Source organism: Mangifera indica, chromosome 15 (genome assembly GCF_011075055.1).
Source record: "Mangifera indica cultivar Alphonso chromosome 15, CATAS_Mindica_2.1, whole genome shotgun sequence".
NCBI classification, from domain to species: Eukaryota; Viridiplantae; Streptophyta; class Magnoliopsida; order Sapindales; family Anacardiaceae; genus Mangifera; species Mangifera indica.
In genome coordinates this window covers 6,300,400-6,372,488 of record NC_058151.1, presented here as the reverse complement: position 1 = coordinate 6,372,488, position 72,089 = coordinate 6,300,400, and the positions used below count along the sequence as shown (strand labels likewise).

The 72,089-nt window shown below is 31.4% G+C and overlaps 2 protein-coding genes across 10 annotated transcripts; one reads left to right on the top strand and one right to left on the bottom strand.

The window, feature by feature from the left end:
* The first annotated feature begins 27,200 nt into the window (after positions 1 to 27,200).
* Positions 27,201 to 33,418, top strand: LOC123197204. 9 transcript variants are annotated; one of them, XM_044611382.1, is made up of 5 exons: positions 27,202 to 27,374; positions 27,509 to 27,566; positions 29,210 to 29,312; positions 32,147 to 32,278; positions 32,799 to 33,418. In XM_044611382.1, the coding sequence occupies exons 4-5, from the start codon at positions 32,248 to 32,250 to the stop codon at positions 33,194 to 33,196; spliced, it is 429 nt and encodes a 142-aa protein (XP_044467317.1). In that variant the 5' UTR covers positions 27,202 to 27,374; positions 27,509 to 27,566; positions 29,210 to 29,312; positions 32,147 to 32,247; the 3' UTR covers positions 33,197 to 33,418. The 9 variants fall into 9 exon arrangements, with proteins under 9 accessions (XP_044467321.1, XP_044467320.1, XP_044467317.1 ...); XM_044611381.1 differs by lacking the exon at positions 27,509 to 27,566 and having other exon boundaries at positions 29,213 to 29,312; XM_044611378.1 differs by lacking the exon at positions 27,509 to 27,566.
* A 14-nt stretch (positions 33,419 to 33,432) lies between these two features.
* On the bottom strand, positions 33,433 to 36,231 carry LOC123197203 (cytokinin dehydrogenase 1). Its single transcript, XM_044611377.1, has 5 exons — positions 35,200 to 36,231; positions 34,782 to 34,909; positions 34,444 to 34,704; positions 34,088 to 34,347; positions 33,433 to 34,005 (listed from the first exon to the last, which is right to left on the bottom strand). The coding sequence occupies exons 1-5, from the start codon at positions 35,849 to 35,851 to the stop codon at positions 33,684 to 33,686; spliced, it is 1,623 nt and encodes a 540-aa protein (XP_044467312.1). The 5' UTR covers positions 35,852 to 36,231; the 3' UTR covers positions 33,433 to 33,683.
* Between the last annotated feature and the right edge of the window lie 35,858 nt (positions 36,232 to 72,089).

The window sequence follows — 72,089 nt, the reverse complement described above, 5'->3', positions numbered from 1 at the left end:
AATCTTAATGTAATTTGAATTATAATTATATTAAAATCTTTCAATCCTAATCTGCCTTAAACCATATTAGGGTAGCTCTAACACAACTTAGAATTAATTTGAAATGAATTGTTGTTTTCACTCTCATGAATGTTTTTACCATTTCATTGCCTTTTCCATACTACCTCTGTCTTATAATTTACAAAACACAGACACAAACATAATACTTCGTCTTGCCTACAAATGACCTGAAAAATTACATATAAAAATTTTGTATAATATGTTAATAATCTTATTAATGAAATTTCATTTTAATTATCTTAAAAAAAATGAAGAGTCTTAAATGAAATACAGAATAATTAGAATAAACAAAATTACATAATGATACAATTGTATATAATATATAAGGATTCAGTTGTCATCTTTGGTTAGTTTTATAGCGGTGAAAATAAAATCTTGGGAATTGTCAATGTCAGTTTAGATCAAGGTTGTAGAGTTTTATTAGTTGCTAGCTATTGTATTTCCTTGAAGAATCAATATGAGTTGTTAATTTTACTTGAGTAGAAGGCGTTATCGGTAGATGCCTTGCCTTGCATAATCGATTGTCTGGTAATAAGAATTGATTTTGAAACTGTGGAGACAAAGTTTAGCAATTTCCCATTTTAAACTGAATTAACTTAATTGTGATGTTTTTTTTTTTTTTTTAGTTTTGTAGACAAAATATGACAAAAACTATTATTGGTATATAGAAAGCTCACCTCTATTCCTCTTGAAGTGGTTGAAACAAACACAAAATCAAATTGATTTTATGTTAATTCAAATATAATTTGATTTTGTTGTGGATCACCTTTCGGTTTAACCAAACTACATTTCATATAAAAAAACTCATAATATAATTCATAAAAAAATGAGAGGCATTTCTAAAGAGATGCATCCTCGTCCTCAGTAGATTTTGATAATAGAACTTTGTAACAAAAATGAACTTACTAAGTAAAAACTTTGTCTTTATATAAGAATTACTTGTTCAAGTTTTCCAACTTTGGGAACCTTTTTTAATCTTCCCCTCTCAACCATTTCGGATTGTTGGATTTGCTGTTGTAGAATGTATTTTCTCAGAAACGGTAGGTTTCTATGAACAATGGACATGTTTTCTTGCAAAGAATATACAAGGGATATTGTCAACAACAGCACAACTAAAAGTGATAAAAAAGGGGAACAACAATCAACAGGGGATTGGCGTCAATTTTTACTATAGTCCACCCTATGCTGATGAAATAATAAATTTTAATGGTTTAAATTTTAGAAAGTCAAATTCTCACCTCTTATCAATTTTTGTTAAATGAAAAGGTAAGAAGATAATTTTATATAGATTTTTCTATTCGATTTTAACTATTCAATCACATAATGACATATTGTTGTTTATGTATAAAGTTGTACACAGAACATTACTCTTTTCTATTTCCTTTTTCTTCTTATTTTTTCTATTTTCTCTTTCTCTTTTTCTTTATTTTTTATTTTAATTTTCCTACTTATTTTTTCTATATTCCCTTTTAAAAAGTTTGGGGCAAACTGTAATTTTTAAGATGTTAAATATATTAATGAATTTTTTAAGGGGTTTGTGGAAATTAAAAAAAATTTAAAGGGTTTTTTCAAAAAACTCCTCAATAGCTTAAAAAAACAATCAAAAAAAAAAAAAACCAAAACATAATATTTTAAAATTAAAAGTTTTTATGCTATTTAAAAGTTTAAGTGATAAATTTTTAAATTAGTAAGGATATATTGATAATTTAACACTTATATTAAGTGTTAATGATAATTTTGAAATTTTAATAAATCAAATAGATTTATTAACAAAAGTATATAACAAATAAGAATTTGACTTTTTAAAATTTAAAGAGTGGGAATTTGTCATTTCATTAAACTTTAGGTGGGTGTTTATTTGACAAAAAACTATAAAAATCCTTAAATATTAATTTATTTTGATTGATGCTATTGGACGAATAATTTATCTTAATAAACTCCTAAAATTAGTCTACTAAAATTTTTTAAGCATATTTAAATGACTACATAAATCTTATACATTAACAAATAGGGAAATTAAATTAGATATCCCATTTTTCATCTCCTAAGCAAAAATGTCTCCTTTTCGAAGGCTTAAACAAAAATGTCCCAAAATTTTTTAAAATTATTAAAACTACCCTTTACCACTTCTATTTAAACTCTCACTCTTATACCTTTTTCACATCATTTAAACTGTCACTATTACTTTCATTTTTACTTAATATTTGATATTGTGAGTTTATTCGAATGGAAAAAATTCGTATTTCTAAATTCAAATAAAAACAAATCAATTCGTGAGAAAATATATTTATACGAATCTTAATCTAAAACTTAATTTTATTTATTTGATAATATATTAAGGAGTTTAATGAAACATTAGAAAAATACAAGGGACTTTTTTATATTAAGCAATGTGTAAAGGCTTTAAATGAAATGTTAAAAAAATATAAGGGCATGTTGATACATGACAATATATAAGGGTGTTGAATGAAATGCTAAAAAAAATGGAAGACATTTTGATATTAAATAATGTATGAAGGTTGTAAATGAAATGTTAAAAAAATGTAGGGACATTATGATACAAGACAATATATGAGGATGTTAAACAAAGTTAGATAAATATAGGGGGTTAAATGAAATATTACAAAAGTATGAGACATTTTGATAGTAAACCATGTATAAATGTTGTAAATGAAATGTTAAGAAAATATAGTTATATTTTGATATAATACAATATATGAGGGTGTTATGTTGAATGAAATGTTAGATAAATATGAGAGATATTTTGATATTAAAAAATATAAGAAGGTTTTAAATGAAATATTAGAAATATATAGACACATTTTGATAAAGTATAGGGGCACTTTGATACAAGATAATATTTGAGGGTGTTAAATAAAATGTTAGATAAATATAAGAGGTATTTTAAAATTATATAAAATATGAGGGTGCTAAAAAAATATGTGGACAAAAAAAGGGCATTAATGTATAATATATGAGAGTAAAAAAATATTAAAAAAATATAAGGGTCATTTGGATATTAACCAATATATGAAATAAACATTTTGGTTTTAGATAAATTATAGAGGTGTTTAATGAAATGTTAGGAAATTAGAGGTGACATATTGATATTCAACTATATATAAGGGGATTAAATGAAATTGTAGAAAATATAGTTGATATTTTGATATTTGTAAATGTTTATTATGGATTTTTTTATGATAAATATTTAATTTTTTACCAAAAGTTTGCATTGTAAGATTAATAATTAAAATGGTTGGTTATGTTGTTATTTGTTTTCAAGAAGAATATATCTAACGTGATTGGAACACAATAAAGTATGCTTGAGGTTTTAAAAAATTGAATAAAATTCCCTTTAGAATAATACTTGAGAGATTTATCAAACTTTTAAGTAAATAGTATGGTATTGATCCAATCCGAAACTATATTCATCTATGTATGAAGCCAAAAAGAATCGAGCTCGACTCCTTTGTAAAGATTGAAGATGATGAAGATGTGCAAGGCCTTATTAGCATGTCACAATACTTCAAGGAATGTATTCTTGTTATTGTTACATGTACTGCAATCAAAAGACATAAAGAAGAAGAAGAAGAAGAAATTTGTCGTAACGATGATAGTAAAGTGAAAAAGGAATATATTGGGAAAGACTTGATTGATTTTCATAATGATGTATTCTATATTGTTGTTAAATAGGTTTGCAGAGATAAAGAGAGGGTTCTAGATTAGGGTGACTTTAAGGGAAACAAGATGACTAATGTTCCTTTTGATGAGACTGACTTCAAGGACATGTCACCTATTAACTATGATTTAAATAGTCTCTAATTTGAAGATCCTATTATGGGTGGTGAAAATTATTTTAGACCTTTTTTGATAATGTCTCCACTATCTATTTAAATGGCTACCCGATTTTTTCTCCACCGCCGTCAATATCACAAATGGTATAGGATCAATTTGAGAAGGGAATACTGTAAAACTTGGTAACATTTTTAATGATAAAAAACTTAAAAGATGTTATAGACCAATTTGCCCTAAAGGAAGGATTTCAATACAGAGTACTTAAGTCAAACCATGAACTGAAAGATTTAGTGTTATGATAAGAAATGCAAATGGTTTCTATTGAGAAGAAGAGAAAAACCTAGTTGAGTCTTATGAATCCATAGAATGAATCTCACGCACAAATGTTCAATAGATCAGATAAAGCTACATCATAGACAAGCTAGGGCCTAGGCTTTAGGTCAATTAATGAAATCAACGTTTCTGTTGATTGATCATATTTATCGGCCTAAAAAAGATCATTATCGACATTACTAACAGGTATAAAATTGATATTTCATATTCACAGGCTTAGTGGTCAAAAAATTGAGCATTACATTTATTGAGGGGCTCATCGAAGAGTCACTTATGTTCTTACCTGATTATTGCTATAATTTAGAGCATGCTAATATGAGAACTGTGATAGTTATAGAAATAAATGACGTGCATCACTTTTAGTATTTTTTTTATAGTGTTGGGTTGTTCCATTTGTGCATTTAAATAATATCTTTGACTTGTTATTTGTGTTAACGCTACTTTTTTTAAAGGTTGATATTTGAAACATTTATTTCACGTTATGACCCTTGATAATAATAACCATATTTACCTAATTGTTTTCAACGTCGGTAAAAAGAAAGATCATGAAGCATGGTATTGGTTTCTGATCCAAACCTAGATCCAATTGAAGATCTATGCCTTGTCCATAGTCCATCTAAGACTCTATCAAATGCAATCCAATCAAGACCAATAGAAGAATAGTGATCCAATCTCATCACTTGACAAATTCGGCCCTACATGAAGTGTGGAGTTTAAAACCTTGTTTTAAAGAGAAGCAAGTACAAACCCAAGCTATGTTTAAACCCATTTTGTCCCTACCTTCATTTTGGGGTCCCAAACCCTCCTTTGGTCACTCTCTTATCACTTGGGTCTATTAAAAGTCCAACAGACCCAATAGAGAGTTTAATTAGCTCTATGTATTTTATTGTCTAATTATGCACTTTACTTATTGTTTGTGCTAAACTATGTTTAATTAAGTTTATTAGTTACCTTGGGTGAAGCTAAGCAAGTCAAAAAAGCTCAAAGAAGGAGACAAGAGTTGACATATCACATGAATTTAGGAATTACTTCTTTTGGCAAGGCAATTCATGACAATTTGGCCTTCCCTTGCCTTACATTCTTCTTTGGGACATATCACATGACTCTAGGAATTACTTCTATTGGCAAAGTAATTCATGACAATTTGACCTTCCCTCGCCTAACATTCTTCTTTGGGATTAACATGAAGATTATAGCCAAATGACTTTGAAATGAGCTTGAAATGTAATTTAGCTTCATTTAGTTTCATTTAAATGTAACTTGAGGCCTATTTAAAGGCTCCTCTGATGATGTACGTTTTTTTTTTCTTGAATATTGAAGAAAATCTTCCTTGCAAGTGTTTTACAATTCCCCTTTTATCCAACTCTTGACCAAGGGGTTGGTGGTGATTCAAGGTTGGTGGATTCCCTTTAGGCCTTGGTTTATTAGTTAAATTGTTACTTGTTTGTTCTTACTCTAATCTCTTATCATTTTCTCCCTTAGCCAAAGTTTCTCTTGAAACCTACTTGGCTGAACCTTATTTTTCTATTGAGTTATGGTAGTTTATAATTGTGTTTGGAATTGAACTTGCTTGCTAATCCCTATATAACTCACATAATATTTGAACTTAAACTAAAACCACATCATTTGGTATTAGAGCGCTAGGTTGGGTCAAGGTGAGTTTTCTTTTACTTAATTGTTACCAGATGCAAAGGCCGGTGGTTGTTATTGAACTCTTTGTGTGAGTAAGGTTTTTCTCCTATATTTCTTGCTTTACAAACTTCTAGCACTCAAAACAAAACCTTACACTTAGTTTATACCTTAAGCACTACTCCAAAGTCTAAACACTAAGCTTACCTGAGGACCAGCTTCACCCAAACACCAGACACTAAACACTTAACACTCCTTGCACCATTCCGTCATGTCTAGAGATAGTGGCTCATCCTTACCACCTTACCTATAGGTATTTGGGTGCCAAAAACTTGAAGAGGAGATCCAAAAGCTTAAAGATCAAATGACTCGATTGATGCAAATCTTTAGCAACCTTACTATCACCCAAAACTAACACCAACACCAAAACTGAACTACCACACCTCCAGCCATCCTACAACCTCTACCACAAAGACACTTACAACAACTCCTTCCATCCATACACCATGGAAAGAAATTGATCATTGATAGTGACTCTAGTGAAGGGGAGTGATTTAGAGCCCATAGAAGAAAGTTGGATGATAACCAAAGACTTAAAATAGACATATCGAAGTTTGAAGATAGCCTTAGCCCAAATGACTTCATAGATTGGTTACATGCTATTGAAAAGATTTTTTACTATAAAAGGTATTCTAAAAAGAAGAAATGCAAGGTAGCTATTTTAAAGTTTAAGGATTATGCATCTCTTTGGTGGGAAAATTTAAGAAAACAAAGAGATCGAGAGGGTAAAAGTAACATGAGGACATGGGAGAAATTAAAGAAACTACTCAGAATGAGATTCTTATCAGAAAACCACAAGCAAGATCTCTACCTCAAACTTCATACACTCAAACAATGAAACAATAGTGTAGAAGTATACATTAGAGAGTTTAAGAAACTTATGATAAGTGAACTTCCCAAACTTAAGAAGCAAACTATTGCTAAGTTCCTTGGGGGCCTAAAACAAGATATAGCTAACATGATTGATCTTTAGCCATATTGCTTATTTGAGGATGTATGTAAATTAGCTATCAAGGTGGAACGACAAGGAAAGAACATGAAACCCCCATCTACCAAGCCATTCAACAAAGGAACCTCTTTCACTAAAGGTTCTCCTTCTTTCACCAAACCTGTGCCCACTTACAAGGATAAGGGCAAGGAAAAGGTGAATGAACTACCTAAAGACAAACCAATATTGGGAAAGAATGCACAAATGGAGAATAAATGTTTTAAGTGCCATGGCCATGGTCACTTCCAAGAAAATTGCCCCAATAGGAGGGTTATGACTCTCAAAGAGATTTATGCCATTGAAAAAGCTATCCAAGGCCAAGAAGAAGAAGGATAAGATAAAGTCCTCTACCATAGAGATGATAAGGCCAAAGATGAAGAAAAGGAAGAGATCATTCAAAATGCCAATGAAGGGAACTTGTTGGTCATTAGAAGAGCTCTATATGCCAAAAACCTACCCTATAAAGACTAAAGACTCAACATTTTCCAAACAAGGTGTACCATTAGTGGAAGAGTATGTTCTTTGATAGTTGATAGTAGGAGTTGTACTAATGTTGCCTCAACTACGTTAGTAGACAAACTCAAGTTATCTTTCACACCATATCCTCAACCTTACAAGCTGCAATGGTTGAGCAATGGGACCAGTCTTCAAGTTACTAGACGAATGCTTGTTTCCTTTTTGATTTGGCAACCATTATATTGATGAGGTGCTCTGTGATGTTATTCCTATGGATGCATGTCATTTACTTTTGGGGAGGCCATGGCAATATGATAGAAGTGTTAGACATGATGGTAGGAAGAATACCTATTCTTTTAAATTTCAAAACAAATTTGTTACCTTGACACCTCTTAAGTCTGGCCAACTAGCTTTCATACCACTTGAATATGAGAAGAAGAAAGATAACTTGTTTTTTAATAGAAATGGAATTGAGAGAGCCTTACCAATTCAAAAACTGGTGCTAGCCTTATTGATGGTTGAGAAGAGAGAAGAACAAGAGGTAAGTGAACCAAGTCCTAAGGTGAAACCTTTATTAGTCAAATTTGAGGATGTCTTCCCTAATGATCTTCCATTTGGTTTGCCACCACTTAGGGGTATTGAACACCATATTGACCTTATTCTAGGGGCACCGCTTCCTAATAAAGTTACCTATAAGTGTAACCAATAGAGACTAAAGAACTTCAAAGGTAAGTTAAGGAACTAATTGCTAAAGGGTTTGTAAAGGAGAATACAAGTCCGTGTTTTGTTCCAACATTATTAGTACTAAAAAAAGATGAGACATATAGAATGTGTGTTGATAATAGGGCAATCAATAACATCACCATCAAATACCCCATCCCAAGATTAGATGACATGCTTAATGAACTCTATGGTGCCACAACCTTTTCAAAGATTGATCGTTGAAGTGGTTATCACCAAATTCGGATGAGGGAAGGAGATGAATGGAAAACAACATTTAAAAGCAAGAGTGGACTCTCCAATGCACCAAGCACTCTACGAATGGATGGTCAAACCTTTTCTTAGTAAATTTGTGATTGCTCATTTTGATGACATCCTTGTGTATAGCAAAAATCATAAAGATCATTTGGAGCACTTGAGGGCAATTTTTGAAGTGTTGAGAAAACAAAAGCTCTTTGCTAAGCTTGAGAAGTATGAGTTCTTTAAAGAGAGTGTGGTATTCCTTGGCTATGTAATATCAAACAAATGAGTCATGGCAGACTAAACCAAGGTAGAAGCCGTCAAGACTTGGCTATAACTAAAGACAATCACTAAAGCTAGAAGTTTCCACAGCCTTGCCTCTTTTTAATAGTGTTTTGTTCCAAACTTCAGCTCAATTATGGCACCTATCACTGAGTGCATAAAGAAAGGGAGTTTTAAGTGGACAAAGGCAGTTGATGATGTATTTGAAAAGATCAAGCAAAAGTTTTGTGAAACATCCATTTTGGCCTTACCAAATTTTGATCAATTGTTTGAGGTTGAATGTGATACAAGTAAGGTTGGGATAAGTGTTGTATTGACTTAATCAAAGAAACCAATTACCTATTTCAGTAAGAAGCTTAATGAAACAAGGAGGAGGTATTCTACTTATGATAAGGAATTCTATGCTATTGTAAGGGCCCTTTACTATTGGAGCCATTATTTAAGGCCTAAACAACTTGTGTTGCACTCAGACCATCAAACCTTGACGTTTCTAAATGGGTAACATAAAATTAGTCCAAGACATGCTAAATGGGTAGAATTTCTTCAATCTTTTTCATTTGTTTCTTCTTACAAACAAAGGTTACTAATGTGGTTGTTAATGCTTTGTCAAAAAAGCATTTGTTACTTTCCATTCTTGATACTAAGGTACTTGGATTCTAATTAATGAAGAAACACTATGATGGATATGAAGAAATGTCCAACATTATCAATGAATGCACAAGAGGGACTTATAGTGACTATGTTATATAAGATGGGTTCTTTTTCAAGGGGAGTAAGCTATGTATTCCATAAGGTAACTTTAGGGAGCTCTTAATTAGGGAAGCTCATGGTGGCAGCTTGGTTGGGCATTTTGGCATCCACAAGACATTAGAGGTACTCAAAGATCACTTTTATTGACCACGGATGTTAGGAGATATTTAAGCCATCATTTCTAGATGTACAGCATGTCAAAGAGCAAAGGCTCTCTTCAAACTAGGGCCTTACACCCCTATTCCTATTCTAGATCACCTATGGGAATACTTGAGCTTGGACTTTATTATTACATTACTGAGGACACAAAAAAGGAGAGACTATATCATGGTGGTTGTGATAGGTTCTTAAAAATGGCACATTTTATTCCATGCAACAAAACTAATGATACAAGCAAGTAAAAGATCTTTTCTTCAAAGAGGTGGTTCGACTTTATAGAGTTCCAAGAACCATTGTTTCAGACCGGGACACCAAGTTCCTTAGTTACTTTTGGAAGACACTTTGGGGGAAGCTAAGAACAAAGCTCATGTTTAGCACTTCTTATCATCCTCAAACTGATGGGCAAACAAAAGTGACCAACTATACATTGGGGACTTTCTTAAGAACACTAGTAAACCGACATCTAAGAGATTAAGATTTAAAGCTCCCTCATGCTGAGTTTGCTTACAATAGGGCACTAAGTGCAACAATCGGATACTCTCCATTTGAAGTGGTATATGGTCTTAACCCTCTTACTTTTATTGAGCTAACATCATTACCTATTGATTTGCAAGTTCATAAGGATGCATAAGAAAAGGTGAAGGCTATAAAAAAGTTCCATGAAAGCATAAGGGTGCAAATAAAGAAAGTAAATGAAGCCTATAAAAAGAAAGCCAACAAGTATAGAAGGCCAACATTGATATCTGAGACATTGATTTCTTGCTATGGCCCTTGATAGTAATAACCATATTTACCTACTTATTTTCAGCGTCGGTAAAAAAGAAGATCATGAAGCATGGTGTTAGTTTCTGATCCAAAATTGGATCCAATTGAAGGTTTATGCCCGATCCATAGTCCATCTAAGACTCTATCAAGTGCAATCCAATCAAGACCAATAGAAGAATAGCAAGTCCAATCTCATCACTTGACAAATTCAACCCTACATGAAGTGTGGAGTCCAAAACCTTGTTTTGAAGAGAAACAAGCACAACCCAAGCTATGTTCAAACCCATTTTGTCCTTACCTTTATTTTAGGGTCCCAAGCCCTCCTTTGGTCACTCTCTTATCACTTGGGTCTATTAAAAGTCTAATAAGTCCAATAGAGAGATTAATTAGCTCTATGTATTTTATTGTCTAATTATGCACTTGTTGTTTGTGTTAAACTATGTTTAATTAAGTTTATTAGTTACCTTGGGTTAAGCTAAGCAAGTCAAAAAAGCTGAAAGAAGGAGACAAGAGTTGACTTATCACATGGCTTTAGGAATTACTTCTTTTAGCAAGGTAATTCATGACAATTTGACCTTCTATTAGCATAAGTTTTTCTTGAAACCTACTTGGCTGAAACTTATTTTTCTATTGAGTTATGGTAGTTTAGAGTTGTGTTTGGAATTGAACTTGCTTGATAATCCTAATATAACTCACCTAATATTTGAACTTGAACTAAAACCACATCAGTTTCTGATAAAGCTCAAAGATTACATCAATGAAATACTGGAGTTGGCAATAATCTCATATCTTTATCATGTTATGTAGTTTGTAATGGCTGAAGTATTTCTAGATGTATACCATGAGTGTTGTTCCCATCACCTTCTCTGTAACATGTAATCAAAGTACAAGCATAACTCACAGGTTGCATGTTTATATTGGAAATCTACGAAGTTATATATAGATATAGATTTTAAGGCTATGATGAAATTTATTGATGAGATACATTTTCAAGTCGGGACTTACCTACGTGAGGTGAGGTTTCATCGATGGAGCAGAGCATATTTTCCAAGGCACATGAATGTCGCTACTATGTTATTAACCTTATGTTAATTATCTAATTAACAATGAATTTTTACCCTTATGCTTGTTAATTAACAAATGTGTTGATAATTTTTCAAATTATAGATGAATGCCCCCACTATGTTACATCATGGATAGAGGAGAAACTTGGTCACAATGTGTTAAAGCCTACATGCTTAGAGGTTTATCCAATTACAAATGTTTAGTATCAGGTTATAAGAAGTGGTAGATACATGGGCATTATGAACTTTTATGAAATGGTTTATACGTACAAGAAGTTTCAACTTTCATGTATTTTATGCAAGCATGCTATTGTTGTTGCAAGATATATAAGGCTCACAAATGTCTATGCGAGGGTTCATCTTTTCTACACGACTGATTATTACCGTGTAATATATGTGGAACCTTTCAATCCACTTGGGAATCAATCTGAATGGTTACCTGCCACCAAAGAAAGAGTTATCTTACCCTTTTTTCTCAATTATCATCGGTCGAGTTACCTTTTAAACAAAAATCAACTTCCTCCACAAGGTGAGATCATTACACTTAAGGTTTGTAGTCAATATAGTCAACCAGGGCATGTCTGAATATAATGAAAAAGCCCAACATTGGTTCTAAGCTTTATCCCATCAGGTTTATCTAGAAGAGATAAAGGAAAAAGATCTTTACAACCTTCTATTTAGTTTGATTTATGTATTTGTTAAAATGAGATGTAATCAATTTAGTTAGATTAATGTTTGATTTAAGTACTTGTTCATATGCGATGTAATCTATTTATGTAAATAATGTTTTACTTATGTAGTTGTTGGAATGAGAATTATTTATGTAATCCATTAAACATTATAACAGTATTATTTATGTTCCAAACATATGTATATTATTTGAGTTTGGGTTTATACTTTATAGGGTAAGTTGCAATAACATTAAAAAAAAATGAAAAAACCATGAAATCAAATGCATAACCAATAAATTATCATAAATAAATATATACATAACAACTAAAAAAATCATATGAATAACCAATGACAAATACAAATGTACATTTGCGACATACTTGATATAGTGGAAATATAACCGAGGCCAAATGCTGATATATTGAGGTGGATAACTCATAGGGGAAATCTAATCTTTGTGAAAGTGCCATAAATTCTATGAAGTGCAACATAAAAATACCACAATCACTGAAACCCTTACCTTGTTAGAAGACAACCTCTTCTCAACGCAATACCAAGTGATCCTTTTGTGGTGTATGCCTAGTAGTGATCTAAAAACTCATCCCTGCTAATAATGTTAGGATGAATGTAGTGTAGGGTTGTATCTGTTGCATGAACCCATCAATGCTGCTTGTGTTAACTGTCTTAGAGTCATATATGGTGATCTACCAATCACGTAAATCCAGGACTTTAGTGACCCAATGGGCATAATCAAAGTTTATAAGAATAAAAGCCTATAAACTTTGAGAAATTATAATGGACACATGTGTTGTATATAAGTAAATTGTAATAGAAATACACATATATAATACCTTATCAACCTCCCCTTATGGTTTGTAAAATAAACTGAGGGTGTAATCTACCTTCACCATTTTCTTGAATAGCTTTGATCACTCGTACTCATTTGGCAATGTGGTACTCCAACACTCATATGTCATCTTGATATGCCCCATAAAGAAGGTGTAGGTTATGTCCAACTCTGTGGGATAATGGCTTACTACTCATGCTAGTGTTGATGTAATAGTAGCAAAAAAAAAACATGTACATGCTGAAATGGATGTAAAACATGAATTTTATTATGTTTTGATGAATATATAAAACATTTAACCAAATTCAATTAATATAAACCATTTACATCGTCGGTTAGCCACTCGCATAACTCAACAATTGTGTGTCAAAAAATGGCTTTAAATTGCACCCCTATACACTAAATATCATGATCATCGGATAGTGTAGCTTTGGTGTACCACATGAGGAAAAATTCCTTACACTTTACTATAGAGGATGAAATGGACTAAACAAGTCATTTGGTCATTGGTTTGATTTGATTTATATAAGGAATACGAACAAATAGACCTTTTTGAATGACCTTACCATGAGCAGTCCACACCAACTGAAAAATTACATAAAATTTTTAATTCATTATTCATCTTAATTAACAAATACAATGAAATATATTAACACAATTAATTACAACCTCAAGTGAGGGAGGTGATGGAATGGAAGGGCCAACCGATATTGTCTCATAGCCAGTACCCTGTATAAATATTAGTAACAAATTTTTCAATGACATTTTATATAAAATATACTAACGACAATTAATTACAAACCTTAGATAGGGGAGGTGACGGAAATCAAAAGGCCAAAGGGTAAGGGCCTCCCAACATCGTCGTGAGTATCTTATACAAAGTTAATATATATGTTAGACAAATGGGTAAATATAATTTACAGAATGAATAAATAAGATTTGGTTTTTTCACTTGATTGACTATATTTGATTATGCACGCATCATGATGTCCTCTAAATGACTCATATAATCTTCTAATTGAGACATTTGTTATTGCAAGATGGACATTTAGTTCTGCAAAGAAGAAATCTTGCCTAATATCATATTGCCCCAATGGGCCAACGCAACATTTAAGGGGTAACAAAAAAGTGATGTAGTCAATGGGCACTTGTGTGTGGGGTGCTTAGTTGTAGGATCTTGAATGCCATGAAGATGTGTAATCTTAGTGGTTGGGGTCTTAACAATAAGACATGTAGTATTCTTGGTAATAGGGGCTTGAACATCGACATATGCCTCAAGACTAGGGGCCTGAATGTCTGCAGGTAGCATAGCTAAATAAACTGCATCTCCTGCTAAGGAGGATGACGATGACTGAAGATCCAACATACCTATGTAGACAACAATGTTAACATACCATTGTGTAGCCTTCTTAATCGAGGATAATTAGAGCGAAAAATTAACATCATTCTACTCATTCAGATATATAATTAAACATATTTGCATTAATTTCTATAAATCAATTAATAATTACATACCTTATTTAGAATGCCAGAAACATCTCTCGCATGCCACTTGAACATCCAAAGAGATGCATCAATCACAACCAAGTCCACCTAATTATATAGAGTGTCGATAGTCTTGTATATCCAATACTATAATGTAAAACATTAATGTTTATATTCAATTAATAATTTTTTCCCCTAACAATAAATATATATACTTAACAAATATATATTTATTTGGAATGCCGGTGGGATCTCATAGATATCATATTTGCGCACGTCTAGCATTTGATCTAAATAGATCCTGTCACTTATTTGGGACATCAACTCAAACGTCATTTCCCACACTGGAACACCTACAGGTAGGAATTAAATATGTTTAAGTGATCAATCAACTGAAGATACTCTACAAGTACCTTATTTTGTCTATCATTCCCCTAAAACACCATATACAGGCAATACAAAAGGTTTATTTTGACGACATTGATATTGTAATCCCTCTATGGCCTTGTCAAAAAAACTTGCTCCAAATTATGATATTTCACCTTCTGACATCACCAAAAATAGGTCTCTCGAATCCTATCGTTAGATCCTTGTAGAAAATATGATAAGAGAATGGTGATCCAACTAAATGGTCATTCGATCAGAAGTGTAAACTCGAATGGGCTAAGTCTCACATCAACCCTATTAATCTTGAACCAAAACTCAATTCTCTCTATTCCTCGATATAACTGTTGCAACAAGAATGAGTGCACCAACATTCCACTAAATTGAGTATCTGGTAATCGAAGCAGATACCCAAAGCAAATCCTTTCAAACAACTGTAATTGTGTTTGAGTCAATGTAGATTTAATCATAAAGATTGTAGTTTGCTTAACATAAAAAGTAACCTTTACTTGAAAGTGTTATGCCTCAATAGTGATTCCTAATTTGCTTTCTTCACATTTTCTTTTATGAGAAATGTCTTGTAAAAAAAAAAAATTATCATATCAAAGTTAATAAGAATTTCATAAAAAAACATACATAAAATCAAAGACAAAAATTGAAAAAAAAAAAAAGTTAAAATTTGAAAACTATAAGTCAAGAAGCTCTAAAATGATAAAAATTGAAAAATTAATATAAAATTCTAAAACTATACGTAAAAAACTAATAATCACAAAATTCAAAAAATAGACTTAAAATTAGAAAACTGCATGTTGAAAAACTTTAAAATGACAAAAATAAAAAACAAACCTGAAATTTGAAAACTACACGTTAAAAAACTCTAAAATGATAAAAATAAAAAACCTGACTTAAAATTCGAAAACCACATGTTAAAAAACCATGAAATGACAAATATAAAAAAAAAATCTAAAATTCAAAAATTACACGTAAAAAACCCTTAGAATGGCAAAAATTAAAAAATTAACTTAAAATTCAAAAACCACATATCCAAAAACCTTAAAATGACAAATATAAAAAAAATGGACTAAAAATTCGAAAATTACATTGTGAAGAATCCTAAAATGATAGACATTGAAAACTAATACGAAATTCCAAAACTACACATCTAATTACCCTAGAAGCATGAAAACCAAAAAATTGATTTGAAATTAAAAAAATATGTTGAAAAATCCAAGAATGACAAATACTAAAAAACTGACTTAAAATTTGAAAATTACACGTAGAAAAACCTAGGAATCACAAATTTGAAAAATAGACATAAAATTCAAAAACTACATATTGAAAAACCTTAAAATGACAAAAATAAAAAATAGACCTGAAATTCTAAAACTATATGTCAAAAAACCATAAATGACAAAAATTGAAAAAGCCAATTTGAAATTCAAAAACTACGCATTGAAAACCCTAAAATGACAAATATAAAAAAAGAGCAAAAATTTGAAAACTACATGTTAAAAAACCCTAAAATGACAAATATATAAAATAGAGCAAAAATTTGAAAACTAAATATCAAAAAACCCTAGAATGACAAACATTGAAAAACTGATATGAAATTTCAAAACTACACATCTAATTACCCTAAAAGTATGAAAACTGAAAAACCAATATGAAATTAAAAAACTATTCATTGAAAAACCTATGATTCACAAAAATCGAAAACGAATCTCAAATCTGAAAATAATATGTCAAAAAACCTTAGAATATGAAAAATGAAAATAAAATTTGAAAACTACACAAAAACCCATAAATTTTTTGGGTTTATATATGAAGACATTTCGATCATTTCATGTAAACTGGGTATTTTTCTTAAGTCCAAAAAAATCTGGCAATTTACTTAAACCTTGGAGTTTAAGGTAATTAATTTAATATCCCTAACAAATAACCCTTTTATATATTTATTATTCATGTTATAGTTTCTTATTCTTTGTTTTTAACATTCATTTTTTAATATCAATCAAGCATGAAACAATTGTGTAATTGGTATCAGATGTGCTTTGTTCGAAAATAATTGAGCTTTTAAATTTGTAAATGCACAAATCGGTGGAAAGTTAAAAATAATAAAATAAACTTTGTGTGTGTGTGTGTATAAAAACTCATTTTATCTTATTATTTAAAGATAAATTTATAATTTATGTTGCAAAAAAGGAAATAAAAATTTTAAGTTGATCACAAAATATTTATTCTAATTGAAATTTGCATGAAAATACGATTGAATCTCATTTAGTAATTTTTATGAAAGATAAGACTCTAACAAAAAGAAAATTATAATTACAACCTATATCATTAGGGAAATTAATTAAAATGACTAAAATTAAAGGGATGTATATGAGATACACCAACTTTTTAAGGGTTATATCAATATGATCAATGCATTACATTTCGACGAAATTGTTCATATATAAACAAGTCTTAACTTCATTTTCTATAATTAAAATCATGGATGGTAAATCTATTTACTAAAAAATATCACACAAACCCAATTTTGCCATTTTCAATGACTTTTTTGGCTATTTCTATTAACTTCAACAATTAAAATCGAAAAAGAGTTATTATATAACTTCTTATCGTGTTATATTGCTTTTAATGTTCAGATTTATTTACTTTTTTTTTTGTATAAATTTCATATTTTTCTATTTATGGTCTCTTTAGTTGAGGCTCTATGTGAAATACCTTGAATCATTTGTAATTTTTATAAAATTTGTCAATGGTTTTCTGTTACCGACTTTATTTGATGAAAATACATGAATAAATAAGTGTTAGTTGAGAAGCATGACAAAACATTTGTTAAACTTTCAACGCAAGAAGACAAAGAGTAAGATGATGTGAGAGGGAGATCAAAGGTTTTTAAGTCTCTAAAAATATCAGAGTCATGTCAAGAACAACTTAGTTGCCGAAATCCAAGTAAGTATGCCATAACATCTTGTTTTGTATCGACGTATCATTTGTAATGGTTTGTCTTGAAATTGGTTGGAAATCTATAAACAATTTATTGAGATTATATGGTAGAATCTGTTTTAAATAGATTGAATTAGCATGAATTGATAATGAGATAATAGGATATGTTGAGTATGATGAATCTATGTTGATTTGTTATTTGTGATTCTAAGGAATGAGTATGAACATGTGAAATATCAAAAGAATGAGGTTTTATGAATAATCTAAGGACAAAGACTTAAATTCAATTCAATAAGGCATAGAGAATATCGTTGAAAAGTTAAAAATCTACTTGCAGATGATGATGTACAACCATGCATTTAGACATGAATGGTCATGCATTTGCTAGGTGGAAGACAACTCGGTCATCCATGAGATGCACAATTGTGAATCCAAAATTTAAGGATGTATGATCACGCACTATGAGGTGCATGCCCATCCATGTAATTATCAGGTGAACGACCATAGGCATAAAAGATGCACAGTCATAACATAGGAACAACAGATGCACGATCATTACCGAAAAGGGTGTACATTCATGCATAGGGCTAGACTTGAACTGAGCTCGTTTGAGCTCAAGCTCGAGCTTAGTTCGAACGAGCCAGTCCTATACGAGCTTGAGCTTGAGCTACTTGCCAAATTTTTCAATTAAAAATTTTGATACAAAACGACGTCATTTTGATCAATATATATTAAAACGACATCGTTTTAATAACGAAAAATGAGTTAAACCAAATTCAAGCCGAGTTCGAGCTTGGCTTTCATAAGCTCGAACTCGAGCTCAACTACATGTAAACTGAGCTAAGCTCGAGCTTGGCTTGATTTGAATCCAACCCCTTATTCATGCATATACATAAATAGTGAATGAATGTGAATGGATAGTCACACCTATTCATGGAACCTAAATTACATCTTCACTCCTATGTTATGTACTAGAAGAGAGGATCAAATAAAATACCTTTAATAGAGATAGTTTAAAGTAAGAAATAAAAGATAAGTGTTCAACTGTATGGAAAATGACACAAATACTGAACAAATTAAATTTAGATCAAATTTAGAAAAATTCATAGAGTAGTGAGAAACAACTAGAGTAATAGTTAAAGTCATCAGTTGTGTGTAATATGACTCTAGATAATATGTGAAAGCATGTAGATTGTAGCTAGACACTTATGAAATGTTCTATGCACTCAAAACTAAGGTGTCTTAGCGTAGTTCATATTAGTTAGGGATGCATGTAAAATGGACTTACATTAGATTATTCCTCACATGGTCTACAAAATGCTTCATGTAAACATTTGTGGCAAGGGTCATCTAATGATGGTTTTTATATAGCAATCCCATTAATCATGCTTACACAGAAAAAAATGGACTACGATAAGTAATTCTTTGCATGACTAGGGTATTAATGCTTAGTCAACCTAAACCCAAATGAAAATATATTGTGTACCAGGATTGGGAATATAGACATTTAGGATGTTGAATCAGGATATGCTTTCACGAGACATCGAGGATGTCTGAATTAAAGATGGGTATCAATTGTTTCTATGAGTCAAGGACTAGTCATCCAAAATGATAAAATCCTTTGAGTTAGGCATTTAGGATGTCATAGTTTTTTTAGTTAAGATATATGAGATATTGAGACATATTAGAAAACATTCATCTGGATGTCAAGAACACAAACCAATAATGGAATACCAGGATATTTATCTTTGATTATGGTGCACCAATCTTGTTAAGTATTTTCACACTAATGCATTCTCTTGTGTTTTTTTTTTTTTTTTTTGTATTTAAATTTGTGGCCATTATAGGAGTTGGGTTGTTGCTAATCTAATATCATTCGATTGTTGATGCAAATGTCAATCAACGCATATTAATTCTCTAAGGTAGACACTATATGTGCGTCAACCACAAATTGTTATTAGTTGATGAAAGGATTAACTTGTATAATAACTATAGTATTAACAAATTCTTGTATGTCATTGATACTTCATCACTTAATGGTTATAATGCCTTGTTAAAGGCCAGTCTTGGTTTATGTATGGATGATTAACGAATTGTTGATTTATCACGAATCCATTCATTACCAGTATGACAAAGAACCTATAAGTCACACATAAAAGGGGTAGATTACAATATCCAGAGGCCTTGGTTATATTAAATGAGTCATGCCTAATATTTAGGTTAGCGATTTTGAGTTCCATATGATAGTTAGACTTAAGTATGATTTTGTCTACTTAAGGGGCCAAATTAAAATAACACGAAAATAGAAAGGCTGGGATAGAATATTGGAGAGTTAACTTTATCCAAATAGATAAAGAAAGTTTATATATTGGATAAGTGTCCGACCACAATAACAACTTTGCATAGTGAGTGAACAACCATTTGTTATCCCATGTTGACTTCATTTGACAATCTTATTCCATATCTCAAGGATCTAGGATATCATGAATATGGTGTGATACCATACAATTCATATGAATGGCTATACATGGCTAATAAATGATTATCCATCACTATCAAAATAAACAAATCAAATTTCAACCTTTAGAGACTTTTATCAAAATTATAAATAGTCTTCTCATAAATTCCATCCTTTAAGGGTTCTAGCAAACCTATATAGCCTTTCATTGTTTCTTATGAATTGTGTGCCTTGTGTGGATACCCTAGAGCCATCCTATATTGGATCTAAGAGTGATACACACACTGCTAAATTAATTTAAGATGAAGGAGCCACTAACGTGAGCGAGTTTTCTAAACACGCTATGGTGTTATTATTATCTTAAGTGATCATAAAATAGTTATCAAAAATGTAAGATATTATACTTAATGTATCATGCCTAATAGACATCTACATAATGTTGATATACTTAAACACACCAAATTGATTTTTTTCTAGAGGTGTTAAGTATCATGCCTAATGAACATCTACATAATGTTGATAAAAAGTCACTATTGTAGTCAAGGGGGACCACACTTTACGAGGGTGTAAGGGCACAAGGGTGAAACCCTCAGAAGAAAATTTGAAATTTTAGTTAATTTAAGGGTAACGATGTATGAAGTAGACTTCATTTTAGATTCAAATGTCATCTTTGGAAAACAATTTTAAAACTTTGATTAATTCGGAAGTCAAATCACTTGTTAAAAAGCAATAATCTCAACCATACTTCATAATAAAATCCTTTAAAAAAATCTAAATGGTAAAATATCACCTTATGTAAAAATTTATCGATTTACCCCTTTGTGAAATATATCATATAAGCCCTTTAGGCATTGATCCTACGAAAATTCAATTTGTTATCTTGAAATGCTTACTATCAAATATTATTTACCCCCACTAGATGTAACAATAGGTAAAATATCAAGATAACCCCCAAAACGCCTGTAAAAAAATCAATTTATGCTCACTAGACATATTACCTAGTAAAATATCATATAACTCCCAAAAAAATCTACTAAAAAAATTCATTTTGCCCCTTAAATTGTTACAAGGCATGATTTGTCCAATCGAGGTGATTGCAATTTGCAAATCACATCAATCAATAGGTTTTTCAAGATTTCATTTTAAATATACTTTTATTTACCAAAAATCACAACGTGATCTTTCATAAATCAAATTTTCATCAACATTGAAACAATTTTCCCATAAAAAACACAATATTCATCCACTAAAATTTAGAAGTTCATACCCGAAAAGTAAAACAAAATTTTAAACAATAAACTTTTAATAATCAATATCAAACTCTGAGATACATCCAGTTAATACTTTACACTAAACCGTAAACACAATTACAATGAGTTTTAGTTTTAAAATTTATTATTTTTGGCTAGAATTTCTCTGAGGAAATTAATTAAAATAGACATCGAATTTGCCGCTTAAACCTTTTTCGGCAAGATTTTTCAACTTTTACCTTTTTAAGCAAATGGTATTTTTCATTTCAAAAATACCCTTCATCCTATTTCTTTTCATTTACAACAATTTTCATAGATTAAGCTTTTATATTTTAAAGTATACAGATTAAACTTAATTTTTCTGTAATGAATAAGATTTATAGATGAAAAACATATTAATTTAGGATGTAATAATTGATATTTATATACCTTTATACCATTACAAAATGATGACCATAAAATGGTACGCTTTTTCGAGTGGGTGCAAAAATGTGCAAAAGAGTGAAGAGGTGCATTAAAATGCAAAGGGGTGTGTGAAAGCCTGAAGGGGTGCATCAACTCCGAAGCGGTGGGTGAAATCCTAAAAAGGGTGCGTCAACTTCGAAGGGGTGCATGAAATTGTAAAAAAGTGCGTCAACTCCGAAAGGGGTGTGTGAAATCATAAAAGGGTGTGTCATTCTTTTAAGGGGTGCATGCATGCATAAAGAGGTGTGTGAAATCTTAAAAGGTGCATCAACTTCTGAAAGAGGTGCAACAACGCTGAAGGGATGCATGAAAGGATGTGGTAACGTTGAAGGGGTGCATCAAAGGGTATGGCAATGCTAAAGGGGTGTGCCAAAGGGTGCATGTTTTTTCGAAAGGTGCATTTTTTTGAAAGGATGCGAAAATATATGAAAGTGTAAAAGGGTGAGTGAAAATGTGAAGGGGTGTGTAAAACTGTGAAAGGGTGTGTAAAAATGTGATGGGGTACATAAAACTATGAAAGGGTGTGTAAAAATGTGAAGGGATGCATAAAAATATGAAGGGGTGCATGAAACTGTGAAGGGATACGTGAAAATGTGAAGGGATGCATGAAAAGGGTACATAAAAATACAAACGAGTACATGAAAATATAAACGGATGTATAAAAATACAAGTGAGCAGGGCATAAAAATACAAATGGTTGCATAAAAATACCAAACAGGTGAGTGAAAATACAAACGGGTGCGTGAAACTGCAAATAAGTGTGTAAAAATGCAAATGGGTGTGTGCAAATATAAAAGGGTTGTGTAGAATATAAAATGGGGTGCATAGATTATAAAAAAAGGTGTGTGAGAATATAAAAAATATATATTATATTATATTAATAATATAATATATAATATTTTATATATATATATATGTAGGGGTGCATCCCTTTGCATTTCTATGCACCCCTTTATATATAATATATAATATATAATATATTATATATACTATATTATATTATATAATATATAATATATAATATATTATATATACTATATTATATTATATAATATATTATTATTATTATTATTATTACTATTATGCACCATTTTATATTTTTACGCACCGCTTTATAATTTCATACACTCTTTTACAATTTCAAACACCCCTTCATAGTTTCACATACCTTTTTATACTTTCACATATCCCTTCAGCGTTGCCGCACCCTTTCACACACCTCTTTAGGTTATGATGCACCCTTTCAAGTGTCGTGCCTTTTCATACACCCTTTCAGCGTTGTCGCACCCTTCAGGTAATGACGCACCCTTTTAGTGTTGTTGCACCCTTTTACGCACCCCTTCAAAGGTAAACGCACTCTTTTCAAAAGCTAACATACCCTTTTAAGATTTCACGCACCCTTTTTATGCATGCACGCACCTTTTTACAATTTCACACACCTCTTCGGAGTTGACATACCCTTTTACGATTTGATGCACCCCTTTACGATTTAACTCACCCCTTCGGAGTTGATGCACTCTTTTATGTACAATTTCACGCACCCCTTCGCATTTTCATGCACCCTTTTACATTTTCGCATATTTTTGCATCCGCTCAAAAAAACACCATTTTATGTTCATCATTTTGTAAAAGTATAAAGATCTATAAATATCAATTATTATATCCTAAATTAATCTATTTTTCATCTGTAAATCTTATTCATTATAGAAAAATTAAGCTTAATCCGTATACTTTGAAATATAAAAACTTAATCTGTAGAAACTACTGTAAATGAAAAGAAATAGAATGAAGGGTATTTTTGGAATGAAAAATTCCATTTGCTTAAAAAAGTAAAAGTTGATAAATTTTGCTAAAGAAAGTTTAGGTGACAAATTCGATACCTATTTTAATTAATTTCCCATTTTTTTACCTTCATCTAGTTCATGGGTTGAACATGATTTTGTTTACTATAAAATCTTCTTTAAATAGGGTTAAAATTGTTCAACCTTATTTTAATGGATATATTTGTATAATCTCTAAAGTGTTGACTATAATTATATAGACTCTAGAAAGACTAATTTAATTAATATTCATTTTCTAATTAAGGGATGGAATTGGCCACCTGCCTCAATTAGCTCAAGTGATAAAAATACGAAAGTTAAAAAGGATATGAAAGTTATGGAGAAGGTAAAATTGGAAAAAAAAAAAAAAGATAAAAAGATTCCTATCTACTAATTAATTAAGAAAAATCATTTTCAAATTTGGTCAAAAGAAATCATTTAAATAGTTTCCCCTTAAAAGTTAAAGGAATTAAAATGTTACCTTTGATGAAATCGAATGATCTATCAATTTAAGCATAGAAATCATCTATATGGGTTTAAATTATGGCTACTCGTGGTTAGTTAACCGATCTATGAGCCCAAAATATTAATCAAGCCGAAATTATCCTTTTTTGTATTTTGTGAATTGTAATTAGTCCAATACCATTAGTTATAACCACTAATCAATTAACTGACAATTGGACTGGTTAATAACTTTTTTGGTTTTTTAAACCAGTCAAGAGTTAATTTTAAAATACACACAAATTTCACTTGAAATTTTATTTTTTATATAGAAAGGAAAAGAAACTAGTAAATTAAATATGTAAAAGTTTGGTATTTACCTTTGTCAGTAACCAACACTACGTTTCCTGGTCTTTCTTTTTAGTGACATCGAAAGCAATTGAGTAAGTTTGGTTATTACCATCGAGGGCCACCGTAAAAAATAAATATCTCAAATATTGACCTTTAAAGAAAGTAACGTCAATACAAATAACATGTAGAAGATATTGTTTAAACATACGAACAGAACATTCCAATACCATAAAAAAATACTTAAGGCGATGTTCATCGTCTCTTTCTATAACTATCACAGTTCCCGGATTAGCACGCTCTAAATTATAGTAATAATTGGGTTAGAGCATAAATGATTTTTCTGGTGAGTCACTCAATGAATTTAAAGTCTAATTTAAAGTCTAATTTCTTGTCTGTTAAGTCTATAAATATGAAATATCAATTTTACATTTGTCATTGATATTGATGATGATCTTTTTAGGCTGATAAATACGACCAATCAACACAGACTTTGACTTTATTAATAGACCTAAAGCCCAAACCCTAACTTGTCTATGATGTGACCTTATCTGATCAATTGAACATGTGTGAGTTGAATTCATTTTACAAATTTGGAAGACTTAACTGGGTTTGACTCTTCTTCCCAATAGAAATCATTTGCATTTCTTATCATAACACTTAATCTTTCATCTACCCATGTCAAGCTTAAACACTCTATACTGAAATTTTTTTTCCAAAGCGAATTGGTCTACAACATCTTTCAAGTGTTTTTTGTCATGAAAAATGTTATCAAGTTTAGCAGCATTCATCTCTCAAATCGATATTGCACCACTTGATGATGTTGAAAGTTATGGAGGAAAATCGGGAAGTTACTCAAATGGATTAGTGGAGACATTATTAAAAAATGGTCATAAATAATTCTTACCTCCCATAATAGGATTTTCAAACTGTAAACTATTCATATTATAGTTAATATGTGACATATCCTTGAAGTATGCCTCTTTAAGAGGAATATTAGTTATCTATTCATCTCAAAGTCACCCCAATCTAGAGCCCTCTCTTTGTCTCTATGGGCCCATTCAATAGCAATATAAAATGTATTATTATTGAAATCAATCAAGTCTTTAGCAATAGATTCCTTTTTCACTTCACTATAATCATTGCCACCAATTTCTTCTTCTTCTTTTTCTTGTTGTTGTTGTCCTTCAATTATGATACATGTAACAACAATAGGAGTACATTCCTTAAATATTGAACATGTCATAAGACCTTACACATCTTCATCATTTTCGATCTTTACTAGACAATTGAGCTCAATTCTTTTTGGTTTCATATATAGTTGAATGTAGTTTTTTATTGGATTAATACCACACTACTCACTCAAAAGTTAGATAAATCCTTTAAATGTTGCTCTAGAGGGAATTTTAACCAATTTTTTAGAACTTCTAATATACTTTATTGTGTTCTTATCATGTTAAATCCATTTTCCTTGGAAATGAATAATAATATAACTAGTCGTTGTAATTATCAATCATATAATGAAAAATTTTGGTAAAAAATTAAACATTCATTATAAAAAAAATCCACAATAACTATTTATTAATATATATGCCACATTTAATTTTCTAACATTTTATTAAATACTTTCATACATTCCCTGTAACCAAAATATTAATTTTATATATTGGTTAATATCTAAATGACTCTTATATTTTTTAATTTTTTTTTTACTCCCTAATATATTATACAATATCAAAATGTGCTCTCGTTGTTTGTGTATTTTATTTAGAACTATCATATTTTGTCTAATTTCATAATACCCCTATATTTATTTAAAATTTCATTTAATCCTCTCAAATATTGTATTGTATTCATATACCCCTATATTTTATCAAAATGTTTCTAAATATTTCTAATATTTAATTTACAATCTTTTTATATTGTTTAATATCAAAATACCTTCTATATTTTATAATATTTTATTTAACCACCTATATTTATCTAACATTTCATTTAACACTCTTATATGTTGTTTTGTTTTAAAATGTCTTATATTTTCCTAATATAACATTTAAAACCTTTATACATTGTTTTATATCAAAATAACCCCATATTTTTTAAACTTTTTTCAACCCCTATATTTATCAACATTTCATTTAACATCTCATATGTTGTTTTGTATTGAAATACCCCTATATTTTTTTAATATTTCATCTACAACCTTCTTACACTGTTTAATATTAAAATACTCTCATATTTTTTTAACATTTCATTTACCCCTAATTTTTTTAAAATTTTATTTAAACTTTTATACATTGTTTAATATCAAAATACCCATTATATTTTTCTAATATTTCATTTAACCTCTTAATATATTATCAAATATTCAAATGCTCCCTTTATATAATATACAAACTTGATTTAACAAATAAAATTAAGTTTTGAGTTAAGTTCGTATAAATATTTTTTTCTCACAAATTAATTTGTTTCGATTTTAATTTAGAAATATAAATTTTTTTCCTTCTAAACAAATTCACAGTATCAAATATTAAGTAAAAAAGAAAAGTAAAAGAAAATGTTTAAATGATATGAAAAATGTATGAGAGTAAGAGTTTATATAAGAGTGGTAAATGATAGTTTTGATATTTTCAAAAGTTTTTTAGATATTTTTGCTTAAATAAGGGTAAAATGGGTATTTATTTTAATTTTCCTATAAAATTTGTCAATGACAAAATAAAAGAAAATATATTTTGTTGAAATTCTAGAATCAGCCCTTAATTTGTCCTCAAATATTTACCAACAATTTTGCAACAGCTTTACATAAACGCGTGTCGGACAGGGGTCTGGAGTTAGCGGAGGCGGTCGACACGTAGGCTTCGTGCATTTCATTAAGGACAACTCAATCTAAAGTGTAAAGGCTAGAACCTATAGGTGGCAACAAAAATATCAGTCCGCTTTTCTTTTCTCAGGTAAGTTAACCAAACATTTTGGTTTCCATTGCTCAAAACAGGCACAAACTCTACGCAGTGTGTCTTTCTTTTCCCGAGTTTTATAAATGCAAATTCAATTCCATGCTTTATTTACTCTGTTTGTTTTGCTTCAGTTGGCTCCTTCATAGCAATCTGAACGGCACGTTTGGCCCATTTGTGTTATTGTATATGGTTTGTTTACATTGTGTTATATATTTTCTTGCTTACCGTTTCTGTGATTGTTTGAATAGTCTTGTTTTTTATTTAATATTTCAGTTGTGCATATATTTTTTCTGGAAATTGCAATTGTGAATCTTGATGGAGAAGTATTTGAAATTTCATTTTTTTTTTTTTGTATTTGTTTTATGGATTTAGGATGCGAATGTATGGGGGAGAATGAGTTTGTAAATGTTTATTGATCGACACTTGCTGTGGAGTTTTAGAGTATTCATTAGTGAAATCTGTTTTACTGTACTAAATGTTTTATTAGTTCGTTGCTATTAATTGTGTTCATGAAAGGCTGGAAAGTGTTAATTTGAGCACTAGCATTAGTAGTTGTGCTGGAATCAATGGCCAATTCAGATTTGATAGGACATGAGAAAGGTCATTTGTCTATAGGATGATGTGCTTGAATGAGAGGATTAGTATTTGGTATTAGTTAAGAGGGGATTGGATAATGTGAGAATCGGCAGTGACAACAGTACCAATGTAGAATGGGGAGTTGAGTCACCTATAATTAATAAAATTCATATGCAGCTGAAGCAACTGATAGTACACTTAAAGTAATGGATTTGGTGTTGACGGAAGCAATCTTCATATACTTATTGGATGTAAAAGATGCTATAGTTAGTTGTCCTTTTTATGGCAAATTTTGCTATTCTTGGTTTTTTCCATGCAGAATTGGGCTAAAGCAGTTGCTAAAGTAGTCTCATATATGTTTGTGACTCTTTATGTTGCTCTATTAACTTCTTTTCTTCTATGCTAAAACAAAGTCATGCTCCAATTGTATTTGATAGAAATAAACATTATGATAAATTGAAATACATGGAGCAATAAGAGGAAGAAGAAAAAATGTGCATTTGTGTGGAAATAGATCGAAAAGGTGGAAGCGTTAGTCAAAGAATATGTAGGACATAGTTTTTGAGATTGAATTTAGATTTGGTAAGGCTTTGATTGTGTTAGAGCTCAAGTGTATGTGAAGAAGAAGAGAGAAGGAAGACAGGCAAACCTAAAGACACAAGCTGAGAAGCCAACAGACGACATTAGTGATAACAATACTGGAGAGCAAGTTATGGAAGTAGAAGGCAGCAATCCTAAAACAGATGGTAATAGTGCTAATAATTTTGGTGAGCAGTTTATGGGAGCTCCAGATGGTAGCACTCCAGAAGCGGCAAGGGCAGTAGATATGCAGCAAAAGTTTAGGGATATGTTGGGAAAGAAAGGAACTATGAAAATATTGGATGCTGAGTTGGCATGCAAGGATCGGGGGAACGGTAGCAAGGAATCAAGAAATAGGGACTTGGAGAGTGGAGAAGGCAGTTTTTTTGAAGGGAAAAGAAAAGAATAGGGGAGAGACCCAGTCTCTTGAAAGCTGGTGTAGTGTTGAGTTTGTGTATTTCGCTTGAGTCGTTTGTGATTATTTTTTATTCTGGGTTGTGTTGAACTCGTTGGGGGATTGTTATTGTTAAACTTATGAGTTTGTCATTTGTCTTGTGAATGCAAAAGCCATGAAAATGTAATGCCATTTTGACTTAATTTTCTTATTGAATTATTACAATTGAAACAATTATCTCTTCCACTGACATTCGAAATTCTTACTGTTACATTAAAAAAAGAAGCAAATACAAACTCTCGGTCGCATACTAGCTCCCACTTCAAATTCTATCCTTGCTGCATCAACGTAAGAGGAGGAAATTGCACAGTCGTCGTACTCTTCAGGTACCTATCAGATTGTTCTATGTTTCTCCAACTTTGATGTTGAAGGGTTTTTTTTCATTCTTCTTTTGTTGACAGGAAGTGTCAAAATTCCTTTTCAAACCATTAGAGAGTTCCTTTTTAGTGGTAGGAGAGGTGATGTGAAGTTCTAAACTTTCATGGACTTTGGTTCTAACCTTGGAGTGTCTCTCTCTACTTTTGATTTAAATAGTTTTGACAATTTGGCTTAGGATTTCAGTAACATGTGCATAAGAAATTTAAAGAAAAGAGATTTTTAAACCTTGAAATTTCTTTATTTTTTTTGGAAGCCTATGTTTCACACTTAACTGAGAAGAGATTTTTCTCATCACTATGTATTACAACATAAATTTTGAGCTTCTTTGATAATATTTTTGGGCGGTTATGAAAATATCTTGCAAGACAAATGAGAAGCTAAAACTTGTTTTTTGAGGATCCATATATAGTAAGTAACATAATTTTGAGGCAAACATGTTGATTATATGACTAAATGTATCCAACGTCTTCTTTGAGATCTATATATATATATATATATATATATATATATATATATATAGTAAGTAACATAATTTTGAGGCAAACATGTTGATTATATGACTAAATGTATCCAACATCTTCTTTGAGACCTCTCTCTCTCTCTCTATATATATATATCCTATGTTCTTTAGACATGTGGAACATGCCTCTTGAGCTTTTATTTGGCCAGAAAGTATACTTGCATTTTGAAAAATTGTTTTCTAATTGTTGTAACTGAATGTATTTCACATGTTCTTTTTGATAAGTAACAAATCATAAGCAACTAGAACAACTATTAATAAGACCAGTTATTCTCAACAGTATATATCTCTATTTGTTCTTTGCCATGCAATACATATTCAACTTTCTACATATAATGTCTTACTATTTGTATTATGATGATTTTGTCTAGTTAAAATTTTCATCATTACACCCTCTTGCATCTTTTGCTTAGTCTCCTGAAAACTTCTACCATCCTCGTTGTTTTAGTCAAGATCACGTCAATTTCTTTTCACTTTTATTATCTAACATTAGGCTTTGTGAGGGTGGGTGGATATGATTATGCTTTCTCGAATAAAGCTAGTAACTTTCTTTGCAAATAAGTAATTGATTAGTGGGTTGTGGATTTTTTAAACAGCCACAAAATCTACAAAAAGATGTGTGCTAGGATTTGATTAAATAATAATAATAATAGATTAGGATAATATATTTAATATTATGATAAGATTAGTATAATAGATGTAAGATTAGGATAAAATAAATGATTTGGATAAATATTTGAATGACCAAAGGACTATTTCCCCCCAAGTTGTAGTGTGTTCTCAAAGTTACACCGATGGGATTTAAAAAACCAAACGTCCCATTTATGGGTTAACTTTTGTTAAAAGAGGTAAGAGTAAAATTGTTATTTCATTAATAATATTAAAAAAATATAAAATTCATTATGTTCCCCCCTTCCACTGTTTTAAAAACTAATAACTTCACCCCTGCCTAAAGTTTTCTAACTTTAAAAAGTAACATTCCTCCCCTTCCCCCCCCCCCAAAAAAAAACCTAGGGTTTATTTTCTAGAGGCTTTCCAGCCACCATCTCTAACCACTATAGAAAACGCTTCAACCCACTATCTCGTCGACCACCCTTTATCTCTTCGAAGCTTTCGGATGATGCAATGAAGACGCATCTTTGTCAATTTTAGAAGAATCGACATAGATTTCTTTTGGAATCCACGAAAACACTCGTTTTTGTCAATTTGTCTAGAATCAGAGAAAACTTCATTGATTTAGACGAGTCGACTCGTCTTTGTCGCTTCTTCTTGTGTTAGAGAGTGAAGATCTAGTGACGGGCAAGATGGTGGGTTGAAGTGTTGTCTCCGGTTGTTAGAGAACATTTGAAAAATAATTTCTAGGTTTTTTTTGAAGGGGGGGTTGGAGGAATGTTATTTTTTAAAGCTAGAAAACTTTAAACAGGGGTAAAGTTAGTTTTTAAAACTTTAGGGTGAAAACATAATGAATTTTATATTTTTTTAATATTATTATTGAAATGATGATTTTACGTTTGCATCTTTCAAGAGAAGTTAGCTCATAGGTGTGTCTCGCGAGTGTGACTTTGAGAACGCATTAAAACTTGGGGGGGGGGGGGGGGGGGGTGGAGGAGGAATAGTTCTTTGGCTATATTTGAATTTAGAAGGTAGATCCAGTAGTATAATATAGGTGATTAAATTGAAGAAGGGAGGGAAGAATATTGCTATTTGAGTATTTTTGACAACCTTTGGCTGATAGAGAGGCTACACCTTAGAGGAGGAGTTGACACCTCTTGTTTTTGAATCTTTACATTTTCTCTATATGTTTATATTTTAGTGATCAAGGATTTTACCAGAGTGCTGCTTACTGTATTTTTTCATCACCCAAAGTCTAAACAAAAGGAAAACACAGTAAAAAAAAAAAAAAAGACAAGTGTTAAAATGACCAATGGTTAAGATTCTTGGTTTTTATTGTATTTGAATAAGTACATGTGTTTGATCAAGTTAATTTGGATCAATCGATCATGCATTTGAACTCTTAAGAAGTTATTTGGTGGCATAGGAGATTCCATCATGCATTATTCACCAGAAGATGAGATTTTCATTAAAATGAAGTCTTGGATTTGTAGACTTATACTTTCTGTATGAGAGTTTTTGTTCTCTAATTTTAGTTCCTTGGAATCTGTTTGAATATATTGTCCAGTGTGTATTTGCAACATGCATGTGAAGACTGTATCTTACGATGCCTGTAGAATCTTACAAAGCTTTTGAACTTTTTGTTGGTAGATTAGTCCAGAAAATCTGCACAGGATATTTTATTCCTGACAAAAGAGAGATTGTTATAAGAACCACCAGGTGGTTGCTTAATCTTGCAAGTTAGATCAACAATGGAGTATCAGTCAGCTGAAGTTTTGCATGGTACTAGTTCCTCACGTCTTGTCTATTATCAGTTTCTTAGACTTTCTGAGGAAGAAAAAAGAATCCTATTGAAGCTTTTCACATCAATGTTTGAGATAATTTTTGTTGTCTTTTTGAAGCTTAAACATTTCTATAGGTAAATAACTTGATTTACAATTTTAGTTTGGTTAAGTGCAAACTTTTGAGTGGGATACGTGTGTGTCAAGATATAGCTGAGACTGTATGCAAGTGCTAGCATACTTGCTATATGTATTGCAAAAGATCCGTTTTTGTTACTGGTGAAATCTAGCTGACCATTTTCTTGAGGCTTTGGTTAAGTTCTTCCAGGGACTTATATATTATGATTTCGCTTCCATAGATGACAAGTTTATCATAAATTTCAAGTTAGAGACCCTTAAACTTATTGTGTGATTATAACTAATTTACTTATAAACATTGTTTATCTTATTTAAAGCTCATATTATGTGCATATGCTGACATTTGTATGCCACACTGACGTTCTAGCCTTTTGATGCCCCAGATAAAAGTGGAACATGTACAAGAAGTAAAGTATCCCAATCTAAAAATACTAAGGTCGATTTGGAAGGTGTTCCAAAATTATCCATCCCCAAATCTCAAATAAACAATGAAAAACTTAAATTAGGTGATCAGGACTGCAGGGAGTTTTTTTCACAAGGTGCACTTCTGGGAGATGTTGGTATCTCTGGGGATGTAAATATGGAGGCCACAATAACACCTGATGATGTTATTCGCGCTGGGGGTTTTGGGGCAAGAGATGATATAAGTAGTTTTCTTCCTGTTGCTAGTGATTCAACTGATTTTGAAGCTTCAATCCGTGATGCCCAAGAGTATGAGCAACTACAGGAAGAAATACGCAGGCCAGGTCTAGGCTGGACAGAGAAATCAGGGAAACAGTAGCCTTGTCTGTATCTTACTAAGTGAGTCACTGGCATCATCTCTTTTTTCTTTTTATTTTTATTTTTTTTTCAAGATATCTCCTTCTTTTAGGACATGATGATTTCTTCTAACATGTTATTATATGGTTGGACTGAGGAATTTCAGGTTTTGAATAGCATTGCCTTGTATCTTTAAAAGATCTGGAAATTATTTAGTCTATGAAAGTAAAAGAAAATAACTACATAGAGCTATCTTTATTTTCTCCTGAATAACACTCTGAAGCTAATTTAATAAAAACTTTTAACATGCAACTCTCTGACTGCATAATTCAACTGTTGAGGTTATCAACAAAATTGTTGAACAGCTTACTACCCAGTTTTACCTGCGATTGTTGAGACTTAATAATGTATGGAGATTTGACTACTACTAATTTACAATTTTAGGCATAATGGATCCATATGACTTAAGATCCCTCTGGTTAATCTGGGGCTTATATGAGAGAATAATGTCATAAGAAGGATGTCTTCTTTTGGAAAATTCTTTGGCCAGGAGCAAGGATTGCCAGGGGGTCATAGGCAGATTTCCTCTGTACAAAAAGTTCCCACCGAGGACCAAAATGGGCTTTCCACTCTTCCTGGCTGGTGTGATGGGGCAAGTATTGTTTGATTCCAAGATTTTCCTTCTTACTGAAATCTAGAATTTTTTGGTTTAGAGCTAGTCTATGCTGTAAACCATCTGTTCCTGTTGACCTTGGAACTGCTGAGGTCAGAATCGCCACCTGGTAGAAAATATCTTCATCTGGGGTAACAAAAGATGTTTTCTTGTTCCACCTGCAACATAAACAATAAACATGGTTCAAAATATGGACCTGGAAACTGTATTAGAAATTGACAAATTTTGTTGATAGAGTACTTGGACTTGTTGATTGGATAGATAAGAATTGGCCCCTTGCTGTCGTTAAGAATGTTACCAAAGACCTCTTTAGAGAAGTATGAGATATTGCTTTTTGGGATGAGAAGATTGAGCCAAGGATGAGGAACTTCCCATAATCCTTGTTCTCTGAGTTTTATCTCTGACGAATGCACTCTATCCAGGAAGTCTACATAAGAAACCTCTGATAGGAAGAGTGTGGACGGTATAAAACGCAGTTCTGATAATAAGCTTTCAGCTTTCTGCATCACGATGAGTAAGATTTACGGATTCACATGGAAAGCTTTAGTAGAACCATAAATGCTACTGGAAGGGGAAAGTTTATTGACGAGTTTTACCTGGTCCACAGCATTAGTCTCCTCTGGGTTGAAATATATAGCCAATTCTAGACAGTACAGAACTTTTCCATCGGAAATGAACTGGCTGGCTTGAACTGGGTCTTTGGGATTGAAGGATGATCTCCAGTTATTAACGAGGCCAGTTCTGTTTATTAGAACAAATCCTTCGATATAGTTGAATGACTTCTCCAATGATATTAAATGCTCTTGATCCTCAGAAAATAATGAGAATTCTGAGTAGAGTACTCTAATCCATTTCACCTGTGAAGATTTTTGAATTAAGTCATAAAGATTCATTTTGTGCATTAGACTTGTGGAAAAATTGTATTTGTTTCTACCTTCCGTGGTGCTTGTTCAATGGCGATTCTAGCCCTGGTAATGATTCCAAACTGTCCAAGTCCTCCAAGAACACCATAAAAGAGATCACTATTCTGTTTCTCTGAACAGGTAAGAACTTCTCCTTTTCCTGCACCCAAAAGTCTCTAAATTAGATTCATTCATGGCAATATTTTCTGTTTTTCTACTCTTCTTGTTGGAGGTTAGGGGTCAAAAGCATCATTCATTTAGTCTAGCTTTCATTAATTCAGCATAAGGGTTTCTCATAGCTAGAGGGATGGTACAGTTGTCATTTCACCATATTCAAAATAATCAAATTACCATATCACCCTTGTCTTTGGCTAAAATGACAACTGTTCCATACCTCAATCTATGTTGGGCTATGAGTTTCAGCCATTCTGAGAGTTTGCTTGAACATACCTGTGACAACCTCCAGCTGGTAAACGTTATTGATTTGGGGTCCATGAAGAAATGCCTGACCACTGATTCCTGCATTTGATAGCGTGCCTCCAACGGTGAGGTGGAGGTAATCTGTCCAAGACTTTGGTGAGAGCCCATGTTTAAGAGTCTCATGCAGAATATTAATCCACAACTCACCACCGGAAACATCCACATATGGCAGTTCAGCAGAGTGAACTTCCATAAGTGGTTCCTGGAGTGACTCCATATTGATAACTACACCTCCATGAGTTTGTGACTGTCCTTGAAGAGAGTGACCATGGCCTCTAGCAGCCACTGTAAGGTCAGAATCATATCCCATATGATAGATATGCTTTATAGTTGAGGAAATATCAGAAACTGATTTAGGATAAAGAATTGCAGATGGCTGGAAATGGTGAGTATTGCCAAAGTCCTGAGCTGCTTGATGCATATTTTCAAAGCTAAAGCAGCCATCCAAGTTCAGTTGTTTTAATGAGAAAGGGATGTTGGTGGAGGAAGAATGAGTTTGAATTGTGGTAGTAGCTAAAGAGAGATTAGAGGAAAGGTTGCTGGCGTTAGGAATACTGCTCAAGAACAAGGTCGTAAAAATCAAGAGAGTTACAGTGTTGTTTTGTTTGAGAAAGCCCCCCATTTTCGCTGGCTATTGTTGAGAAACAGAGGAGACGGAGAGAAGTTTCTTTTTGTTGGTCTTGGTTGAGAAAGGTTAAAAAGAAGAGGTGTAGACGAACCATGAGATTCAAAGGCAGAGAAGAGAATTTAAAGGGAGGATTTTGGGCGGCATCGTCACACTGCCATAAGTTCCCTGGTGAAATCGGTATATTAGACCGTATAATATTATAATTCTTGTGTTCAGGATTTTCTTTTGGGCCCACGATTCAGCTTTCCAACGTTAAGCTGATGGAGATCAGAAGAAAGTTCTTTCGAAGATTTCACTCATTTATGGTACTTTCCCCCACACTATTATCCTTTTAGAATTCAGAAATTTTCCAACACTTGCTTTGAAAGTCCGATTTTAATATTGAAATCCCCACTAAACACTAATCTTTGACAAGTAGGAAACAAATGTTGATTAGGATTAGAGGAAGCTTTAAGCTAACCAACCCACTGATTGTTCCCATTAAGATGTGACAGACAGACTATAGGCTAATGGTTCATTTGTCATGCTATTATAAAAGCATAGAAATACAAAGTATTCTTTCTTGGCAATCTTTCTAGAGATTTGATTAGCATTTATGTTGAAACAGAAGAAGGGTTGAAATCAATTTCCCAAAGTAGTGTTGTCAGATAGTGTAGAATAAGAATGGATTTTCCGGTATAGACGGAGCGGCCCCTACCAGGTTTGCTTTGTTTTAGAGTGTCAAGAGTGGGTCCATAGCCACATGAACTTCATGAGGTTATGCTTGTGGGAAACTTGGCACCTCTTGACTCTGCTACAATGACATCAAATCTCACCATTTATATCTCTAACATCTGTATTCATTGATTTGGTGGCGTTTCTTAACCACATGTCTTTTATGGTCAGCTTGGTTATTCTTCGGTCTTTTTATAATATAGGTTAATGATCAAACTTTCCACAACTTGGATGCCTTACATTTAGATTGCCAATCATGTCAAACCATAGTATTCTAATGGTAATCTCTCATTGGGTTGAAAAAATACAAGTAAAAAAAAAAAAAAAGGCATTTCGATGTATTAAAATTTATGTATTTATTTTTTCATATACAATTCATTGAAACAAATAAGTCTTAATCATGTAGCATTTTTAGTATGCGCTTTCTTTCTTTTTCATTTCTTCTCTTTTTCTGAACAAAGAGTCTCATACGCCCACAGTTTTTGCCTTCTAATGTGTTGTCATAATTTATTGTTGTGGGGGCCTGGCCTGGCATCTGAGGCCTCTGCAAGAGAGGAGTCAGAAGAAATTAGAAATGAAAAGTGGAGTACGGGTTAGATGGCATGGCAGTTTGAATGAAGGAAATACTGAACAACTCTTGGCCTATCAAAGAGAGTTTCCATTGCATTTGTAGATTCCAGCAATGGTGCATCCCAAATATGATTCTTTCTTTATTTCAATATATATTTTTTCATACTTTGCTTTTTGTGCCCAACAAAATACTATTATGGAAATTATTACTCCTATTGCCTATTGCCGTTTGAATTCTAAAGTTGTTTTGGAAAACCATTCGGATGTCACCAAAATTTTATATCTACTATATTTTATATATTTATACATCACAATGTTTGCCATTTGCCTTTTCCACTTTCCCATTGTTGCCTTGTCCCAATTATTGGTGTCACTGATGATTATTTACTATGTTATCCGAGCCTGTAAAACTCTTAATCAACCAAGTATTCCACACAAGTATATTGTATAATATTTTATTTTATATAAGAAGAGTAACGCTCTTAAGTTGTTGGGCCAACTTCTACATTGCATGTTTTGCATTGGTTTTTTGCATTTGGAGATTGGGACATCATCATTAGGAATTCTAATGTTATTCTTTCACAAATTATATTGAGTTTGGCATCAGGCTCTTTCTTTTCTTTATATATATATATATATGTCTGTATGTATGTATGTATGTATGTATGTATTCAAATGGTAGTTGGTATTTTATTTTTGGTTCTTGAGGAAATTGAAGGGGCAATAGCTACTGGACTAACCACCAAACAAACATAATTTGTCTCATGGCATTTCACTAGTAACGACCATAGAATGGTGGACAAAACTTATAAGATAGGGAAAGATTTCCGCCTTAAGTCCTAAATCTAAGAGACACTAAGTTATAATAATTAGTAAGGTTTTGAACAAGATGGTCTCATTTATATAGGTTTCAACAAGTAATAAAATATAATAAATTTTAAATTCAAAATATGGATAAGATAAAATGTAAGAGACAAGAAGTTACCTAAGTTGACTCCTTGTTTTTGACAAAAATGGGATGATTTTAGTTGTTTTCGTATTTACTTAATTATGTTGGAGTGAGGTTCTAGAGCCAATCTTCTTGACGATGCAAAGTTATGATTAAGCATATTTATTCAATTCATAGTTGCACTTTTTATCTATAAGTATATGTGTATGCAAAGATAGATACCTTTAGGATGATAACAATGTGGCAAAGGGATTAGTGAATGTTGATTGATTATGAGAAATGGTGGTTATTTTAGAAATATCTATAATCTCAATATTATCCTGATCAAAGATATAGGTAATATGAATATAACTATCATAATATTAAACAACCCTATTAAAGTGTCGTGAAAGATCATATGTGCCAAAATTGTTTGTTGAAAGTTTCATGTAATACATGGGTGCACATTGTATAGATGTGTTGATCGAATTCAATTGCCATGAGGATTTTATATGGATATTTACCCTGATGCTATGAAATTCATCCTCGAACACATGGTAATACATATGATTCTTTAATTTGAAGTCATCAATTTGTCTTGTAAAAGGATTTGTATGGTTTGAAACTAGCTTAATGTATTCCTTGAAAAAGGATTACCAAAATAGTGGTAATTAGTTCTATTGAGAGACGTACAAAGATTATGATAGATTAACAAAAGATTCTTCTTTCTCAAGGAAAGAAGTTGATATTTTTGATAAGTCTACTAACAAACATCAATGATCATTAAAATTTGTAGTCAAGTAGAACTGAGTCATTGTGCAATCTAATACTATTCAGTTACTGATACAGACGTTAGTCAATATATATAAAAAATTCTCTAAGTAAACACTAATTTTATGTCTTAGCCTCGAAGAGATATCATATGTTGAAAGGATCGAACTAGACAATGACTGTATTGATAGATAAAAATCAATCACTAACACTTTGTTAGTTGAATGGTCATGATGTCTTACTAAAAGTCAATTTTGGTTTATATACAAGTGGCTATTAGATTATAGATTTGATATGAATTAGTTCAATGCCAATATGGTAAAAAGATTATGGGTTACACATAATATGACAAGATCTTAGTTTTAGAGGCTTTGGGTTGTACAGGGTGAATCAAATCTAGTATTTAGATTCTTGATTTTGAGTTCCTAGGATAATTTGGCTTAAGTATGACTATTTCTCCTTAAGGGTCAAAGTGTAATAACCTAGAACTACATAAAATTATGGTTGACTTTATCCAAAACTACATAGGTTGAAAATTGGATAACTATCAAGTCAAATGAATAACTGTTTGTTATTATAGTTTGACCCCCTTATTCAACAACCTTATCATATATCCAAAGATATGAATAATTATAGATTTTGGGCAAAACAATAAGGTTCGTATGAGTGGTCATACATGACACATGAACAATCATTTCTTGACTTTTATATAAACAAACAAATTTTCAACTTTTATAATTTTTTGTCAAATTGTATACATACACCCCTTTTAATGCCATTTACTAGAGAGATTTTAGCAAATCTCAAAGCCCCTCTATGGCCTCCATTACCTCATGACTTGTGTGGATACCTTGATGCTGACCTTGTCTTGGATCGAGAGCAATTTGTGCATCTTCAAGGTTGATAAAGTTAAAGGGGCCATCAACAAAAGTATGTAAATCCATACCCACTTTATGATTGTTTTTTTATATATTGTTTAAGATCCTTGTATGATAACTTAATACAAATGGATCATGTAAAGGGTTTATAGCTATTTTTGTATGATTTGTTTTATATATAAATTTTTAAATATAGATTCGGTTACCCATTCTCTGTTTTCAAAGCCATAAACATCTAACAGTGGTATCAGAGCCACATTTGAGGTGTTACTATGCAATAATTTTATGTGTTTTTCATTGATTTCATATATGTTATTGTATGTAATTTGTATGCCAAAAAATATCTAAAAAAGTAATGGATTGATTATAGATGATTCCATGTTATTCAATATCCTAGAAAACATATATATGTTGTCATTGTATTGATTTTTGCGTCTATGATTTTTGTTGATTAGAATTGCATGACTATGTACGCATTTATTTGTGAAATTCAATTGTGTGATCATTGATTTTGTGTTGTCACGCGAAATCAGTTTCGTTGTACATTGTTGTGCAAAATAAAAGTTGTAGTCAGGGTGAAATAGACTTTCATACCTATCGTCTCATTCTCGTGATGAATCATCGAGAAACATAAGGGTTTTCCAATATTTCTCCTCACGACAAGATTATAGAGAACACATTGCAAATAGTCATGCACCATATGTGCACACTTGGTCGTAAGCGTATCTTCACGATGCACGGGTCATGACTTTCCTCCTATACTGTGTTTTGGAATTTTATTGAATTGTAAAAATAAAATGATGAATGACTATTCATAACACACGCATGTTTGTTTGCAATGTCAAAATTATATCTTTAATCTTGTTTATCGAAATAGGGACCAAACTATAAATTTTCAAATCTTTGGGGCTTAAAGAATTATACAAAAATTAAGGGTACAAAATAATTTAACAATTTCGTAGATAAGTAAAATCATTTTAATATTGTTTGATGTATATTATGGTCCGTTGGTTATGCATGGTGATAGAAACACAAGTCTTAGATTTCTGAAATTGTTTTATTATATTTTGGAAATATATGATTGTAAATAAAAAATAGAACGTGTGTCTTACCTTTTCTAGAATCTTAATTGTACATCCTTTTTTCTTCTCGAATGTAACTTGAGGTTTCTAATTTATCAATATAAAACTTGAATAAGGTTTAATTTTTGTTTAAATGTAAAAGATGAAAATTTTGTAATGCACTTGAAGACTAAGTGAACGAGAAGGAGCATACTTAAAGGCTCAAAGTTATGAAATGCAAGAATCCTAGGTTGACTTAACGACCCCTCTTGGCTTGAAGAAGTCTACATAAGATAGGTTACATTTAGGAACATTTAATTTATGTTTAAAATGAATGCTAGGTTTTTAATTTTCAAATTAAATTACCTCACATGCAAATTGAAATTGGTAAGACCAAAATTACTAAATCCTCTATTAATGTTAAGTCAGAAATAACCAAAATCCTTCCAACATAAAATCTTAATTAAACCCCTATTCGTCAAGGCATTGTTTGCTAAAGTAACAAGTACATGTCTACTAGATAGAAAATCAATTGTTCATATATGTTAGGTTTGACTTAACTAATAAATGAAACTTTTTTCGCTAAAGCGAAAGTGGAATATGTTAGATGTAAAGTAGGGATATGCAATTATCAATGCATGGTGATATGTAGCATTTTTTGTACTGAAATCGAGTGTTATATTTGAGGTCTTTTGATTTGTCAACATAATTGCTTTAACTTGAGACCATAAACTTGTGTGATTGGTTTATTGATCTATCTAATCAATTAATCTAACTTGTTCATTAAAGTGATGGTTAAATAGACTTGATGAGATCCTAACCCATTAAGGAGTCTATTAGGATTCTTCGAGACCAACAGTGAGGACTGTTGACTTAAATAAGACAATAGGAGTATTTAAATGATAAAAATAGGTCTTTTTTTTTTTTTGTAGAACTAAATGTATATAAAATATGACCTAATGTTTTAACTAATATTTGAAAAGGAATTTGAGTTAGACACGAGGTTTCTCAACTGGTATCAATATCTTCAGATTGTATTAGAAGAGAAAAAAAATCTTATATGTTGTTATGTAGGATCCCTTTGTTGAGCCCAAACGTGGTACCATAAAGAGGGACTTTCGTGCTTACAAAAAGCATATGGATGATGCAAAATGTGTTTCAAGCATCATGGTGCTTTCATTGAATTCTAATATATAGATAATGATTTGACTAATCAAAAGTTAATCGATCGTTTGTATAAGATTTTTCAAGGTCATACTTGCATAAAGTGTTATGAGACAATGAAAAAACTTGTTAGCTATAAAGGATGACAAAATTGAAGTAGGATTTCATGCAATCAAGATGATTGAGTTATTCAAGAAATTCAAATCTCTTGGCTTATGTTTAACAAATTGCACGGCTATAGACCTTGTTTAGTCCTTTTTTCTAGAATTCTACACAAGGTTCATTTAGGACTTTTATAAGGATCCTAAATAAGAATCTATAGAAGATATGTTGAATGCTAAAGTGCACATGAATATGACAAAATTGGTTAATGTTGACATTCAGAGAGAAAAGGAAAAATGTAAAGCTAAGGATAAACTTAAATCTTATTCTCAACCTATACTTTAGAGTGTTTTTCTAATACTCCTTTCTAGATACGTATCTCTAGATGGAATATGGACATAAAGAGACATGTTATCTTAATGTTCTACCTAATCACAGTGGAATATATCAAACATGATATTCAAACTTAAACCTTAAATGTGCAAAATGGTGTATAATATAATTCAATTGAAATATGTTACCAATCATAAGTATACAATCTCTCTATAATACAACTAGATAACTAAAAATGCATAAATATATAACACAAAATCTTAGACTGTCATAAACATCATATAACATAATAAAATAACCAAGAGACTATAATGCTCCTCTTTATGCAACTCTATGGGCTGGACCACTGGCTCCCCCACATGCTCTACTACTCACCTCATTTAGCTAAAAAACCATGACAAGGAATATGTGAATGACATAATACTCAGTAAGTAGGTAACTTTTCGGCACATTTCATATAACACAATTAATCTAGTGTTCCATCTAAATCTCATAATATGATTTTGTTCGGATGTTATCTGATATCCTTATTGCCTTACCTCTATAGGCGACATCATTGTGGATGACTAATATCTAAGCTAATATTGACATCTCTGATGCTTGTGAAAGCATATGACATCCTAGATGTCTTACAATAATAGTGTACACAACATAATATCAATCAGGTTTTAGGCTAACTAATACTAATACCTTGGTCACACAAGAAATTTAATCATATCCATGCTTACCACGTACATATAACTATGTGACTACTAACTAATAACCATTTTCAAATGGCCCTTACCATGATTGCGTACGTGATGCATCTTATTAGCCATATAAAGAACTAATTGGTGCAACTTTCTTTTACCATGCACCTCTAAACCATAATGAGTTGCTAAGACACCTTGGCACCAAGTGTATGATGCATCTTATGGGTATCTTTCTCTGTCTTTGCCCTATTACTTTCATATTTGTTACACCATATTGCACACAACTAGTGCTTATCTTGATGTACATCTTATTTCTCACTTTTTTGAATTTGACTCAAATTTGCTTTATTAGGGTCTTCGCCATCTTCTATATAGATGAATGCCTTTCACTAGATAGCTATCTTAATTCACCTTCAAAAAGGTCTTTCTAACCTTGTATTCATTTCATCACACAACATAAGCGGTAGAATTATCATTTCTTAAAGCCTTGTATTGGCATTAATAAAAACTTGCTCCTTGTAGCTATGTATTAGTCTATGTATAAGCATGACTTTAACTATGGACGCCTGTACCTCTATTAGATGATGTATGGGCATACACCTCTTAGTGTCAAAATCGTGCATCCCATATTCTAACTTGTAATACCTATAAATTCATCTAAGGTTATTATTTTCTTTTGGCTTTAAGTAAAACTAATTATGTTGGATTATATTGTGTGTGAAATCAGGCTTGCACAACCATATGAGAAGGCCACGCACCCTGTGTTTAATGGCAAGGAAAAAAAATAGTGTTTTCCTGTTTGATCTTTGATAATTAATGAAGTGTGGATGACATGCATGCTCATGGTACATGTTTATGCATGGTTAGCAAGTTTGAATTTTTAATGAAGATGTGTTTCATAAGGATTTCAAAACGTGTCATTAATGGGTAATGACATACATGCCTGTGTGTGAATAGAACATGCCCATTTATCATGATTTTTAATAAAAAAAAAAAGAACCTAGATGTATTTTGGCTAAGGCATTCATTAGGATTTTTAGAAAAAATAACAAAAGCTTGAGAGAGAGCTTAGTGCCATTAAAATAGAGGGATGCAAAAGATCATTGTTAGGAGCCATTTTGCCACATGAAGATTAGCATATCGATAGAGGAAAGTTAAATACGATGGTCATATCTATATAACCAATCCTTTAACAAAAGAGAGAAAACTATCTACTTACTTGACATTCGCTGACAATGCTAATCTTTATATGGCTTGGCTAAAATTTGTCAATCTAAATCCTTTTTTTTGGCGTTTTCCACAATCACATAACATTTTCAGTTTCTCTCTTTGCTCTAAAGCTATCAAAAATGCAAAGTGAGCCAAACATCATCACACTTCTTTTTATTTTGACAAAATAACGTCATGTACAACCATACAACCCTTATGTATACGTAAACTTATAGTTTTGTGGTGGAAACCATTATTCACGATCTCTAAGGACCGTCCTTATCCAAAATTTAAACTCCATGTATAGTCATACATAGTTAGACGTATGGGTGTGCATCTAGCTTTTTAGGTGTATAGGCTTGTATCCTTTACATGTACAATCTTGCCTTATTTAATACTTAATCAAATTACGTATTACACATGAAATGATTTCTTTATCCTTCTTTATACATGTACGAGCATACACTCTAATTGTATGTGATCATACATGCTTTTAAATATTCTTATATGTAAACCAAAACATAAAGAAAAGACAAAATTACCCTTGAGCATATTTGTGAGAGTTACATTTCTCATCCTTTAATGAATTTCATCCTTGAAATTAACTTAAACAACTTTAAAAACCTTTACCTCATGTCATGCTTAACCTCCTATATGGCCTCCAAAGAATCTTAATCATGGGAATCTGCTTATTTATAAGCTCTTTAACTTGTCTATCCATAATTTGCATTAAGCATTCCTTATCCACCAAACTAGGCTCAAGCTTAACATCTTTGATCTTTAGCATATGGGTTAAGTCACTAGTATACTTGCATAATAGAGATACATGAAACATATTATGAATGTTATCAATACTCATTAGCAACGTAAGCTAGTAGGTTACCTTACCAACTCGCTCTAGAGCCTTAAATGGTTTACAAATCTTTTAGCCAACTTGCCTATCTTGTTGAATCTCATGACATGTCTATAAGGGGCTACTTGGATAAACACCTTACCACCAACCTAAGACTCAAGATTCTGTTTCCTCTAGATAGCATAATTCTTCTAAAGTTCTTAAGCCTATCTTATCCTTTCTTAAAACATATCCTTAATCATCTGTTAAGTCATCTTAAGTCTTAAAACCTATGTCAAACCATCTCTTTCACCTTTCTCATCTTAGTGCAACAATGATTAACACTTTCTTTTATAAAATGTCTTATATAGAGTCATCTAGATGATTGTTTGGTAACTATTATTAGATGTAAACTTTATCAGTGGTAATACATTGATCTAACTCACTTTTTGATCCAAAAACAAGATACCCTTAACATGTCTTCAATCATATGATTGATCTTCTTGGTTTAAACATCTATCTAGTGATGATAGGTTGTATTGAATGATAACCTCATACACAATAACCTTTGTAAACTTTGTTAGAAAGCTAAAATCAATCCCGTCTCTATTTTGCACAATTGTCCTAGGTACCTCATGAAGTCTAACAATCCCCTTGACATATAACTAACCCAATTGATTTGTACTTGCAGTATCCCTTACTAGAACAAACTGTGTTGACTTAGTCAATCAGTTAATAATCACCCATAATACATTATTTTGTCCCAGACATGCATAAGGAAGCTACTTTGGACATGTTTAAGTCTCGAACAACATATGCAATTGTGTATATATATGGGTGCATCCTGGCTTTAAAAGTACAAGTTTTATTTTATATATAAAACCTTAATTGTTAAGTAAGAATTTCCCTTCCTTTACACCATAAAGTTGTCCTTTGGTTCTAGCATGTCACGAGCACAACTAAGCCTTGATCGTTATTGCTTCGTGTGGATATCAAAGAGTAAGCCTATGCTTGGTTATGAAAGCACAACTTCACAACCTCTCGCTATCAAAGAAAGATAAAGGAGCCATCCAATGCAGGTATATCAAATAAACACCATATGCATATTTTTGCATATTTGTGAATTAATCGTATATAAAGATAATCCAAAAAAGGGTTTTGAAAATTGTTTGTTGTTATATGAAAAATTTAATTTGTTATTATATTGTCAAAGATTGCAAAATCCTTATAATGGTATCCGAGCCACCTTCGAGAGATTAATTCTCAAAGCTTTATACTTGTGAATTATGTTTATTCAATTGTATATTTTTGTCGATATCAAATGATGCTTTCAATTTGTAATTGCTATTATGAAATTGTTGAAGCAATTTTCTAATTGATGCATAAAAGAACGTAATTTTGTGTTAATTTTATTAATTTTTAATCTTTGAACTTTGTTAGATATTATCAAATTAAATTTGGTTGATTGACCATTGATTTGGTGTAGTTGCACAAAATCACCTTCAAATTACGTTATTACATGTTTCAAAAGTTGTTGTTGGTGTGAGGATGGTTTAAATGTCATTTTACCTCACTTTGTTGTTATGGCTTATTAGAATACAAGGATTTTCCAGTGAACTTCCTCATGGTAAGTCATTGGAAAATATGTCTGATGGTTGTTGGAACAAGTGACATTTTTCCTTAGCAAATTCCCTTGGAAAGCACAATTAGACACTTTTGTACATAACCATGCACTATGGAAACTTAAGTTGTGCCAAGGATGGTATGACCATGCCATAAGTTATGCTTGAATGGCATAACCATGCCACATGCTATGCTTTGATGGCATAGCCCCTATATAATCAAGATGATTGGCTATATAAAATGGTTGGCATCATTAGGGATGATAAGGGACAATGGCTTGGCTATTGACCTTGTCTTCCAGTTACTTCCTAACTCATATGAGGCGTTTATTCTCATATGAGGCATTTGTTATAAACTACCTTATGATTGAAAAAGATAAATCTCCTTTTGAGCTCTTGTGGTTGCTTAAAATTGTTGAGTGAGAGGTAAAGACATCTACAAATATGCTTCTGGTAGATGCCAAGACATAAAATGACAAAGGTAAGGGTAAGGCCAATTCCAATCCTAAAGCCTAAAAACAGGCTTTTACCTCTATGTAACTTACATGTGGCATCAAAAAGAGTAAGGTTGTTTGTTTCTATTGTGGCAAGGCCAGACATTGGAGAAAACATTACAAGACCTACTTTGAGAGCAAGAAGAAAAGGTAGAGTGCTTTAGTTTCAAGTATATTTATTATTGAAATAAACTTCTCAATATCTATGTCTTCAGTTATGGATATAGGATATGGCTCTCACATATGCCCTAATATGTAGGAACTAAGACAGAATAAATCGCTCACCAAAGAAATGGACTTATACATTAGAAATTGAGCCAGAATAACTGTATTAGCCATAGGAAGTTATTTTATCAATTTGCCTTCTAGGTTTGTTCTAAAACTGAAAGAATTGTTTTCATGTTCCTAGTATTTATATGAATCTAATTTCTGTGTTTGCTTTACACAAATTTGGATATTCTTTTTCAATTACTGGTGGTGTTATATCCATCAACTTGAATAATATTCATCATGGAACTACTAGTTTAATAAATGACCTTTATGCTTTTGATTTGAATGATAAAGTATTTAGTATTGAAAATATATGAACTAAACATTCTGATTTGAACACTACATATCTGTGGCTTTGTAAGCTCAATCTTATAAGACTAAAACACATTTTGAAACTTCACGAAAATGGGGTTTTATAATCATCTGACTTAAAGACTTATGATGAAAGCAAATCATGCCTTTTAGGCAAGATAACCAAGTCGTCTTTCACTGGACATAGTGAAAGAGCAATATCATTCTTAAGATATATGTAAATCTTAGTAATGTAAGCCAAGAATGGGTATTTACTTCATTAAGTATATTGATGATTTCAGTAGATATGATTATGTGTATCTAATGAAACACAAGTTTGAATGCTTTGAAAAATTTAAACAATTCAAAAGCGAAGTAAAAAAACAGACTAAAGATAGTATAAAAATCCTCTAAAGTGATCGAAGAGGTGAATGCTTGTCTGTTGAGTTTAGAAACTACTTGAAGGAAGTAGGATAATATCATAACTTACTCTTCCTAATACACCACAACAAAATAGTGTATTTAAATGGAAGAATAAGACTTTGATAGATATGGTAAGATCCATTATAAGCTTTACTAATTTGTCCATGTCATTATGAGGATATGCTCTAGAAACAACCATATACACATTGAATCATGTCACATCCAACTTTGTGGACAAAACATCTTATGAGTTGTGGATTAGGCAAAAGCCTAATTTAAAATATAAGGATTAGGGCAATGAAGTTTATGTCAAAAAATTGACTTTGAATAAGTTAAGTTCCAAATCTGAAAATCATAGTTTTGTGGGTTATCCTAAAGAAACCAATGTATATTACTTCTACCACTTGGACAAGCAAAAGGTCTTCATCGTTTGAACCAAAGTTTTTTTTTGAAAAGGAGTTCATTTCTAGAAGAATGAGTGGGAAGAAGATTAAGCTTGGTGAAGTTTAGATACAAAAAGATACCATAGACATAGAACAAAAAGATGTGCCATTACAAGAGGTTGAACATTATGAGGGGGTTATTGAACAACCAACTCAACATACACATAAGTCGTATAGGTCCAATTGAGTACATCACAAGCCAAAAAGGTTTGGTTATCTCTTGACTTAGCATAGTAATGTATTGGTCATCCAAGATAGCGAATCTAGGACTTACTAACACGCTATCTCGGATCTTAACTTTGCTAAATGACTTAAGGCCATATAATTCAAAATAGACTCCATGTACCAAATTAAGTAAGGACTCTGGTAGATCTACTAGAAAAGGTAAAACTTATAGGGTGTAAATAAATCTTAAAGAAAAACGATTGACATGGAAGGTAATATGTACACTTATAAGACATGACTGGTTAAAAATGGTTTCACAGAAATAAATGGCATAGATTATGACGAAACTTTTTCACCAGTTGCAATGTTTAAGTCTATTTGGATTATACTTGTGATAATTACAAACCATGATTATAAAATCTAACAGATAGATGTCAAAACTATTTTTCTAAATGGAAACCTAGCAGAGTATGTGTATATGGCATAACCTGATGGTTTTGTTCTTGATGGACAAGCAAACAAAGTACGTAAGTCACAAAGATCCATTTATAGAGTCAAACAATCTTATAGAAGTTGGAAGATGCATTTTGAAGAAGTCATGAGAGAGTTCAGATTCATAAAAAATGAAGATAAGCCATATATATACAAAAAGGTTAATGAGAGCAAAATAGTATTTATGATATTATATGTAGATGACATATTAATTATTGGGAACATTATTCTGAACTTGTAATCGATAAAGGCTTGGTTGTCCAAGTGCTTCTCTATGAAAGACTTAGGAGAAATAACTTATATCCTTGGAATAAAGATTTATAACGATAGATCACGTGGTTGCTTGGACTAAGTTAAAGTATGTGCATTGACAAAGTGCTAAATAGATTCAACATGGAAGAATCCAAGAGAGAATATCTTTTGATGAGTCGTGACGGATATCTTTTTAGTGAAATATGTCTTAAAACAAAGATAAGATGTAATTGATCCCTAACACTTTTGCGATAAGATCAATCATGTACACCATGTTATGTAAGAAGATTGATGTCTCATTTGCTTTAAGCATTTGCAGTAAATATCAATTGAATTTGGGAGATCATCTCTAGACAACTATCAAGAATATTCTAAAGTACCTCAAAAGGCTCAAAGATATGTTCTTGGTTTATGGAGGAAAGTCTACGTTCATTATATAAGGATACAATAATGCCAATTTCTAAACAGATTATGATGACTCCAAATCCTAATCAACATTTATATTTTGCTTAAATGGTAGGGCATTTAATTGGAAAATCTACAAGCAAAATACTATGGTTGATTATACGATCGACTCCAAGAATATATTTTTTTGTTAGATGCGATAAAATAAGCAGTGTAGATCAAGAAGTTTGTCATCAAACTTGGCATAGTTCCATCTATAGAAAATCCTATAAAACTTTGTTGCAAAAATAATACAGTAATAACACAAGCAAAAGAGCCACAGTCTCACCAACAATCTAAATACATCCTTAGAAGATACCACTTAATTAAAGAAATTATTTAATGTAGAGATATGAAGATAGGAAAAGTAGATACTAATAACACTTTGGCTGACTTATTGACAAAATCTCTTTTATAGCAAAATCATGACAAATATATAGCCTAGTATGACATTATATATGTCTAATTGGTTATAATGTAATTGAGAGATTGTTAGGGTAATACCCTAAAGCCAATCCTCATAATTAATATTTAATTAGTAAAAATGACATTTATATTATTTGTATATTATATTAAATAGATAATTGTTCTAAGAGTAGTTGAATCATGACAAGAGTATCAATACTCGACACTTGATCATGAGAACCCTATGTGCATATTTTTTAGCTATTTTTAAAATATTTGTAACTCTAATACTACTATAGCCAAGGGCATGAGTAATAATGATAGAGTTATCATAGTGTTAAACAACATTATTGAAAGATGAGGACAATTTTCACGTGTCAAAGTTATTTGTTGACAACTAGGTGCAATACTGGGTACACATTGTAAACATGTCCACCGGACTGGCCTATAAAAAGGATTCCATATGGATACTTACTTTAGTGTCTATGGAAAATATCCTCTTAGTGAATACAAGTACACGGGATCCTTAGACTTGAATTACTTGACCATCTTGTATAAGTATTAGTATGGTTTGACACCAACCCAATATAGTACTATCAGAGAAATGGCATAAAGGTGGTGATTGTTCATATCAAGATCTATACGAAGGCTATATTAAATCAAAAAAAGATTTATCACTCTTGAGTATAGGAGTTGATATCTTAGTTAAAACCTATTAATGGATGTTAATAACCAATTAAATTGTGGCCACAATGGGATTGAGTTGATGCTCGATTTAATACTCTCGTATTACTAATAAAAGTTAATTTATGTTATTTAGGGAGCTCTAAGGGAGACACTTAATCTATAACTCAACCTTAAAGAGATATTGTATGACAAAATGATTGAATTGTACGAGTAATTGTATCACTAATAGGTTAAAAGGAGTCATAAATTGACCTCTACTAATCAAGTGGTCATGATACTTTGCTAGAGGTTAATCTTGGTCTATATTCAGACAAACACCAGGTCAAGAGCTCGATATAAATTTGATCACTATTGATTTAGTGGAGAGCTTATGAAGATTATCTAAGTTAGATTCAGTTTGGATTTTGGATTGAGAATCTAGAAACTTAAAAAGATTTATGGACCTAAAATATATTTTATTATATTTTAAGACCTTAGTATAATAATTTTGAGTTATTGGGGGTGTATATAAGAATTGGAAGGATTGAGTTGGATTAACTCAAATCTAGATCATCTAATTTGAAATTCAAATTAGGATAATGTATGATTTTATCTTAATTTTATTAAGGTGATAATCCCATGAATCATGTGACTTAAATAAAATATATATGCATTAAAGAGGATGTTGACTGAGTGTATAACTTTAGTGACTTGTACATTTATAAGCATGGGTAAGATAATTCTAACCCAAGTTGTGCATATTTGGGAAATTGTATTGTCCTAAACATGCATGAAAACGTTGCTTAGGACATGTTCAAGTCTCGGGTGACATATGCAATTATGTATATACATGGGTGTTTCCTCACTTTAAAAGTACAAGTCTTATTTTATATATACATCCTTAGTCGTCGAGCAAGAATTTCCCTTCCCTCATACGATAAAGTTGTCCTAGCAAGCTACGAGCACAACTAAGCCTTCATCGTTACTATTTCAAGTAGATACTAAGGAGTATACCTACACTTGGTTTTGAAAACGTGGTTTTGCAATCTTTCACTATCATGGAAAGATGAAGGAGTCATCAAACGTAGGTATATCCAATAAACACTCTATACATGTTTTGTATGTTTGTGAATTAATTGTACTACGATAATGATAATGATCCAAAATGATGTTTTGCATATTTTTTATTGTTAAATTAAAATTTTTAATTTGTTATTTTATTGCTGAAGACCATAAAATCCTTACAGTACCAACTTTGAGCTTCTCTAAACTACTATCTCATTTGTAACATCTAATTACTCTTCACTTTATCATTATCAGTCATTTCAATTCTAATTTGTATGACTAATGTGGGCTCTAAACCTAGTCTCTCAATTATGCCTTATGCAATAAAACTATGATTGACACTAGAATATATTAAAGCTTATAATGGATAAGAATGAAAGATTAACTAATTATCCATTGCTGATGGGTTAGTCTCAACTTGAGTCTAAGTAGTTGTAAAGATTCTCAACTATCTTTTCCCATATGTCTACTCTATTAGGGCTAGAGTTGTTGCTACTATTAGGCACTCATTGTCTAAATTACTTGGTTGCTTACACTTAAAGTATATTCTCTATCTAGCTAAGCACTTACTAATATGTCTATGCCTATATTTACAACATATAGAGGGATCCCCTCTCCTTGGCTTCTTTTATTTCTAGTTCTTCTTATACCCTTTTTATTGGAAACTTTTCTTACCTTTGTTGTCCCTATTGCCACTCTCACGACAACCACTTGTCACTATTTGATCTATCCATAGTACTATAACTGCAAAAACAGGTAGAACTGTGACATCTTAATCTTATGCCATCCTTTGTAACGTGACCTTTGATCTCAATGCCCTACTTAGTGCCTTTGTACAAGAACTAGGGGATAATCTCCCATAATCACATCACAGGCATTTTTTGACCTTAACTAATAGATAAACATCTCTACCCTATTTCGTATTATGTTGGTAACTCTCAAGGCAAACATGGCAAATAAGCTAAATCTGATCAAATACTTCTTAACATTCATGGAACCCAGTTACAAATTGATAAACTCTTATGCCATATTTACATGATGTATACTGAGAAGTACTTCACTTCAAATAACCCTATGAAATTAGCCCAACTCATTTTAGATATTATGTGGGTCTCATAAGTCATAAGCCACCACATTTTAACATTTCCCCTTAGTAAAAAGCTGGCATAATAAACCTTGTCCTCAATGGTCATCTCAAATAACTTCATAACATTCTTCAATACCTCCAACCATTCCTTAGTTGCCATTGGTCTTGATGTACCCATTAAATCTAGAGGTTAATATCTGTCTAATAGATTATAAATCAAGTGAATTTGCCCTTGACCATCTCCCACTATTCTAACTGTCTCTTTACCTATTTTCCTTATTGAGATGTGTGCTTAGTAATCGAAAGGACTTTAACTAGTTATCAGATACTTTCCAATGCCTTTTGATTTTTCTAGAGAAACTTTTATATGATTTAATTGACTATTGAATTGTCTATAAGGGTGTTGTAGCTACATTTAAGACATATCTCGAAATCATTTGCTTAACTCTTCTCAAAGGTAAGGACATCTAATACCTCTATAATCAATCTCTTGGATTTTTTCATCTTGAAATTTAAACATATATATCCAGGTAGATGTACAACTCTATCAATGCAAGTTAAATATACTTGTAATGGTTAATGTGTAGGAGCAGTCAACATTACATGAAGGGCTACTTATATTTAATTTATGCATATTCAGGCACTTATACTTGAAACACCTTTATAGGTTCAAAAATCGTTCTCTGATAACATAAATGTAACACCTCTTTCCAGATATATACCCCTAGATAGAATGTGGACAAGAAAAGATATGTTATCTTAACATTTTACCCAATCACAATAAAATATATAAAGTATGATATTCAAACTTAGACCCTAAGGGTGCAAAAAGCTGCATAAATATAATTCACCTAAAATTTGCCACCAATCATAAATTTAAAATCTCATGCATAGTGTTTGGAATGCAACTTATAGTTGAAAACACATAAATATTTAACCTAAAGTCTTAGACTGTAATAAACAGTACATAACATAATAAATTAATCAAAGACTATAATGCCCATCTTATGTAACTCCATGTGTTGGATTGATGGTTCCCCTATATGCCCTACTACTCATCTCATATACTTACAAAACTATAACACAAAACCCATGAGTGATGCAACACTCAATAAAAAAGTAACCTCTTGGTAGCTTGCATACCACACAACTAATTTGGTGTTTCATTTAAATCTCATAATATGGTTATACTCAAATGTTATTCAATATCCCCAATGTCTATCTAATTAACTGCAATATACTTATTCGCTACCTCTATAAACAATGTTATTTTGGATGACTAATGTCTAAGCTAATGTCAACATCCTTGATGCCTTGTAAAAGCATAAAACATCTTAGATGTCTTTCGTTAATAGTACATACAATATAATATTGTTCCAGCTTTGGGCTAACTAATATTGATACCTTAGTTATACAAAATTTGATCACAGTCTTTCCCTTACCATATAGACATAGCTATAAGACCACTGACTAATACCCATGCTCAAATTGCCCTTACCATAGATGCATATATGATGCATATTGCTAAACATGTGAGGAACTAACTAATGCAACTTTGCCTTATCATACACCTCTAAGCTAAAATGAGCAACTAAAGCATTTCGACACCAAGTGCATGATGCATCTCATGGGTCTTTCTCTTTCTCATAGCCCTATTGTTTTCACATTTTCTATGGCATATTACACACAACTAGTGTCTATCTTAATGTACATTTTGTTTCTCATTTTCTTGTATTTAACCTAAATCTGATTTGATCTGTGTCATCTTTTACACATTCGAGCATCTATTATTAGCAAGCTATCTCAATTTGCCTTAAAAAAAATGCCTCTCCAACCTTGTTCCTATTCCAACACACAACATAAAGGTAAAATTTTCATTTCTCAAAGCTTTGTACAATCGTTACTAAAAACTTTGCTTCTTGTAACTTTATATTGGTCTGTATATGGGTATGAATTTAACTATCTACACTCATACCTCAATTGGATGATGTACGAGTGTACACCTCTTGTTGTCATGACTATGTAACCCATATTCTTATTAATGCACACTTAGCATTTGATTAATGTTTGTTACCTATAAAAACCTTTTCATAGGCTTGCACTCTATCACCTTATGTCTGTGCATCCATCTAAAGTCACATAAAAGCATTCACCCCATAATGTGTGACTATGCTTTTACAAATCTTAAATATTTTTAAGTATACATCATGTCATAAGGAATTGTGTTCAACCTAAGAGATGTTAAGAGTATATCTCTACATGTATAATCATACATCACCATCTAAAATCAATGTTTTATCATGTTTTTTAGCCAATCAACTCAATTTCTATATGGTATATCATACAAACCAGTCTCTATTCATCCTAGACATTTCTTTCATATCAGTAACAATAAACTAATAGTGATTAACATGTTCAGTTTAGTCTATATATAGTCAAGTCATAAATATCTTTAACAAAACATTAATATTCATATTCAAGTTTTTAATCTCTATTTCTTAATAAAACATGCCTCATCTATTTGTGCAAATAGAACCAATTCTTTGGTATCAGAGAGAGAGCTATCTACTTACTTGTCTTCCGTTGACAATGTTAATCTTTACGTGGCTTTGTTGAATTTCAGTGATCCAAATTCCTTTTTTCGACATTCTTCACAATCATAGAACATTGTCAATTTTTCTCTTTACTTTAAAACTATCAAAAATGCAAAAAAGTGAGCCAAACACCTTTACACCTTTTTTTATTTTTGCAAAATAAACCATGACAGTTGTGTAACGCTCACGCATAGGCATACCTATAGTTTTGTGGCAAAAACCATAATCCAAGATCTTCAAAAATTTCCCTATCCAAAATTTAAACTCAACATATGGTTATGCATCATTAGATGTATAGATGTACATCTAGCTTTTCAAGCGTATGGTTGTGCATCCTTTAATTGTACAATTGTGTCTTATCTATTACGTGTTACATATGAAATGACTTTTTTACCCTTTTTTATACATGTACAAGCATACACTTCAACTGTGTACAACCACACTTGCTTCCAAATATTCAAACATGTAAACTAAATCACAAAGAAAAAATAAAATTAACCTTAGGTATATATTTTGGTGTTATAGTGTAAAGATATGTGACCTTTATTAGCAATAGAATTACTATTTAAAATTTTCTTAAAATAAACATACAAGACCATATAACCCTTGCTAGGATCACTCTCATAAGAATATTGAATCACAAATTGGAAAACAACTATAGCATGTTCTAAGTACTCATACCTACATTTGTTGGTTTCTTTACTTTGACAATCTTAAAGATTGGTTGCAATCACCTTTGTGTTAGGATAGTGCTCTTGAGCCAATTGATTTGTATCTATGTATGATGTAATTTATTCTTTTATTAACAAAAAGGCATATATCTACATAATATATTTGTAAGAATAATATATCCTTAGAATGGTAAGCACGCCCATCACTCGTAAGGGCAAATACCCATGCACATGTGAAGGTTGAAGCAAAGGGATCAAAGGCTAGGTATGCTATTCAAATAGAGTGAAAAAACTATTTTACCCTTATATTATATGCTAGAAAAGGCATAAGAATTGAGAAGCCTTAACGAAGGCAAATTAAGATATCTAGGCTAAACTAATTCTACCCGTTTTATAAACAACATCATAAACTTTGATAAGAGTGGATTCAAGTCAAAAATAAGAAAAGTTGAGAAAAGCGATATATATTGAGATAACCACCAACTATATGCAAAAGTAGTGTTATATGTGAAAATAATAGGGCTAAGTGAGAGAAAAATGCCAATAAGATGTATCATGCACTCAATGCTATGATTTAAAGAAAGGTGGCAAAAAATTAGTTTTCTCACCCATGGTAAAGGCTATCCCAAGATGTTAATCAAGTTAGCAATCTTGTAGTTATGCTTATGTGGTCAGAGAGGTACTATGATCATATTCCTCATATGAACCAAGGCTATCAATATTAACAGCCTGAAGTTCATTTGACAACACACAAGATGCATATAGATAGTAGACATCTGGAATGTTAATTACGTTTACAAGGGCATCAGATATGTTGAGTTTAACTTAGGCTTTAGTCATCTAGGATGACATCACTAATGTATTTAGGGCACGAGGATATAGAGATTAGATGGATGGGCATAAGAGGTTGTTGAGAAACATCAATTAATAACCGTAATATAAGTAAGAGATAGAACACTAGGTTATGAGATCCTATGTGCAAGGTGTTGAGAAGTCACCATGTGATTTTTACTCATATGTTCTTTTTTATGGTTTTACAGGTAGACGAGGAGAGTAGTAGGGCATGCAAGGTAACCAATGGTTCAGTTCAGAAGGTTTCATGAGGTTGGGAGGCATATTCATCACTTGTAGTTTATGTTTGAGTTTTATGTGTTTATGTATACAATTTGAGATTTTGTAGTTAGTTATGCATTTCCAAATATGGTTTTTGTATCAAACACTTTACATAGACTAGTTGTTAATGGTTTTATTATTTATGAGAATTGATGTTATGCAATACTAAACACTTTTTTGTATGCATTAATTATTAAGTAATATTGTATCATGCTATATATCCCTGTAATAGAGTAAATGTTTAAGTTGACACATCTCTTCTAGTCCTTATTCCATTTTGGGTATATATCTAGAAAAGGTGTTACATATATATTCTTATGTCCCATCTAATGATATTTGTTAGACATAGTTGATATCTTTAAAATGTTAATACATCAACTTAATTGTATGTGATGATATTCATGATCATTCTAATAGCAAATGCTAGTAAAAGTGTAATCATTTTTGTGCCTTAATTCATTTGTTTGGTAACACATTACCTAAGAAAGGCATGCATCATTTTGATGAAAAAGAATGTTAAATCTCTTAAGCCTTCGTCCATTATACACAATTTGGTTTAATTGAATTTTTGAAAGGTTAAATGGTTATGGAAAGAGGAGATAATCTTTTAAAAGTGTTTTTTCATACCAAAATGAATTGTACTGCTCAAGTAAGGTGGAGATCCAAATCTTTCGAAAGCTTTTCAAACCTTTTAATTGTTTTTCAATTCTTAAACTTGAGTTTTGTCATTGATAAAAAAAGGGATGATTATTGGACCTCTAGGTGTTTTGATTCTGTCAAAACTAAGTTTAAAATTATTAATTAATAGTTAATGTGCTAATTAAGTCTATGGCATAAAATTTTTATGACTAAAAGATGGGAAAAATTTTATGCTTTCAATTTTAGGCACAGGACACTTGTCTCAAAAAATGGGATATCAGTTCCTTTGCACGTCCCATGCATGTTCTTATAAGTCTACAACTCTTGAGACTTTTTACCAAATGGAAATGGATGCTTGTCCCCAATTAAGGGACACTTGTCTAAGCTTAGAAGACAACCATGTGATGCTTGTTCCCTCTCCAATGCATTCAAAAGCTAATTTAGGATGGTCAACAAAGTCAACATGGTGCGACAACTACTCTCGATAAAAGGTATGTCAGTCTCTTAAGTGGCATGTTTCAAAAATTTGATCATTGGAATGTGTAAAAAGATACTTATCCCTTAATATAGGACACTTATCTATTCATGTTTTCAAGGTCAAAACATCATTTTCATAAATTAACAACTATTAAAATAAATCCAATGGATCTTTCAAGTCTTTGAGCTATATAAATAAGTTGGATTGAAGTAAAAAAGGTTAGATAAGACATCAAAAGCATTCAAGCATCATCATTTCAATCTCCAAGCTCTTAATCTCTCTATAGAAATCTCAAACTCAAATCTTTAAGAGAAACATTTCTACACATTAGTTAAATCAACCTATTTGAGACATATATTACTTGAAATTCTTCTTTCAATTACACTGGGGTGAAATTTCATATTATTATTGTAAAAGGCCGTTATCCCGATTTCTACTAGTGTAATCCATAAGTGATTTGAGTGCAAACTTCAAGTAGATTGCTTAAAGAAGTGGATGTTGAAAGCTTGGTACGAAAAACTTCGAACTACTATAAAACTCCTGAGCATTCTTTCAACCCTTCTTTTTTACTTTATACTCTATTTGATTATTTGATTGTTGCTTATGGAAAGATTGATTAAAATTTTTTTATTTGATAAGTTTGTGATTATTTTTTTAGTAATCATATTCACCCCCCTCTTTTAGGATTAATTTGTCATTAAGGGCTTTTCACACCGGAAAGAAAAAAATTGAGTCATATTTTATTATACATTTATTCAATGTGGTCTTTTGTTAAATAAATGCTCTCACTATTTTCTTGAAGCCAATAACCCTCTTTAGTAGTTATACATAAACAAATCATATGAAATCAATTATGATTCTTGGTATTAGTTTGGTGGATATTACATATTATCTATGTAATAATAATTTGCATGTCGCTACTTAGTCTCTAATATATTTTCACTTTTGCTATGGTGAATTAAATAAGTTTACTAGTTAAGTCGGACCTAATACAAATAATCATTTGATTTTTCTCCTGGTGGAAGTATGCAAAATTGCTTCAGTGAACAAAGTTTTGACAAATAGGGGCTTAATCGATGTATTATATTAGAAGGTTATGGTTATATTGGACTCAATATAATGAAGGAATTTTAATTTGTCTCACCAAATTTTACTCTTGCATGTGAGGTGATTATTTAATTAGAAACAACCTAGAATGCAGTCTACAACATAAATTTAAATGTGCTGGTATAGAGCCATAACTAATACTGAACCCCTTGAACCAAGAGGGATAAATTGGTTAACCTAGATTCTACTTTTCAAGTATTTCAGTATGTAGCTCCTTCTTCTTTGAATGTTACAAGGCTTTTCTTTCTAGTTACATTTTATTCTAATAAAATTATAAAAAAAATCCAATTCTAATTTTACATTTGTAAAAGGAAAAAACTCGAGTTATATTTGAAGGGAGTTAGGTGAGAAAAGAATTACATCTAGAGGATTAAGAGAAGGTAGTGTGCGCATACTTATTTATAATATTACATACATTCCTAATTCACAAACATTTCATAGCTCTTGGACTACATATCGAACACCATTCATATAAACCATATAGGCATACATCAAATTACTAAAACTAAATTAATTATTTACCAAGTTCTTAATTGTTTTTGCATCCTTAATTTCTTTAGAATTGTAATTGAACCCTAAATCTCTCATAAATTGTGGTTTAACCCTTTCTTTGGTTAAATAAGGTTAAACATTATTTTTTGAGACATGTACAGGTGTCCACTCAACCATGCATGATCGTACATGACATTGAAATGTTACACCTGTGCATTGGAAGGAGTCATACCTGTACTTAGGCAAAGTCGTGCTTAATGTAGATGGTGTACTTGTTTGATGTACAGGGTATTCCTACTCCATGACCAAGCTGTACAAGCTTGATGTACGGGTGTACAATCTGTTTTTTAATTTTACCTATGTATGCTTGTACATCCATGATGTACGAGAGGAATTTCGCTCCCGTAAGCAATGCAATTATGCTATTCATAATTGTGCATTTTGTTTGCAAGCTCGTATATGGCGTATGTTCCAGAATTTTGCTGTGAAACAAAATCGTTGAAAAATCTTTCGAATACTAGTGACTAGTCATTAGAATGAGACAACAACCTTCATCATGCACAACAATCCATAAAGAAGGTAATTTTATGCAATAACATGAAATTGCGACTCTTAATCAGATTAACCTCATAATTACATGTTTTACAAAAAAAAAAATCATCAATAAAAAATTAAAACTACAAAATTCAATAATTCAAAAGCCAAATTTACATTAATTATGTATCGAATAAATATGCAACTACAAATTTATTAAACAATTACATAATAAATATGATGTCAACATAATCTAAGCATGCAATCAAATTAAATAAGAATCATAGATATAAAATTTTGTGATTTAATCCCTCAAGGGTGGCTCTAATTCCATTGTAAGGATATGTGACCTTTGTTGGTAGTGGAATCATCGTTTAAATTTTTTAAAACAAATATACAAAGCTACAAAAACCTTACTGGGATCAGTCTCGTAGGAATTTTGAATCATAAACATGGCAAACAACCTAACGTAATCTAAGAACTTATACTTGCATTTGGCAGCTCCTTCACTTTCAGAATTTTCAAGGTTGGTTGTAATCACCCTCGAACATAAGAGTAAGGATACACCTTAGTGTCCATATGAAGCATAAACTTCAAGAGGGTTTGACTAGCGTACAAATGTATGTTAGAGTGTGATACACGACTAGATGTTTCACATGCATATGCCTAATATTTATGAGTGAATAGTTACAAAATTGAAAAATTTCATCTCTTTGTATAGAGACCATGTACGGTTGTACATCTATAATTTACGCTTGTATATCATCCAAATCCAATCCTATCTGAGCCATGATTATTTTGGATTTTTAGGGTGGATAAGGATAAAGGATAATCTTTATTCAGGAACTCTACATGTATGTGCACGATTCATGTTCTTATGTGATTTTTCCATGTGCAAGTCATGTATAGGTGTGACTTTCCTATGTAGACTCATACATCAATTCAAAATTATCCAAACGGGTTTATCATTATCCAAATTGGGTAAAGCTTAAAATACACAATTTTACTTAAACACAAACATGTCATGATTATTAAACTTTGGTCCTTAGGTGCAATTAATTGTAGTTCAAGTCCAAAGACATTTTTGAGACTTAAAATCCTCCATTTGGATTCCACATTGGATTTAGCTAGGATAATGTTATGCCTCTAGAGTTTGATCAACTCTTTTTGTAAATGACCTATAGGTTCTTTATTAGGTTAGTACTAATTGGATTTGTGTTGAGCTTTTAACCTAACATCTATCCAAACACATACGAAGATTTGCATTTAGCAAAGCATTATGGCCATTTGACTAATGTAGTGTTAGTGATTGACTTATAACATTTCAGTAATACAGTTACTCACATAATTTGATCATTTTGTCATGTAATATCTCTTTAAGGCTAAGACACAAATTTAGTGTCTGTCTCAAGGTACCTTTGATTTATATAGACTAATGTTTGTATCTGTTGTGTCTCGCTCACAAGTACACAAATTATCAAGTAATATAATAGATATCAATCCTATAGGGATTGGGAGTCAAGTACTAATTCATTTTAAAATCTAAAATAGCTAGGGAATTCGATCTAAGCTAAGACTATATTAAACTAATGTGACTAAAACTACTACTGACTAAACTACTAAACTAATATGACTCTTTTGTTATTAACCAAACTTTTATAATAATAATCTCTAGAAGTTAAGGTTTCATCGACAATCCTACATAAACTCATAGCTAAACATAAACGTTTTTTCTATCCGTGATGTGTGATGGTTGGTTATCTTACCCTGGTTCCTCTCTTAAGGTTGACTAAACGTGTAAGCCTTAAACAGGAACCTAATCTTGTGGTACTCAGTTAATATAAACCTCTTAAGCTTTATGACACTAATTGAGCTATAAGGACTTAATCTATCTCTGGAAATAAGTATCTAGGTTTAATGAATGCATAAAATATTTCTACATCAACCTTTTGATAGTTTACATTAACCTACTAATGTGCATGAAATCGAGCCCCTAACTAAACACAAAACACAAATTACTCATTCATTATATCAAACATCAACGAAAATAAATACAAGTTCATAAAGATTGAAAGATCCCTTTAAATCCCTAGAATAAGAGTTTAAGCACTTATAGCTTTTACAAGAACATAATAATAATAATAATCAAGGAACATTATAGTAAATCCAAGAGTGAAGGTTTAGAAAATTCTCGATGATTGCATGTCTTCATCTACCTGGATTATCTCTTTATCGTCCTCAGGTCTGACATCATTGACTGTGATATACCTATAATTGGGTCCTAGTGGCATGTAGAATTTGGAAAATGAAAATACAAGTCAAGTATCTAATTTGTTAAAAGTAAATCCTCTAATGTGTGTCTAATTACTCCTTATATAGCTTACTTGTGACAGTTTGCATGAAATTAGGAATCTTAGATTCATTCAAATTCTTCAATTCCATCCAATATCTACTGCTTTTCTATTTACACCCTTATTAGTTTTCTAGTCGAATTTGTATTCCTTATGCATTGAGGTAGCCTTTTACTAATGTGATACGAAATTCTCCAATTTCCTCATTTTTATCCTTATTTTTCTTTATTTGTATATTTTTCCTACAAAAAAAGAAAGTAATATTAAATTAAGAAATAACATAAAATGATATAAAAATAATTAGAATCCCTAATGTTTTTATCTAACTTGATCCCAAATCTATAAGCCTAGATCGTAAAATATGTGCAAAAATTGAATGCAACAAATTCCCTCAAACTTAAACCTTTGCTTGTCCTCGAACAAATAAAAACAAATAGGATCAAAAGAAATGTTGCATTACTCAAAATAATATTGTCCAGATGCACAAGTTTTTAAACAATCTGGTAAAAACAATGTGATAAAAATAATTTCTCAAAAGTTTTGGATACACAAATATTTCATCTTGGCTTGGGTGGTAACTAGACCACTCAATCCAACCAAAACCATAGCCTACAATCATTATAACCTAGGCTGTTGTACTTTAAATCAAGCATATACGTACTTAACAACTGTTATGACCTTTAATTGTTGATACAACTTGAGCCTTATAGGCAAGACCATGTTCCTTATCTTTATTAATGCAATTGCCACACCTTGTAGAATCAATAGGTTTTTATTTGGTTGTAATATGGCCAAAGGTGTTGGCTAAGAAATGAACTGGATAGGGAATGATTTATGTAAACACATAGGCACAATCTTAAAAAAATATCCATACACTTAATATGTGAGCTTTTGATATCCGAAGAGGTCTCTTTAAAATTAAAGCTTTTTTCCTTTTTTTTTTTTCATACAAGGCTAAGTAGTTTTACTTCTTTTGTGTATTACTCCTTTTTCATTTCTCTTTTTTAAAAAAAAAAAAGTCAAACATTTTTCTTACTTCTTTTTACCCCTCAAACGTTTTTTCTTGTATACTCAGGTTATCTCTTATAATGAGCTCTTTTTTAATTGGTTGTTTTTCCCCTTAGACTTGGATTAAAATTTATGTCTATAGCCTGCCATCAATCATGTACTTATGCAATCAAGGTAAGGCTAGTGTATATCTTGGATTGGAGGGTTAACGTGAGTTAAAAAGGAATTATTTGCCTGGCCAATTCATACTTATATGCAATCAAGGCTTAAAATTGGCAAGTGGTTTTGTACATATGTAAGATAGTGAAGGATTGTATATATGTCTGGTTATTTAGGCTATGATAGAAATTGTGCCTATATCATGTTCTCCTTAAGTGCAAGCAACTACGATTTCACCTTGAAAGTTAGCCAAAAAGTTCTAGAACTTGTGCGGTACTAGGAAATATACTTAAACGTAAATAAACCTTCTCTAAGTAAGCATAAACAATCAAGGAAGTTGATCACAAAAGACTGAACATAAAACCCTATGACACAAATGATGGTCATTCTAGAAACATCTATAATTACAATAATACTATAACCAAGGGCATGAATAATAATGATGAGATTATTATGGCGTTAAGTGACCTCACCAAGAGGTGGTGATAGTTCTTACATGTCAAAGATGTTAGCTAACAACTTGATGTAACACATAACTATATATTATAGATGTGTTCATTAGATATACCCAACAAGAGGATTTTCAAATGGATGGTTACTCTTGTGTCTATAAGAAGAAATCCTCTAACTTCATAGGTACATGTGGTTCTTAGACTTCAGGTTGTTAGACCGTTTTATATAATAATCAGTATGGTTTGTCATTATTCAATATAATATCATCAAAGATGTGTAATAAAGATAGTGATTAGTCATGTCAAGATTTGTATAAAGACTATAATGGATCAATAAAGTATTCTTCACTCTCCAAGGATGAAAGATGATATCTGGCATAAGAATATTGAAAGACATAATAACCATTCAAATTTGTGGTCATAATGAGATTGGGTTATAACTTGATCCAAGTCATTTGGTTATTGATACATATTAATTCATATCGAAAAGTCATTAAGATTGGCACGCATTCGTATCTCAGCCTTGAAAGATATTGTTTGACGAAGTGATCAAATTGTATGCAATCATGTAGTTGACAAAGTCAAGAGTAGTTTGCTAACACTCTATCAATTGGATGACTATTATGCCAGCTAGAGGCCAATCTTAGTCTGTGTCTAGATTCAACCAGAATCTAGATACTACTAGTTTGATAAAATGCTTATGAGTCACACATATAGGAGTTATTTTGAACTTTGAGGTATTAGGTTATTTGGTGATAATTTTGGTGTATATAGAGTGGTATGGATTTTATAACAAAGCATATTTGCCTGATAAGATTTAATCAGCCTAGCTTAACTTTTATTAAACTAGAAATGATTAGACATATGACACAAATAACTATTTCTGTTTAGTAAAGACGCATGATCATGCATATGATTAATACATGATTGTCCATAGCAAACCCTAGCCATCACACATGACTTCTTATGCATGAATACATTATCTAAGAGTCCTAGCTACCTTTCATGCATAGTATAACCTCTCTAAGTCTGTGCTTTGCATGGATACTAAGGCGTTGCCTTGTTTTTGTGCTAGATAGCATACTCAATAGCCATGTAAGGATTTGGAGGAGCTATCAACACAAGTATTGAATTTTATAAACACTCTATTGATGTTTATTACATGTTCGTGTAAATTACTTGTAACTAAAGCTTTTGTCCTTAGGCATGACAAAAATGTAGTCTTAGATGTGTTATAACTAAAGTTTTCATCCCTAAATGTAGGTTTAAGGTTTCAAGTTTTCTTTCATAATGTTTATCTTTATTAATTTCTTTAGTTATCTATTCCACTACCTTGTTGGTATTTGACCCCAAAATCCCTCAAACTAAAATTTTCATCCTTATTGCACATGTATGTACTATATTGCTTATCATTTCTATGGTTAGGAACATCTCACTAGGCACGATAGGAAAGGTAGTCCTAGACATGGTAAAATCCACACAATGTTATGGTATAATTGTGATTACATTGTTGCATAATAATTTTCCATGTTTATTTTTCTTGTCTAGGGCCATTTGCAGTAAGTAGTGAAATAAAAATGACCTAATGTTAAAAAAGGTGTTTGTAATAAGGTAGAATAGGATAAATAAATCTGTCTTTGAGATGACAACATCACTGCCAACTTGGCCATAAAAGTGGCGTGAGATAAAATAATGTAAGAGGCTATTTACAAGGTATAAAAGCTTTATCTAGGAATTGTTCTTTAAATTAGCACTAGTAAGTTTATGCCAAAATGAGAGGTAGTCAAATTTGAGTAACTCAAGGACAAAGGTTCTTGCTTGGCTAAAGCCAAAAGAGTCATTAATTTCACTAACAAAAAGACTATGGTCTTTTTCTAACAACCTAAAGTGGGATAGGTTTATGGTAACATCAAAGGTGAAAAAACTAAAGAACTTTTGGGTGAGAGTATGGCATGTCATCAAGGCTAATAAAAGAAAATTCCTTAGTCTGACAAGATCATGAATTATGTTAGTATTAACTAATGTCATTCCCCAACAATAACGCTAAAAACATATTGTGTCTCACTTATAAGTGCATGAGTCATCAAGTAAAATAACATATATCAATCCCATACAGATTAGGAATCAACCACTAATTAATTCCATAATCTAAATAAGCTAGGGAATCCAATCTAGGCTAAGATTGTATTAACCTAATAAGACGAAAACAACTACTAATTAAGCTACTGAACTAATGTGACCTTTCTGCTGTTAACCAAACTTCTATAATAATGATATCTAATGGTTAAGATTTCACTAACAATCCCATATAAACTCATAGGTAAACATATACACCTTCTTTATTTATAACATACTGACGGTTGGTTATCCTATATTACCTTAGATTCCCTCTCAAGGTTACTAAGCATATAAGCATTAAACGGGCACTTACTTTTGTGGTACTTAGTTAATATAAACCCTTTAAGCTCTATGACACCAATGGCTCCATAAGAACTTAATCTATCTTTAGAATTAAATGTCCATTTTGGTGAATGCATGATCTAATTTTGCATCTACCTTTCAGTAGTCTACATGAACCTATTGACATGCATGAAGTCTAGCCCATGACTTAACACAAGACATGCATTGTTCATTCATTGAATCAAACATCAAGGATAATATATTGATAACAAAATAAATACTACACATTCATGGGGATCAAAGGATCCCAATCAATCCTTTGAATAAAAGTTTAGCCACTCATAGATTTTACAAGAATACAATAATAATAATCAAGGAACATTATAATAAATCTAAGAGTAAAGGTTTAAAAATTTCTCGATGATTATAGATTTTCAGCTGCTTGGATTATCTTTCTGTCATCCTTGGATTTAATATCAATAATTGTGATTATAATTGAGTTTTGGTGGCTTGAAGAAATTTAGAACATAGAAATGCAGGTTAACTATCTAAGTCATGAAAAGCGAATCCCTTTTTATGTGTTTAAGTACTCCTTCTATGGCTAATTTGTGACGACTTGCATTGAATTAGGAATCTTAGATTCATCTAGATTCTTCAAATTTGTCTAATATCTATTGCTTTCATATCTGCACCCATATCAATTTCCTAGTTGGATTCGTATTCTTTATGCCCTAAGGTAGCCTTTCTCTTAATACGATATGGACTTCTCTAATTTCCTCATTTTTGTCCTTTTTTTCCTTTATTTTCTTGTTTTTCCTACAAAAGAAAGAAAATAATATTGAATTAATAAAATAACCTAAAATGATAGAACAATAATCCTAAACCCTAATATTTTTATCTAAAATGATCCCAAATATATAAGTCTATATCGTAAAATATGCATAAAAATTCAATGCAATAGGATCAACATCCAAATGGAAATTGGATTGAGCAATAACTTAATCGTACTATGATCATAGGTTTTATACATTGTCGATGCCATCAATATTGGCCTATCAAAGTTATTAACTTTTGTGCTTAAAAGTGACAAATCCTTTGTTGATCACCAATAGTCTTCATATATATCTCAGTATGGTTAATCACCATTTTTCTAACAATCCTATTTAAAGACTACATTGGGTTGGAGTCAAACCATATCAATCCTTACACAAGACGATCTACTGATATCAAGTTTAAGGACCATATGTAGCCAATTTGCTAAAGAGAATTTATTCCATAACACTAGAGTGACCATCTATATTGAATCCTCTTGCTGGGTTGTCTGATAAACACGTCTATAACATCTACCCATATGTTGCACCAAGTTGCTAACGAACAATTTTGATTGGGTTATTTAACAATATAATAGTTCTATCATTGTTACCACTGCTCTTGATCATGGTAACATCAAAGCTACGGACATTTTTAGAATGACTATCTAATGTGAATATAAGGTTCTCATGATAAGATGTCATGCACTGATTCCCTCATCACAGTCTAACCATTCTAAGGGCATTTGTTTGGGTAGAATCATATACTTCTATAAATAAAGAAAGCCATAAGAAATTACAATTTATGAATTTGTATTGTCATATGTATTGGTTCTAGGACACTAACCCTAATATACAGCTCCAAACTCTATTAATTACATGAATAAAAGAGGAAGGCTTGTTTGCTTTCAATATGGTGAGCCTAGCCACTAGAATAGATGTTGCAAGACCTCACTTGCTAACAAAAAAAAAAAAAAGAAAACTAAGTCTTCAACTTTAGGTATGATGGAGAATTTCACCTATTTACCTTGACAACTTAAGTCATTGACACATGATATACTTCTCACAATTGCCTTGATGTGCAAGAACTAAGGTAGAGTAGACACTTACCAGAGGATAGGTAAACCTACAAGTTGATTATGTGGTACCTTATGCTACACTAGCTGTAAGAACTAATTATCAATTATAACCTTCAGGAAAGTAATAGAAATATAATAGTTGTAATGTTTGTTTATTTCAAAATAAAAATTTTGAATAATTTGAAAAAATAAAAAAGTTTCATAAGAGTTAAAATATTAAATAAAACATATAGAACTATATTTATTTCTTAGATTCTCAATACTATAGTTTCAATTCAGTAATTTGAACATAGCTTTGGCACAAGGGACTAAGTCTTGACTAGCACTTTGACTTATTCAAATTTTAATCATGAAATGAATGCTAGTTATGTCCTCAAGGCAAGATGACTATATTGGTCTTCACTGGAAACAATTGGAGCATCATTTAACTATTAAGCATAGTCTTAATGATGAATGTTGGTTAGTAGTAGTTTATGCCAAAGATAATTAATCTGAATTCATCTTATTCATTGATAATATCAATTAATATGATTTATGAATCTATGAATACAAAAGTTAGGTCTCTTGAAAAATTCAAGGAATTTAATAATGAAATAAGAATTAGTTTATAAAAAGTATTTGACTTTTAGGTTAAGCCAAAGAAATGAATCTTAACCCTGAAGTTCAAATATATACCTAAAGTGTAGTGGGAGTTAATCTTTCCATGAATATACTAGGACTATACCTTAAAAATTGCGACCTACACTAAAGGTTATGTGACATTTTAAGTCTATATTTTGTTATGCTATTATTTTAAAGCCCAAAGACTTGTTTGAATATGGTTGTGACATTATTGTTAAACAATTAACTTGAGTTAGTTGAACCATAAATTAAATAAGTAGATCTTGTAAGGTATCCCAAAGAAAACTTAAAGATACAACTTCTTTAATCCAAACAAGTTTAAAGCTTGTATTGGAGGTTCATTTAGAGATCATATTCTTGAAAAGGGCTACTGGGAGGAAGATAAAACTCAATCAAGTACTTGTCCAGAAGACATAATAAACATTAAATAGATGATATTCCATGTGAGATGGTTGATTATCGTTAGTCAGTCACTTAGATCCTAAAAGAAAAAAGTGAACCACCTTCATACATACAAATGCACAGATATAGTGAGATACATCATAAGTGCATTGAGACTATATCTCTTCTAACTCTTGATAGTCATGTATTAGTTATACTTGATGTCAAAATCAAAATCTCTTATGATGTTGAATTCCATCTAGATGTATTTGCTACATGCCACCTAATAAAAGTTTAATAATTTAGTTGTTAAGTACCAACTTTATAGATTAAAGACCTCATAATAAATATGATTACATCACAACCAATGATTTTATCCTTGGAATTGAGTTGCACAGGTATGTTAGTCAATGACTTCAATTCACGGACTCAAAGATACATTGAAAAGTTGGAACATTTGTTATATGTATGCAACTAAGTGGGAGTGTGATTACATATATGATATTGTATCCATAAAATACATTATTTTTGTAAAGGACTTAAAAGAGTTAGTCTATGTCCTCTCAAATTGATTTATTGTTGTAGATTAAATAAATTGCAAAATTTAAGTCATAATGTGTACATGGACAAGATGCTAAAGAAATTTGGCATGGAAAAATTCGAAAGGATTTTTCATGTCATCTGGTGTATACCTCTCCTAAGAACTTTTTTATGAGATACAAGAAGTGAGAGATAAGATTATTTGAGTTCTATTAGCATCCATTATTAGAATTACTATGTTCATTATGTTATACGTTCAAAATGGTATCTCTATATTCCTTAAAAGTAATATGAATACTTGCTTAGCTTGTGAAGAATATGAAGTCACTATTTGAGGAAATAATGATATTAATAATTGGGTTGTAAATTAGAATATCAATAATAGTCAAATCATATAAGTCTAACCCAATAAATTCTACGATGCAAGCCAAGAGTAAGACATTTATAATAGATATCCTTCAAGTTATATTAGATTGTAAAAGTTCAGTTTTGACCTTATCACAACTTCAAGCATTGTTGATTCAGTATAGTAGTTGAAACACCCTACCTCGAAAATCCTATCCTTTGGGGTAAAGTTCTACTAAATTAATATCATGCATGTGTGATAATATTTAATAATTCACACATAATCAAATATCATGCACATAATCTAATAGCGTGAAAAATGTGTTTTTTTTTCATAAAAACAAAATCCAAATTATCCCTAAGTGTCATTATCAAAATCATAAATCCAAACGTGTACTAAATAATGATAATCAAGTATATCATAGTCATATCATAAATCTAAAGGTTATCTCTCAATGCCTATGAGTCAATCCATCACATACCACTTTATCACAAACAAGTCGCCTCAACATGGTTACTTCTAACTCTATAATATGTAAAATAAAAAGAACGGCTAAGTGAAAACATTCAATAAGTAGGAACAATCTATCCTACAATTTCTTAATCAAATCTATCTCCTTTCTGTTATTAACCTAGGTTATCTTTATCTCAACCTCAAATTGTTGGATCTCAATTGAATGTAAGGGAATCAACGTATGCACTTTAGTGATCAACCTCTAAGGCTCTCTGGTCTTGGTTGTTTTATCTTTTTTCCAATCGACAAACTTGCAGTAGTTGATAATCAATTCATAGAACCTAATTGTCAGACTCTTTATATCCTAGCCAATTGATAAACATATGGTCTTAACAATCACCTATCTATCTTAGGACACTAACTGATGGAATATACCATATCTATGGGCATGCCTAAGTCATAAGTACTAATTTAATTAGCCTATAATCTTTTCATCTATGTATTATAGGTATCATCTTATCTCATATCTCATTAAGATACTCAAATCCCTACCAAAAAATAATCACTCAGAACTTTCTTGGATTTTACTCTAGTCCATTTATCTTTACTTAGGTTTTCTTGATCATATCTTA

What these genes read in the sequence shown, in the direction of transcription:
- LOC123197204 (XM_044611386.1), top strand. Translation starts at nt 32,248, where the DNA reads ATGGAGTATCAGTCAGCTGAAGTTTTGCATG. An exon ending in GTCAGCTGAAGTTTTGCATG is followed by an intron (nt 32,279 to 32,798) that starts GTACTAGTTCCT and finishes TTGATGCCCCAG; the next exon opens with ATAAAAGTGGAACATGTACA.
- LOC123197203 (XM_044611377.1), bottom strand. Translation starts at nt 35,851, where the DNA reads ATGGGGGGCTTTCTCAAACAAAACAACACTGTAACTCTCTTGATTTTT. An exon ending in AGACTAATGCTGTGGACCAG is followed by an intron (nt 34,348 to 34,443) that starts GTAAAACTCGTC and finishes ATCGTGATGCAG; the next exon opens with AAAGCTGAAAGCTTATTATC. An exon ending in TATCCAATCAACAAGTCCAA is followed by an intron (nt 34,006 to 34,087) that starts GTACTCTATCAA and finishes TTTATGTTGCAG; the next exon opens with GTGGAACAAGAAAACATCTT.